At 38.3% G+C, this 72,089-nt stretch overlaps 1 protein-coding gene across 1 annotated transcript; it reads left to right on the top strand.

Moving 5' to 3' along the window:
* Window positions 1-16,735: 16,735 nt before the first annotated feature.
* LOC134840381 (uncharacterized) lies at window positions 16,736-51,678 on the top strand. The gene is made up of 11 exons (XM_063856149.1): window positions 16,736-16,807; window positions 16,893-17,049; window positions 37,439-37,566; window positions 38,119-38,210; window positions 38,446-38,594; window positions 40,905-41,011; window positions 41,424-42,056; window positions 42,340-42,528; window positions 45,130-45,284; window positions 50,232-50,560; window positions 51,180-51,678. The coding sequence occupies exons 5-11, from the start codon at window positions 38,540-38,542 to the stop codon at window positions 51,356-51,358; spliced, it is 1,647 nt and encodes a 548-aa protein (XP_063712219.1). The 5' UTR covers window positions 16,736-16,807; window positions 16,893-17,049; window positions 37,439-37,566; window positions 38,119-38,210; window positions 38,446-38,539; the 3' UTR covers window positions 51,359-51,678.
* Window positions 51,679-72,089: the final 20,411 nt, after the last annotated feature.

Genomic DNA, 72,089 nt, shown 5'->3' with positions numbered 1-72,089 from the left:
GCAGGTCCAGCTTCATTAGTTCGTCTTTGTATATATGCCAAGGAGACGGTATGGATCTCGACCACAACAATGAGCCTCTGCTCGGTCTTTCCTCTCGACTGGTACTCGTCGTCTCTGATCTAGTGTCCGATCTAGATGTGCCTGCTACTTCTTCGATTGGTTGGTTGACAGGTCCTATCCTTCTCCTAGGATGGATTGTTCTCCTCATCGGTGCTTCTCCTAACCGATCCTGCACGTCTGTTCTTCGACCTGGTTCGCTGGAGCTTTGTTGCCGGTAATTCGTGACGGCTGGGACCGTACCCAGGCGTGTTTCCAGGCTAGGAGGCACAAAGGTGGTAATTACCGCATCACTCACCGTTCCCTCTTCCTTCAGCACTCCTGTGTCAAAGAGTTCTGCTTCCAGCTCCTCCAACCGTTCTTGGAAGACTCGATTCAACCAAGCTTGTCCTTCGATACTGTCGAAGTGGATGCCATCTGTGGTCAGTCTGGCCTGATCAATGGCTCTCAACTCATGTTCAATGTCCATGAGGATCATCCTTCCGGCATTTCGATTTGCTAGGTTCCTCAAGATGTTGTTCCATCTCATGACTCCCTCGTTGTGCCTCCTTTCTGATGCTGTCAGGCTTCTCGTATTCATTGGCACAGTGCAAACGGTCAGTACCGCGCAACTGAACTTCTGCCAGAGGGTAGTGAACAAACACACCATCATTGACTCCCACAGTGCTTCCTGCTCGTCTGATCCTCTGGAGATGTCATTCGTCCCAACTAAGATCATCACATTGGGAATCTTCCCTGGATTCATCAGTTCCACCATCCGATATAATTGGGCTATCGTCGCACCTCCAAAGGCCATCACCGTGGTGACCCACGAGGTCCTCAAATTCGACAGCACTCTGACTAAACTGTCACCCAATATCAGGTGAGATGTCCCGAGTGGTGGTTGCTGCAGGTTCACAGCCGGGCTCCAGGTAGCTCGATTGAAGCAGGCCCTCGGATCTGTCTCCGGAACTCCCGTGAAATTATACTTCAATTGATTATTCTTCTGCACGTCTATTACACGAGACACTTTCTTCGCTGGCATCTTTCGTACTTTCCTCTCTGGGATTCTCGAGCTCCCCATGAGTGGTGTCACATTACTTATCCCTTGTCTGATCACGGTCTGGGAGAGTTGTACTCTGCCCGTATCGTCAATCGTTCCATAGGGTGCAGTCACCCCGGAACCTGGCGCATTCTTGTTAGCGACCAGTCGTCCAGCTGTCTCTATCAGTTTCCTCACTGTCTGTTCTACGACGGGGTCACCCAAGGTGTCACTAGGATCCGGGATCGTTACTCGATTTGTATCTACTGGAGGTCGTGTCTCCGTTGTTTGACTCAATTCTCGAGGCGTCAAGAGCTCCATCGGGGACTGCCCACGAGGAATATCCCTTGCAGGTATCACTTTCTCCACGGCCGTTGTCAACGCCACCTGCTCCGATCGCTCTTTGTATTCCTGCCTTAAGCGTTCGATCTCTTGACCCTGCTTTTTGTTGCAGTCTTCAAACAACTTTCTCCACATGTCCCGATCTTCCTCCATCTGGAGCATGCTTCTGGTCATCTCGTCCAGCTCCTTCTTCGTACTTCTCAGCTGATCGTTCATCTCGTCCAGATCTTGTATGGTTTGGTTCGTCTGAACCTTCTGTGTTACTTTCGCCCTTTTTTGTGGCACAGCTGCTCTCAGTTGTGAACCAGACGAGGTCGCCTCGCTGTTCATCTCCCGATGCATTCTCGTCAACCCAGGTTTAGGCTTAGAGGGCATTGGCATCTCACCTGGTTAGTAAGTCCTAGAACTTCCCAATCCAGGTTCATTCGCCAAGTCACTCCCTGAGAGAGCCCCGTTTCTCCGCCTCATCACTCTCATGTTCGGGCGGTCTAGTACTCCTCTTTCTCCATATGCTGCCATCAACAGGACTTCCGTGGGGCGGTCCCCACGGTTGTCGTGCCCCAAGATGTTGATCAGGGCGGTCAGCAACATGACCACCTCTGGGTCCTCCAGAGCGAAGTCTCGTTCGATCAGCCGACGATAGATCGCATCTACCATCGGTCCTACATATGCCTCTGCCAGGTCCATCAATTCATCCAGGTTGAAGTTGTCCATTCTATTCTTTTCAAGTTTGATTTGATTCGATTCTTTGACTCAAGTGAGTAACTTAAATGATCAATCAGGATCTAGAAAAGAAATCACGAATGTCACACTTGTCAGTTTCACCTTAACATATATCGTTAAAATTTGCTTAAAGCAGCTCAGATAAAAAGATATTTATCCTATTAAAATCAATTGGTTTCTAAAATTTTGGAATTCGACCTAAGATTGGACAGTCCAAACTTTGGTTCTATTTCCAAGATCGTCATTTAGTTGTTCATGGTCACAACCCCTACTTACCCATGATCTTAATAACCTAACACATAACATAACCTAACACACATATCACATGCAACTTAGTCTTTGACCTAACACTCTTTCGCACATCACTCAGCCTATACTTAAGTAATATTTCTTCTGTAGATATACTTTTATGTTCGTATCAGAGACTATCACGTGTACAAGCGCGTACAATTCCCGAGGATGTAGTCTTCCTCTGTTTGGATCGTACACTGGAAGCGAGAGCTCCTTCACGTCCATTTCTACAAGGAAGTCCCTCAGCCTCGTCAAAGACAAGACTAGGTTTTCTGGGTCCACTTGCTGCTTCTCCGTCGACCTCGTTACCAAGAAGCATAAGTACTTTCCCGGTATCTGCGACACCGCCGGAGGTAAGGCTGCTACGCCCCCTATCCCTGGTCTTTGCTTCCAAAGGAATTCCACGTTTTTGTATTCTCTCTTAAAATCTGCCGCTAACGCTGTCCTAAAACTCATGTCTGCGGTGATTGTTATCGCACATGTTCTGTTTGTGAGTATGAAATCACTGTCTGTTAGTATTATGTTACTTGAATATTCATTTGGTAAGTTAAAATATGACTCAACTACCCTGCCTATGTCAGGTTTCTTAGGTTCTTCGCCTGTTTCTGCTTCTAACTCTCCTGTTTCTCTTGCTATTCTCAATTTTTTTATTATCAGGTTTTCAGTGTGGGTAAGTCCTACCCCCACTCCCCGGACAAAAACATCCATCGGCGTCCCCGTCGATCGCATACCGGATATCAAGTCAAGGTTAGAAGCTGGAATGAGAAGTTGTCCTTCCTGGGCAGCCCAGGAAGGATGATCTCGTTCGGTCTTAATGTATTTCGCGCTTTCACGATCTACGTCTTGAATCGTAACGCTGGTCTTTTTAGGGTCTGATGTCATTTCGTTCAGCCACTCTAAGACACGCAGGTTCGTCAGGTCTTGTTCATTTGACTGCTGTTGCTCATCGTCGAATTCTACCTCGGGTTTCTACCAGTCGTCAACCCACTCATCGTTGTGATCATCGACTATGTCAATGTCTTGTGACACGGTTATTTCCTCTAAACCCACTACTTCCTCCACTATTTTCTTTAGATCTATCCTATCCACTACAAAGTCGTCACCGTAAGGATTGTATTTCTTTCTTGGTCTCCTCCCGTCCTTCTGACGAGTCCGCATCGTGAACGGAAGATCTGGTTCCAAGTTCTTGGGAACCTCTATCTGTTCGGGATCCTGCCAATCCTCTTCTGCGTAGGGTGAGTTTTCATCGCCCGCTTCTATCTGATCTCTTGGATCCAGGTCCAATGGTGTATCCGTACCTTCCTCTACGACTTCGTTTCCATCGTTCTTCTCCCTGGTGCCTTTTTCATTGACCTCACAAGCAGGATCCATCATTAGATAATCCCCTTCTTCCATGTCTGCAGGTATACACCAGTCTTCTGTCGATGGATTGTGAGGCTTGATGTTCTCGTAGTGGGCGGCTCGGCCAGTACTCAGTCTATAAAAACGTCCCTCCTGGTGCACCTCCGTAATCATGAAGGGTCCCCTCCACTTTTTTAGAAGCTTCTTTGTTCCTTTCGGTGGTATAACGTTCTGAAATACCCATACGTAGTCTCCCACCGAGTAGGCCTTTGCACCAGCTGCTTTCTTGTCGAATCTTTTCCTCTGCCTTGCCTGTGCTTGCTGAGTGTTTCGTCTACACAAATCGTTCAACTCATGTTGGCGTCTGATCACATCCCTCACGTAGACCTGTAGGGACGTTTTCTTTCCCTCATATTCTGGGTAGAAGAAGGTTAAGGGTAAAGACTTCTCGTGTCCAGTCAACATCATGTGTGGACTGACTCCAGTGGTGGAGTGTTGCGTGCTGTTATATGCCCCCATCACCTGTGGAAGGTATCTGTCCCAGTCGGTCATATACCTGGAACAATATACCCTCAGCATCGATACTAACGTCCTATTCTGTCTTTCCACTAGGCCATTCGTTTGAGGGTGGTATGTCGTGGAGTGAGCCTGAGCGACCTGTTGCATTATCCGATTGAAACGTCATCGGACAACCATGTCTTGCTATCCACGTATTGATCAGGTGGTCGCATGTCTCTTCCGCCGAGGCAGTTATGCAGGGCACGGCCTCTGCATACTTCGTGAAGTGATCTATCATGACCAAGACTTGGTTATAACCGCTGTCTGTCATGCATATCTTCTGGTGATCTATCTGCACCACCTCGTTGAATTCAGACGACTCAATCGATTGTAAAGGAAATCGTAATTTCCTTGGATCCTTGACCTGTTGGCATGACAGGCACGCTGTTACCCATTTCTCACATGCCTTTTTCATTCCAGGCCACTCAAAGCGCTTCAGGATCCTCTGATACACTTTGTCGATCCGTTGATGGCCCATCTGATCATGCGACCTGAATAATAGTTCTGTCTGATAGAGTTGCGGCAACACTATCGCGTTATATTTGTATAAGACCTTGTCTTCTTCTCTTCTCCTGCAAGCCACGATCCCGTCCTTGTTCAGATATAATCTCCCCTCCTTCTGCATGAAGTATTGTCTCAGGATCCTATAGCTGTCTTCTTCTAGGTCACCTTTGTCAGGTGCACCGTTTTCTATCCACCTTTTTAGGTTGCTTGTCATGCGATCATTTCTCTGCGCCCTTAGAAGGTCCGAGAGTCTGTATCTCGCCTTCAAGTACGTCTTCATGACCCTCATCTGACTATTCAGCTCGTTGGGCTGATGTGTGTCTTCTTCCATCTTAACGCACCAAATCTTCGCCAACGGTTGTGTTTCTTGCTGAAACGGTTGAAGATCAGTCCTGACTGCCTCTTTCTGTGGCAACAGGCTTATCGAGCGTTTCGATACCGCTATCGTTTCTAAGTCATCCGCTGCGTTGTCAAAGACTCTTTCGCTTGGTATTAGGTAGCGATCACTGTCAGGATCCTGGTACACTTCTCTGTCCAGGTCCCTTGCCCGAGTTTCCACTAGTAGCGTGTGTATCGCTAGTTCTGACAGTTCGGATCCCGAACTCGAGTTCCTGTCTGAATAGGTGTCCATTCCTGAGTTTCGGGAATCATCATCCGTCGAAGAGGTTGTGCTGGAGACTGCACGCTCCTCCAGATCATGTCTGTGCTTTCTTCGCATCCATCTGAACTCCCCGGACAAAACCTTCTTCTCTGGGTCCTGTTTCTCATCAGGAATTTCCTCGTTTATCTCAGACTCCCCGGACAAATTTCCTTGTCCCGGGTGTTGATCTTGTGATCGCTGGTTCTTCTCATCATCCTTCTCCCCGGACAAATAGTCTTGCGCCAGATTTTGTTCTACAACTTCACCCTCTTTATCCCGGTCTACAAAGGTGACGGTTTTCTTTCGCTTGCTGCTCCCCTGTTCTTTCTGTCCGTAAGAAGTACTTGTTAAAATCTCTTGGGGTATTGAGGATACTAGTTGCTGAACTATTGTCCTACAATCCCTTTCGTTCTCTTCGTGCTGTCTCCTGGACGGCATGATCTTCACCTTCTCACTGACTGTTAGTGATGCCACTGCTGCTGTCCACTCGGGGTCATCTCTGGTCACTTCTCTTTCTAACAATCCACCCAGCATCCGCATCACTTGTGGTGTGACTTGCACCGTTTTATCCAATAATGAGAGGCTGTTTATATTCATGCGAGAGAGTTCTTGCTGGACCAGGTTCGAACGCAGCAACAAATCCAAGGGGACCGGGTCCTCCTTGGACAGGATCTTTATCTCGGCTGCTTTCTCTACAGGTAGCTCAGGGTGCCCTGGAATTGGATGTCCAGACTTATCCAACCATCTCGTCAAGGGAAGCGCTTCATAAGTTTCTTTGTCCAGAAACGAGAATCCCTCCTTTATTTCCACCTGATTGGCCTGCTTCTGCTCCAATCTTTCATAGAACTCAGTTTTCTTGCTGAGGCTGTGACCATTCTGGTGTTTATCACGCATCCTATGTTCGATTATCATATGGTAGCCATCCAATCTTACTATCCATCTACCAATATAACTCTGATCCATCGAGTAGGTCTTCAACCAGGATAACGCTCTGTTGTCCACGCGTAACTTGAAGGGAGCGCTCCCCAAGTATGCACGGTACTTCTCCACAAAGGTGACTACTGCAAACATTTCTGCTTTTGGTGCGCCATATTTCATCTCTGTGTCACTCAAGACTTTGCTGCCGTATGCAATGGGACGGAGAACTGTTCTTCCGTTCTATTCTTGCTCTTGATGCAAGATTCCTGAGATGGCCACCACCGATGCGTCTGTGTCGAGAACATACATGCCCTTTTCTGTAGGCATGCCCAGCACTGGCGCTTCGCACAGTTCCCGCTTTATGTTCTCGAAAGCAACCTGTGCCTCATCGTTCCATTCGAACTTTTTCCCTTTGTTGCGCATCAGCTTCTGCATCGGGTAAACCTTGTCCGCATATCCTTTTATGAATTCTCGGTAGTAATTGGCAAACTCTAGGAAGCTCAGGAGCTGTGTGTCCGTTCTGGGGGCTTTCCATGTCAACACTGCTTCCACTGCTTCCGGGTCCGGCCTCACACCATGCCTATCCACCATTCGTCCTAGGTACTTAATCGAGTCCCTAAGGATTTCACATTTCGATGGTTTGCACTTTAATCCTGCTCTTTTCATGCATCCAAAGACCTCATCGAGCCGATCAATGTGATCCTCCGGGGTCGGTGTCGCTATGACTACGTCATCCACATAGCACATCAAGAGATTCCCGTACTTTTTGGTCACTCCTGTCAAAGCCTGAGCCATCAGCCTTTGAAAAGTTGCTGTTGCATTGCACAAGCCGAAGGGCATCCTCTTCCACTGGTACAACCCCAATTCGCACGCGAATCCGGTTTTCTCTCTGTCCTTCTTTCGCAGAGGGACCTGCCAGAAGGCAGAACCTAAGTCCAATGTGGTGAAGAACTTGGCATCACCAAGTTTAGATAGGCTCTCGTCTATTCGCGGTATCGGGTACGCATCTTTTATTGTAACCGCGTTCAAGTAACGAAAGTCGCAACAAAATCTAAGCTGCCCCCCTTTCTTTTTCGCCAATACTACCCCGCAAGCCCATGGCGATTTCGAGGGTTCTATCATGTCGTATTCAAGCAACATTTCTATTTCCGCTCGGCACGCTTCCGATTTATGTGGCGTCATTCGCCTTGCGCCTTCCCTATGGGGAACGGCGCCCTCTTCTAGTTCGATCTCGTGTTCGACGAAATTACAGCAACCGATGTCCGCCTTATGTTTTGAAAATACATCGGCGTTCCGATTTAGGAGGTCCCGCAATTTTTCAAAATCTCCCTCACCTATTTTCCCTTTTAAATGTTCTATTTCTGGCCAAACCGGTTTGTCAGAATCTAGTTCATATGACGAGGGGCGTTCCGGAAAATTCGAGCAGCTTGATAACCCGTCGTCCGTTTCGGATTTCATTGAAAACAATTTAAGAATATATTTTAATTCATTAATCCTCTTAAAAATTTTATCTTTATTGGCATGATAAGGACAGTCTTTCACACTATATTTCTTCAAGTTTTGTGTCTCCTCATAGTCGGTCCTCATCGGCAAAGCGTAGCCAAGCTTCTTTCCACGCTGGATTGAAACCGTGGTGTCCAGTGTGTTCAACAACACACTGACACACAGTCCGTTTCGCGTTACCGAGAAGCTCCGGCCTAAAATCACCGAACTCTGACTATTTGGATTCGGTACCAAGCAAACCTGTTTACTATCACTCAACGAATTCAAATTTCTCATTCTAAAAATTGCTACTACAGCTTGTCCTGGTTTTAATTTTACTTTTCTATCCAAAAAAACTGGTACCTTATTTTCGTCTGTTATTATCCTATTAATTGGTCTCTTAACATACTTTCGGTCCGGGTTTCTAATCCGTATCAGACCGTTGTTCAAATCAATCATCACGTCAAAATTCCTGACAAAATCTCTGCCCAAAATGAATTGGTCGGCATCGTCCAGATTCTCTACCACCAGGAAGCTCATCCAAAGATCTCGTCCTCCCATGTGAAGGACCGTTATCGGTGTTCATCCGGCTACGTAGATGGCTCCTCGATTTGCGGCTGCCAGTCGGAGATTCGTAGGAATCAGATCTTCCCGCGTGAAGCCCATTCTTCTCAAGTTTTTATCGGCATCACACTCACTACCGCTCCTGTGTCCAGAAGCCCTGTGACTCCGATTTTTGTTCCGTTGGTGTCGAGCAGATGTGCTGTCACATCTGCTTCATATCCAATGTGTACTGCGTCTTGTTCCATCATGGCGTCATGGCCTATCCTGCGGACCTTGAGTTCCTCTTCTCCAAAATAGATCTGCCCTATTTGGTCATCATCTGTTGTTACATAAGTCCTGGTGTAGATACTGATCCCATCCACGTTCAGCATCACTTGATACGGCCCATAGACTTCTAGGTAGCGTCCATGAAGTTTCTTCATGCGAGGGCCACGCGTCGTTAGTAGTGCCCTCACAGTCCTCGACTCGGTGCGTGGCTCCATCTGCCTCAGATAGTCTGCATATGTGTCCAAATGCATCAAAGTGAACTCAGACGGTTCACTCAGATTTCTGATTACCTGATGCCCTGCCACCGAGATTATCGACTGTATTTTACTTCCTTGCGGTGCCATACCGAACCTCTGACCAGAGATAACATTAAGTTTCATGCTCAAGCTGCTTGGTGCTTTTGCCTCTTCAACTTCCGTTGCTTCGAAGGCGTTCAGTTGCTCCTGTAATTTTTCATTCTCCAGCTCGAGTTTCACCTTTTTTTCAATCTCATTCGTCACTAGTTTCTGTTGTACTCTGTTTATAGCATCCCTCGCAGCTGCCCTATAATCGATTTTGAAGTCATCGGCCGCAGTTGCTGGTTCCGGTTCACGTGCTTCCTCTATTACCGCTTGCATCTTCTTTGCCACCGGCTCTTGAGGTTTATCCTTTCTGCGTGCCTCCGCTTCACTCAAAAGTCGAGCCTTGCTGGCCTTCACTCCTGACAAAGCTTCTTCATGTCTTGGATGCTTGATGTCTGCCACTGCATCCCAGAATTGCGGACAATCTGATTTAAAATGACCTTCCAAGTTGCAAAGAAACACCTCGGGCCGAATTTCGCTATTACTCTTCTCATGAAATCCTCATGATCCAACTCTGACGCATCTTCGTCCTCGAGGCTAAAGCCTATTGCTTTCATGCCTTGTTTGTAAGCTGGGCATGCTGACACATGATGGTCTGTTGAACTGCAATTAGCACAAGAACGTCTCTTGTCCATATCATCCCTCGGTTTGTACCAATTGTTCCCTTGGTTTGCTGGTCCGTTGTTAAAATTTCCATAATTGTTCTTGTAATATCCAGATCTCGAAGGAGGTTTCAACAAAAGATACTCTTTTGATTTGAGCCTCAACTCCTCCGGTGTTGGCGCATTAGTTGATAGTGGTGTGTAATGCGTTGCTAGCATCGTACGAAGTTCATCATTTTTCACACCATCGATGAATTTTGAGGCTACGGCCAGGTTCATCCTTCGGTTTGACTCATCCGGTTGGCTGCGTCTTCTCAGCATTTCCAAATCATCGAGAAACTTGTCTATGGTTTCATCCTCTCGTTGCCTCCGTTTCTCGAAGCGCATCATCGCCTGGTGCCCCTGCACCCCTGATCCGAAACGGTTTAACAAGATTTCGAAGATTTTCTCAGCAGTGTCACGTTGATACTGTTTCTTGGCCATGACACAGTTCAGGGCTGTCCCTTCTAAGTTGCTGGTGAGCGCGCTGCATTCCTGTCTCTCCGACAAGTCCTCTTCCTCGAAATGCAGCTTCATTACCTCTATCCAGGTATCAATGCAGCCATCAGATTCGTCTTTGTAGCATCTTGGTTTCTTAAAGACTCTTCTGGACTTCTCACTGCGTTCATTGGTTCTAGATAACCTTGTCAGGAATGTCTCCAAAGACCTGTTTAGGGGTTCAAATGCTGTGGCCATTGCCGTAGCATCCCTTGAGTGTCCCGCTTGAGTGTCCTCACACCTTGTCGAAGGCTCTGTGTGCGATGCATCCCTGCAATCCGAATCACCATGAGTGTTTCCCGCTTGGCCCATATGACTCCTCCTCGGGCTTGCATGCCCCCTATTGCCGGAATCACTTCTCCCAGTCGCATGTGTGTTTTGCGTTGGTCGTTCGTTAGAGGTTTGTCTGTTCCCCGTTGAACTTGCTCTACTGTTCGGACCCCATGCTGTATTACCCCTTGTGGCATAGCCTGATGAACTGCCCCTGCCTCTAGTGGATCCATACGTCTTCCTCCTTTGATGTTCATTGAAGTTCACCCTCGGTTCCCTGCTGGGACCTCCCGAGTTCGGCTCTCCTTCTTTTGGTCCACTCTTGCTGCTTAGTAGCCCGTCCAACCTATCCATGATAGCCTGAGTTCGCCTCTCCATCATCGCGTCTATCTTTGTGTCAAGAGTCCCAAGAGACTGCTCTTGTTGAATTCTCAACTTCTCCATGTCGTCTCTTAAGCGTAACTCTCGCTGTTCCGCCTCTCTTGTCATTCGTGACAAGTTCCTCGCCATATGTTCGTCCGTTCTTTCTTTCAAGCGTTTTTCGCTTCTGCCAACTTCTTGTCTGTTGCGGTTTATTTCTTCCCGCAGACTTTCTCTTTCAATGTGAACTGCTCTTTCTAGTTCACTCATCCTTATCGACATCTGCTCATTTTGTTCTCCTAAACTGTCCACTATGTTGTTCAAGGCTTCCTCTAGTGCTGCCCCGTTTTCCACGAGTGGCGTCACTAGTGGTGGTGTAACTCTGTCGGCCCCAGGTAACTTCGTGCTTGTCGAGATCCGGGCTTTGACTCTCTGCTTCAACGTCTTTTCATTATTTATTTCAGGATCCATTAACGCGTTGCCGAGCCCTCTGGTTCTACCCTCTCCAGGTTGTGGCTCCGAACTTGTCCTAATCGCGAAGTCCTTTGACTGGCCCGGTGTGTTTGCCTCTTTGCTTATCGTTGTCACTACACCAAATTTGTCCATGGTTCCAGTCTCTCTTCCGACGTGTGCCTCACTCTCCTGGATCGAACTATTGAGGCTGACTTGAGATCCAAAGTCTCCTTGCTCCTCTTCAACCTCTTCCTCCTGGGACTCACCATCGTTTCCTGCTCCTCCTCCCATGCTGAATGGAAAGATGTTTCCGAAGGTGTTCTTCATTCTTTCTGAGAACGATGATGACGTTGTTTGTTTCCCAGTTCCGCTTGCCATCATAGTGTTGTCTGTCGGAGATCTTCTAGTTGCCGTTACTTCAGTTGAGATGTCGGACAGTTCCGACATCTCTTACCGATCCAATGTCCCAGTGGAAGTGGCAAAATCATGGCCTTGTTCTACCGGGGTAGATTCACTCGCCAGCCTTCTGCCTCTTCCTTCCAGTCCATTTACTTCCTGGTTGTCATTCATGGTCTGGTCCGTATTAACCTCCACTTCTAACAGTTCTCTTCGCTCTTCTGAGGTCTTCTGACTTCTCGTTTCAACCATTTTGACTGAAACCGTCCCCTTTTTAACAGACCGGATCGCTTGATCCAATCCACAAAAGGATCGGTCATCGTTTTTCTTTGCTTTTCAGGTATGAATTTCCTAGAGCTATTACCTCGTTTTGGTATCCTTGACTTGTCTAGACTCATTCTCTATTTGTCACTTTCCAATGCCTACTCTTGACTCAATTGCTAGAGACCTTATATTTTTAACAATAATAATGACACAAATATTATTAAATTTATTCACACTAACCGATTATCGGTCCAAAGATTTTGAAACTAGTACAATATGATGTTATCAGTCAATTTAAAAGATAGTGTACTCACTACCCAATCAAGCCCAGTTTACGTTGATTTAAAATCAAAAACAAATAATTTATTTTGACACAATATGAATGTATATATAAAAAACGTATGTGTCTTGTACTCTTAGTCGGTCGCAGTACAATAGTCGAACCTGTCTTTTAAAGAAAAAGCTTTCCCTGCTCGGTGCCGCACCAAACAGACAAAACTTTGAAGGCAGTAATTTTCTCAAGTGGGCGTCTATTGCACCCACCGAGTACTGTGTTACCTATCTGCCTTCGGACTGCCCGAGCTAGACCTACTAAAATCCTCAGGGCAGTCACTTTTCCCAAAAACGTATTATGTTTCAATCCACACCAATGAATCACGCTCTTTTTAATTTAGACTTAGTGTCGCGAATATCCGAGTTCGGACCTGTTCTGTATTAGTCTGGTTCTTATTGAAAGGCAAGTTACCAGTGCAGTCACTGATACCTAGCCTGTGTGCTAATAACCTAATACCTCTCACTTTTTAGTCTTTCTTTCGTCTACCTAAGTCCTTAATAAAATAATACCCCTCCGGATTGGCACAAATAGGACCCTTCCGGATTGATAGAATCTAGACCCCTCCGGATTTGGGCCCCTCTGAGTTGGTTAATAGAAGACCCCTCCGGATTTGGACCCCTCCGAATTAGCAACTATAAGACCCCTCCGGATTCGGACCCCTCCGGATTTGTAAAAAGTAGCTTTTCGGAGATTTCCTGTTTTCAACCTATACCCCTCCTGATACGTTCTCCGATGCAATTATGCTCTTTCATTTAACTGGGAGGGGTATGTGCTACCTTCCTAGACCCTTCCGGATTGAAGTTAAGCTTCTTATTTGACAATTCACACCAACGGTAAAGGGTCTTATCGCTGGCCTAACTTCGGCTCGATTAAGCTTTTGCTGTGCCTTTAGCCCTCCCTTTTGGTCTAGAACGGCCTAAAGTTACTTTATTCAACCACTATTACCTTTTGGTAGGGGTCTAAGGGTTTTTCAGAAAAATTTATGAAACGTGAAGGGTGTACCCCTCCGGATTTGTGTAATTTGCTAAAAACAATCTCCAAAAATTTTCTCGCTCGCTTTTTTGAGTAATTCCTTTCCTACTAGTAAGTTCAGCTAATTTCTGATCTAATGGTACCAAGATTAACCGGATCTGTCCAGTTGTCGAAAAGTTATTAGCCAAAACGTCTTTCTTGCAAACTCAAAAAATTTCTCACTTATAGGTTCCACCTAACTTTTTCCGCAATTCTGGTCCTTCCGACCTAAAAATTATTGACCCGAGCTCAGAAGGCCTATACTCTTCTAATTCAATGCAAAAGACCCGATCTAAAACGCTTTTATAGAAAAAATTTGCGAAAAACTATGCTACCTGGACCCCTCCGGATTGATGAATCCACCAAATCAAACACGTTATGTCCGATTTCTCTGCAACCCGGAAGGCTTTCGGGTAGCGGGTTTTAAAACTCGTAGATTCACTAGTGGACGTTAACCGAACAACTAATTTTACTGTCGTAACTCAAAAATTTCAAAAAAATTTCTAAATTTATAGTGTTCCGTTTTCTCAAAAATCACGAAATTTCAGTTTTCGGTACCAAAATAGTTCCAACCACCTTCGGACTTAACTTAACCGGTTCTATCTATTATGGTAGTGCAGTTACGATGTAACACACTAACTTAGCGCTTTTTCCGTTTCAAAAAATATCGATATCTCAAAAATCGCGACTTGTGGGGGGATCAAAATATCGCTATTTTGACCCTAAAAACCAGTCTGTTTTCGCTGTTTTTCACTGAAAAACGATATAAGACTATTAATATAGGCTGTATAAATAATAATATTAGTAATACTATACCCCTCCGGGTTTCCTTAATATCCGAATTAAGGTGCTTAACTCGGATATTCGCAGTTCGGTGAAGGTCACTACAGTGCAGCACTGTCGAGCCCCCCACAGATTACTATCTTACTTTTTGTACCAAAAGGGATACAAAACTTGTTAACGATATCCAACAGTCAGTTGTTGTTGTCGTTGAGCCCCTTCTTGTTGCTCCTTGTACTGCTTGCCGGATCGGTCTTCACCCAAGACCCTTCCGAATTGAGCGCAAATCAGCTGACCCTTCCGGATTGAGCGCAATTTATCATTAACGTGCTTAAATGCTCAAATAACCCTACAGTACAAGCCTCACAAACGGGCTACAAAGTTGATCGTAACGATCCCGAATGATATAAATGCCTGTAACAACAATATATCTATCAACAACAAACGGGGGGGTCGGATCACATCTTGTCTGGGGTGATGATTTCTACTGATTTTTTACTTTTTTACTGTTTTTGATTTTTTCGGCAATTTTTTATGTTTTTTGTTTTTCTTGGGTACTATACTACTTTTTGTTTGGTTTTACTTATATCTTTAAGTGTTTTTGGTCACAAACCACTCAGGGGATGAGGGAATGGCCGATCCCCCCACCCTTCCTGGTTCGTGAATTTTCGGTCTTAACTAAGTTAAAAAGCTATTCACGGTAATCCGGAGGGCTTCCGCGCTCCGAACCACCCCTCCACCCCGGCGGTTTAGGCCTAATAAGGGCGTTAATGTGAGCATCCGCTCGGCGCGGAGTGCTCGTTAACGGTTCTGCCGGTCATGATGTTAAAAAGAATAACACCCAGGAGCGCCATAAAAACATGTATGTAACATTCACCCGGAAGATACATATCGACGGACAACAAAACTAAGTCTTAAGACGACTGGCCAACGTCTAAACAGAGCTTTGCATGCTTTTCACCGTCTCTACCAAGCCAGTACTTTTCGGTGGTCTTTCCAACATCGGGTCGACAAAAACGTTACTGTTCTCCGGCTTCGACCAGAACGCTCAAATTAACTTAATTACATGCAAATAGTGAGCTCATGGCTGGGTCTCAGTATCCCCAGACCACGAGGTCACTCCTAAAAACAGGGCTACTGCTTATTATATTACTATTGTTTTTGTTCAGTAGATAAAAATCATCATCTCCATCGAAGATGGATCAACCCTTTCCCCCAACTCTTAGCTTCTCATCCTTATCAAAATGAATCTAGATATTAATTAAATTCAAGTCAGGACATGACAGGAAGCTAAAAGTTTATGCAACAGGATAAAAGTTCTAGTTCCTTTACCCTTCCGGATTGACGAATCCACTGAATCAAGCTCCTTAAGTTCGATTTCACGATAACACGGAAGGCTGGTTTTCACCCTTCACCGTTGTTCGCAACGGCCTTGCAACTATTGTAGCAGCACAATAGTTGCAACTCGGAACGTTCTCTGTAATTCGTTGTCGTTTTCTTTAATTTCGATTTTCGTTCTGTTCGCAATCACAGATAAAGTTGTTCTGTTTTTCTTAGTTCTTTTTGCTAAAATGGCCGTTTCTGACGTTTCTCAGAAATGTTACGTCATCACTTCGAAAATTTAAAATTTTAAAATACGGGAATATCCTGACCTTCACCGTTCTGCTAATCATCCGAATAACGTCGTTAATCCTTCAAAATCATTAACTCGGAAGGTTCATTAACTCGGAAGGATTAAATTTGTTACAATATTTACAAAACGATCAAAGATCTGAAAAATGAGAAACGTGTCTAAAATTGCTTCAAAACCTTATAATTATAAACCTTAAAATAAACCTTAAAATCCGAAATTTACAGGAAAATGTTATTATTGATTACGTAATTTATTATGTAATTACAGTTGTTTAAATTTGATTGGTCATAAAGTTTTAAAGCAATTTTAGAAATGTTTCTCATTTTTCAGATCTTTGATCGTTTTTTAAATATTGTGAAAAATTTCAATCCTGATGATGCATAAAATGTGCGAAAACGTTTGAATTAACATTTTAAATTTCCTCTAACTATTTTTGTTGAATTCTAACCCTTTTTAGTAATCTACTGAGCTCACAACAAAAATCTGGGTAACTTCATTGCATTGCAAAAGTTTTCCTTTTGCTATAACGATACTGATATTAGTACGTAACATTTCTCAGTTCAGTTCTGTTTTTAATTTTAGTAAATGAGTGGTCTTTACGCAGTGCGGCGGATGACTTTAAAACCGATCTGAAAAACGTGCTTTTGATAGCCCAATCCAACCGCTTCGAAACATGAAATTTGCATCAATTTGCGTGAAAAAGTAGCTACTGTCTCTACTAGTGGAAAAGCTACTGGCTCTGCTAGTGCTGCTACTAGTGGAAAAGTAGCTATGGTCTCTCAAGTGGTTGGAAGCTTCGTTTCTGTGTTCAAAGTTTGAGTCTTTGAGGAAAGTTGTGGATGGATCTTGCTTCGACGATGATGGTTCTGCCGCTGCGAGGCATCCATTCTCCAGAACCACGTGTCCAAAGATAATTCTCATTTTCGGTGGTTGGAACAACTAGGTTGTAGCCGTTGATTGAATCGCTTGAAAAGAGGCTCGAATTTGCTTAAAAATTTCGATTGCAGTTTGTTTAGTTTGTTTTCAATGCAATAAATATTTTGACATATATAGAATATTTCAGATAAAAAATGGCAGCTACTCAAGTGGCTCAATTGAGCAAGAAAAAGCAAGAAACGGTTTGTACAGGATCATGAACAGATGTATTGCTGAAAAGTTACTCCTGGTAACCATGGATTGTAAATATTGTCTCTCTATTTTCAGGGACAAACTCCTATGTGGAAGACGCAACGAGAGCTTGCTGAAAGCAAACTCAATTCTGTTTTACTGGTGAAAAAACTTCTTGCTATGGGATTTTCTGAAATAGCATACCTGCGAATGTTGTACCCAGAGGAATATTTCATGGATGCGAATCTTGAAGGTTGGTTGAGTTCTCAATAGGTGACCATCTATTCTAATAGTAGGTCAAAAAAGCATTAATATCATAAATATGAGTGCAAATAGACAATTCTGGAGCGCAATTCAACTCATAAGGGTTTGTAAGAGTTCATAAGGGTTTATAAGGGTTTGTAAGAGTTCATTTTATCAAAAAAAGCGCCGGTCATAAATTGTTCTAGAATTTCAAAGAGCTTAAAGGTCATCTATTTTTTTCTTTGAAATTCGAAAGTTGAGATTTTTTCAAGAAAGTCTGTTTTTTTTATGTTTGCGTTCATTACTCTTTTCCAATCTTAAATTGGCTGTTTTGAAGTTTTTGATTCAATTTCGAGCAAATTCAGATACAGTAACTTAATAATGCTTAATTTAAGCCGCGAAAAGTTGAATATTTTCGAGCAGATTTTTCTGGAGTTTTTTTGCTAAATTTCGGGACTCAAAAACTTCAAAGTTTCAAAAAAGTTCTGCGAAAAATTTCAAAAAGTTTTGTTTTTGCACTTGCGATCAGCAATGGTAACTTGTCTTTTTTCCCGTAAAAAGCTTTGTCCACAGGACTCTTTGACTCCCTATGTACCTTTTTTCATCGTGAATTCAAATTTCGTTGTGTCTCTTGCACACAGCCTGGTGGAAACCAATACTCTAATCGAATCCGACCTTGACCATTTTTTTTGTTTGTCTGCTTATGTTTTGTCGGCTTAGTTTCCATATCTAAGAATCGTTTGTTTTAACTAAAAACAATTTTCACTGCAGTTGCTTTTAACATTTTAAAAATTCGGCCGAATCGAAATTTGCTTTTCACATTGGTTGTAATTTTACCTGCGCGATCTGTTAACACTTTTTTTCGTTTTTTTTTGTCTTTTTAATTGGCCTAATATTTTTCGGCGTAATTAATAACGACTTAGTGGCCTCTTATTGCATCGTTACGACCGAAAAACATTTTGCTCGCGTGTGTACTCTGAGGTTAAAAAAGACTTTACATTTTAATGCGAACTTGAAAGTGGCGCGAAAAATTGTGAACGATTTCTAGTTTCGAAAGGGGGATTTATTTTGAAGATTTCCCAGCTGAATAAAAACTTTACCTACTGATCCAATTTTCTCAAGTTGAGTTCATTTTATCAAAAAAAGCGCCGATCATAAATTGTTCTAGAACTTCAAAGAGCTTAAAGGTCATCTATTTTTTTTTTGAAATTCGAAAGTTGAGATTTTTTCAAGAAAGTCTGTTTTTTATGTTTGCGTTCATTACTCTTTTCCAATCTTCAATTGGCTGTTTTGAAGTTTTTGATTAAATTTCGAGCGAATTCAGATACAGTAACTAAATAATGCTTAATTTAAGCCGCGAAAAGTTAAATATATTCAAGCAGATTTTTCTGGAGTTTTTTGCTCAATTTCGGGAATCAAAAACTTCAAAGTTTCAAAAAAGTTCTGCGAAAAATTTCAAAAATTTTTTTATCAAAAGTTTTGTTTTTGCACTTGCGATAAGCAATGGTAACTTGTCTTTTTTCCCGTAAACAACTTTGTCCACAGGACTCTTTGACTCCCTATGTACCTTTTTTCATCGTGAATTCAAATTTCGTTGTGTCTCTTGCACACAGCCTGGTGGAAACCAATACTCTAATCGAATCTGACCTTGACCATTTTTTTTGTTTGTCTGCTTATGTTTTGTCGGCTTAGTTTCCATATCTAAGAATCGTTTGTTTTAACTATAAACAATTTTCACTGCAGTTGCTTTTAACATTTTAGAAATTCGGCCGAATCGAAATTTGCTTTTCACATTGGTTGTAATTTTACCTGCGCGATCTGTTAACACTTTTTTCTTTTTTTTTGTCTTTTTAATCGGCTTTATTTTTTTCGGCGTAGTTAATAACGACTTAGTGGCCTCGTTTTGCATCGTTACGACCGAAAAACATTTTGCTCGCGTGTGTACTCTGACGTTAAAAGGGACTTTACATTTTAATGCGAACTTGAAAATGGCGCGAAAAATTGTGAACGATTTCTAGTTTCGAAAGGGGGATTTATTTTGAAGATTTCCCAGCTGAATAAAAACTTTACCTACTGATCCAATTTTCTCAAGTTGAGTTCATTTTATCAAAAAAAGCGCCGATCATAAATTGTTCTAGAACTTCAAAGAGCTTAAAGGTCATCTATTTTTTTTTGAAATTCGGAAGTTGAGATTTTTTCAAGAAAGTCTGTTTTTTTATGTTTGCGTTCATTACTCTTTTCCAATCTTCAATTGGCTGTTTTGAAGTTTTTGATTAAATTTCGAGCGAAATCAGATACAGTAACTTACTAATGCTTAATTTTAGCCGCGAAAAGTTAAATATATTCAAGCAGATTTTTCTGGAGTTTTTTTGCTCAATTTCGGGAATCAAAAACTTCAAAGTTTCAAAAAAGTTCTGCGAAAAATTTCAAAAAGTTTTTTTTTCAAAAGTTTTGTTTTTGCACTTGCGATGAGCAATGGTAACTTGTCTTTTTTCCCGTAAACAACTTTGTCCACAAGACTCTTTGACTCCCTATGTACCTTTTTTCATCGTGAATTCAAATTTCGTTGTGTCTCTTGCACACAGCCTGGTGGAAACCAATACTCTAATCGAATCTGACCTTGACCATTTTTTTTGTCTGCTTATGTTTTGTCGGCTTAGTTTCCTTATCTAAGAATCGTTGGTTTTAGCTATAAACAATTTTCACTGCAGTTGCTTTTAACATTTTAGCAATTCGGTCGAATCGAAATCTGCTTTTCACATTGGTTGTAATTTTACCTGCGCGATCTGTTAACACTTTTTTTCTTTTTTTTTGTCTTTTTAATCGGCCTTATATTTTTCGGCGTAGTTAATAACGACTTAGTGGCCTCGTTTTGCATCGTTACGACCGAAAAACATTTTGCTCGCGTGTGTACTCTGACGTTAAAAGGGACTTTACATTTTAATACGAACTTGAAAGTGGCGCGAAATATTGTGAACGATTTCTATTTTCGAAAGTGGGCTTTGTTTTTAAGATATCCCAGCGGAATAAAAACTTTACCTTTTGATCCAATTTTCTTAAGTTGGGTTCATGTTATCAAAGAAGTGCCAATCATAAAATGTTCTAAAAATTCAAAGAGCTTGAAGGTCATCTATTTTTTTAATGAAATTCGAAAGTTGAGATTTTTTCAAGAAAGTCAGTGGTTTTTTTGTTTACTTGCGTTCATTACTCTTTTCCAATCTTCGATTGGCTGTTTTGAAATTTTTGGGTTTTGGTCTAGTTTGGGTTTTGGTCTAAAAAACCTAAATTTATTTGAGTGGATTTTTTTGAGTTTTTTTTTTGCTAATTTTGAGGAATCAAAAACTTAAAAGTTTTAAAAAAAATTCTGCGAAAATTTTGTTTTTACAGTTGCGATAAGCAATGGTAACTAGTCTTTTTTCCCGTAAACAACTTTGTCCACAGGACTCTTTGACTCCCTATGTACCTTTTTTCATCGTGAATTCAAATTTCGTTGTGTCTCTTGCACACAGCCTGGTGGAAACCAATACTCTAATCGAATCTGACCTTGACCATTTTTTTTGTCTGCTTATGTTTTGTCGGCTTAGTTTCCTTATCTAAGAATCGTTGGTTTTAGCTATAAACAATTTTCACTGCAGTTGCTTTTAACATTTTAGCAATTCGGTCGAATCGAAATCTGCTTTTCACATTGGTTGTAATTTTACCTGCGCGATCTGTTAACACTTTTTTTCTTTTTTTTTGTCTTTTTAATCGGCCTTATATTTTTCGGCGTAGTTAATAACGACTTAGTGGCCTCGTTTTGCATCGTTACGACCGAAAAACATTTTGCTCGCGTGTGTACTCTGACGTTAAAAGGGACTTTACATTTTAATACGAACTTGAAAGTGGCGCGAAATATTGTGAACGATTTCTATTTTCGAAAGTGGGCTTTGTTTTTAAGATATCCCAGCGGAATAAAAACTTTACCTTTTGATCCAATTTTCTTAAGTTGGGTTCATGTTATCAAAGAAGTGCCAATCATAAAATGTTCTAAAAATTCAAAGAGCTTGAAGGTCATCTATTTTTTTATTGAAATTCGAAAGTTGAGATTTTTTCAAGAAAGTCAGTGGTTTTTTTGTTTACTTGCGTTCATTACTCTTTTCCAATCTTCGATTGGCTGTTTTGAAATTTTTGGGTTTTGGTCTAGTTTGGGTTTTGGTCTAAAAAACCTAAATTTATTTGAGTGGATTTTTTTGAGTTTTTTTTTTGCTAATTTTGAGGAATCAAAAACTTAAAAGTTTTTAAAAAAATTCTGCGAAAATTTTGTTTTTACAGTTGCGATAAGCAATGGTAACTAGTCTTTTTTCCCGTAAACAACTTTGTCCACAGGACTCTTTGACTCCCTATGTACCTTTTTTCATCGTGAATTCAAATTTCGTTGTGTCTCTTGCACACAGCCTGGTGGAAACCAATACTCTAATCGAATCTGACCTTGACCATTTTTTTTGTTTGTCTGCTTATGTTTTGTCGGCTTAGTTTCCACATCTAAGAATAGTTTGTTTTAGCTATAAACAATTTTCACTGCAGTTGCTTTTAACATTTTAGAAATTCGGCCGAATCGAAATTTGCTTTTCACATTGGTTGTAATTTTACCTGCGCGATCTGTTAACAATTTTTTTTTCTTTTTTTTTGTCTTTTTAATTGGCCTAATTTTTTTCGGCGTAATTAATAACGACTTAGTGGCCTCTTATTGCATCGTTACGACCGAAAAAAATTTTGCTCGCGTGTGTACTCTGAGGTTAAAAAGGACTTTACATTTTAATACGAACTTGAAAATGGCGCGAAAAATTGTGAACGATTTCTAGTTTCGAAAGTGGACTTTGTTTTTAAGATATCCCAGCGGAATAAAAACTTTACCTATTGATCCAATTTTATTAAGTTGCGTTCATGTTATCAAATAAGTGCCAATCATAAAATGTTCTAGAAATTCGAAGAGCTTGAAGGTCATCTATTTTTTTTCTTTAAAATTCGAAAGTTGAGATTTTTTCAAGAAAGTCGGTGATTTTTTGTTTACTTGCGTTCATTACTCTTTTCCAATCTTCGATTGGCTGTTTCGAAATTTTTGGGTTTTGGTCTAATTTGGGTTTTGGTCTAAAAAAACCTCAATTTATTTGAGTGGATTTTTTGAAGTTTTTTTTTGCTAAATTTGAGGAATCAAAAACTTAAGAGTTTTTAAAAATTTCTGCGAAAAGTTTTCAAAAAGTTTTTTTTTTGAAAATTCTGTTTTTACAGTTGCGATAAGCAATGGTAACTAGTCTTTTTTCCCGTAAACAACTTTGTCCACAGGACTCATTGACTCCCTATGTACCTTTTTTCATCGTGAATTCAAATTTCGTTGTGTCTCTTGCACACAGCCTGGTGGAAACCAATACTCTAATCGAATCTGACCTTGACCATTTTTTTGTTTGTCTGCTTATGTTTTGTCGGCTTAGTTTCCTTATCTAAGAATAGTTTGTTTTAGCTATAAACAATTTTCACTGCAGTTGCTTTTAACATTTTAGAAATTCGGCCGAATCGAAATTTGCTTTTCACATTGGTTGTAATTTTACCTGCGCGATCTGTTAACACTTTTTTTTCTTTTTTTTTTGTCTTTTTAATTGGCCTAATTTTTTTCGGCGTAATTAATAACGACTTAGTGGCCTCTTATTGATTCGTTACGACCGAAAAAAAATTTTGCTCGCGTGTGTACTCTGAGGTTAAAAATGACTTTACATTTTAATACGAACTTGAAAATGGCGCGAAAAATTGAACGATTTCTAGTTTCGAAAGTGGACTTTGTTTTTAAGATATCCCAGCGGAATAAAAACTTTACCTATTGATCCAATTTTATTCAGTTGCGTTCATGTTATCAAAGAAGTGCCAATCATAAAATGTTCTAGAAATTCAAAGAGCTTGAAGGTCATCTATTTTTTTCTTTAAAATTCGAAAGTTGAGATTTTTTCAAGAAAGTCGGTGATTTTTTGTTTACTTGCGTTCATTACTCTTTTCCAATTTTCGATTGGCTGTTTTGAAATTTTTGGGTTTTGGTCTAATTTGGGTTTTGGTCTAAAAAACCTCAATTTATTTGAGTGGATTTTTTGAACTTTTTTTTTTGCTAAATTTGAGGAATCTGCGAAAAGTTTTCAAAAAGTTTTTTTTTTGAAAATTCTGTTTTTACAGTTGCGATAAGCAATGGTAACTAGTCTTTTTTCCCGTAAACAACTTTGTCCACAGGACTCTTTGACTCCCTATGTACCTTTTTTCATCGTGAATTCAAATTTCGTTGTGTCTCTTGCACACAGCCTGGTGGAAACCAATACTCTAATCGAATCTGACCTTGACCATTTTTTTTGTTTGTCTGCTTATGTTTTGTCGGCTTAGTTTCCATATCTAAGAATAGTTTGTTTTAGCTATAAACAATTTTCACTGCAGTTGCTTTTAACATTTTAGAAATTCGGCCGAATCGAAATTTTTTTTTTCACATTGGTTGTAATTTTACCTGCGCGATCTGTTAACACTTTTTTTTTCTTTTTATTTGGCCTAATATTTTTCGGCGTAATTAATAACGACTTAGTGGCCTCTTATTGCATCGTTACGACCGAAAAAAATTTTGCTCGCGTGTGTACTCTGAGGTTAAAAATGACTTTACATTTTAATACGAACTTAAAAATGGCGCGAAAAATTGAACGGTTTCTAGTTTCGAAAGTGGACTTTGTTTTTAAGATATCCCAGCGAAATCAAAACTTTACCTATTGATCCAATTTTATTAAGTTGCGTTCATGTTATCAAAGAAGTGCCAATCATAAAATGTTCTAGAAATTCAAAGAGCTTGAAGGTCATCTATTTTTTTCTTTAAAATTCGGAACTTGAGATTTTTTTCAAGAAAGTCGGTGATTTTTTGTTTCCTTGCGTTCATTACTCTTTTCCAATCTTCGATTGGCTGTTTTGAAATTTTTGGGTTTTGGTCTAATTTGGGTTTTGGTCTAAAAAACCTCAATTTATTTGAGTGGATTTTTTGAAGTTTTTTTTTGCTAAATTCTGTTTTTACAGTTGCGATAAGCAATGGTAACTAGTCTTTTTTCCCGTAAACAACTTTGTCCACAGGACTCTTTGACTCCCTATGTACCTTTTTTCATCGTGAATTCAAATTTCGTTGTGTCTCTTGCACACAGCCTGGTGGAAACCAATACTCTAATCGAATCTGACCTTGACCATTTTTTTTGTTTGTCTGCTTATGTTTTGTCGGCTTAGTTTCCATATCTAAGAATAGTTTGTTTTAGCTATAAACAATTTTCACTGCATTTGCTTTTAACATTTTAGAAATTCGGCCGAATCGAAATTTGCTTTTCACATTGGTTGTAATTTTACCTGCGCGATCTGTTAACACTTTTTTTTTCTTTTTTTTGTCTTTTTAATTGGCCTAATATTTTTCGGCGTAATTAATAACGACTTAGTGGCCTCTTATTGCATCGTTACGACCGAAAAAAATTTTGCTCGCGTGTGTACTCTGAGGTTAAAAATGACTTTACATTTTAATACGAACTTGAAAATGGCGCGAAAAATTGAACGATTTCTAGTTTCGAAAGTGGACTTTGTTTTTAAGATATCCCAGCGGAATAAAAAATTTACCTATTGATCCAATTTTATTAAGTTGCGTTCATGTTATCAAAGAAGTGCCAATCATAAAATGTTCTAGAAATTCAAAGAGCTTGAAGGTCATCTATTTTTTTCTTTAAAATTCGAAAGTTGAGATTTTTTCAAGAAAGTCGGTGATTTTTTGTTTACTTGCGTTCATTACTCTTTTCCAATCTTCGATTGGCTGTTTTGAAATTTTTGGGTTTTGGTCTAATTTGGGTTTTGGTCTAAAATACCTCAATTTATTTGAGTGGATTTTTTGAAGTTTTTTTTTTGCTAAATTTGAGGAATCTGCGAAAAGTTTTCAAAAAGTTTTTTTTTGAAAATTCTGTTTTTACAGTTGCGATAAGCAATGGTAACTAGTCTTTTTTCCCGTAAACAACTTTGTCCACAGGACTCTTTGACTCCCTATGTACCTTTTTTCATCGTGAATTCAAATTTCGTTGTGTCTCTTGCACACAGCCTGGTGGAAACCAATACTCTAATCGAATCTGACCTTGACCATTTTTTTTGTTTGTCTGCTTATGTTTTGTCGGCTTAGTTTCCACATCTAAGAATAGTTTGTTTTAGCTATAAACAATTTTCACTGCAGTTGCTTTTAACATTTTAGAAATTCGGCCGAATCGAAATTTGCTTTTCACATTGGTTGTAATTTTACCTGCGCGATCTGTTAACACTTTTTTTTCTTTTTTTTTTGTCTTTTTAATTGGCCTAATATTTTTCGGCGTAATTAATAACGACTTAGTGGCCTCTTATTGCATCGTTACGACCGAAAAAAATTTTGCTCGCGTGTGTACTCTGAGGTTAAAAAGGACTTTACATTTTAATACGAACTTGAAAATGGCGCGAAAAATTGTGAACGATTTCTAGTTTCGAAAGTGGACTTTGTTTTTAAGATATCCCAGCGGAATAAAAACTTTTACCTATTGATCCAATTTTAATAAGTTGCGTTCATGTTATCAAAGAAGTGCCAATCATAAAATGTTCTAGAAATTCAAAGAGCTTGAAGGTCATCTATTTTTTTCTTTAAAATTCGAAAGTTGAGATTTTTTCAAGAAAGTCGGTGATTTTTTGTTTACTTGCGTTCATTACTCTTTTCCAATCTTCGATTGGCTGTTTCGAAATTTTTGGGTTTTGGTCTAATTTGGGTTTTGGTCTAAAAAACCTCAATTTATTTGAGTGGATTTTTTGAAGTTTTTTTTTTGCTAAATTTGAGGAATCAAAAACTTGAGTTTTTAAAAATTTCTGCGAAAAGTTTTCAAAATTTTTTTTTTTTTGAAAATTCTGTTTTTACAGTTGCGATAAGCAATGGTAACTAGTCTTTTTTCCCGTAAACAACTTTGTCCACAGGACTCTTTGACTCCCTATGTACCTTTTTTCATCGTGAATTCAATTTTCGTTGTGTCTCTTGCACAGCCTGGTGGAAACCAATACTCTAATCGAATCTGACCTTGACCATTTTTTTTGTTTGTCTGCTTATGTTTTGTCGGCTTAGTTTCCATATCTAAGAATAGTTTGTTTTAGCTATAAACAATTTTCACTGCAGTTGCTTTTAACATTTTAGAAATTCGGCCGAATCGAAATTTGCTTTTCACATTGGTTGTAATTTTACCTGCGCGATCTGTTAACACTTTTTTTTCTTTTTTTTGTCTTTTTAATTGGCCTAATATTTTTCGGCGTAATTAATAACGACTTAGTGGCCTCTTATTGATTCGTTACGACCGAAAAAAAATTTTGCTCGCGTGTGTACTCTGAGGTTAAAAATGACTTTACATTTTAATACGAACTTGAAAATGGCGCGAAAAATTGAACGATTTCTAGTTTCGAAAGTGGACTTTGTTCTTAAGATATCCCAGCGGAATAAAAACTTTACCTATTGATCCAATTTTATTAAGTTGCGTTCATGTTATCAAAGAAGTGCCAATCATAAAATGTTCTAGAAATTCAAAGAGCTTGAAGGTCATCTATTTTTTTCTTTAAAATTCGGAACTTGAGATTTTTTTCAAGAAAGTCGGTGATTTTTTGTTTACTTGCGTTCATTACTCTTTTCCAATCTTCGATTGGCTGTTTTGAAATTTTTGGGTTTTGGTCTAATTTGGGTTTTGGTCTAAAAAACCTCAATTTATTTGAGTGGATTTTTTGAAGTTTTTTTTTGCTAAATTTGAGGAATCAAAAACTTAAGAGTTTTTAAAAATTTCTGCGAAAAGTTTTCAAAAAGTTTTTTTTTGAAAATTCTGTTTTTACAGTTGCGATAAGCAATGGTAACTAGTCTTTTTTCCCGTAAACAACTTTGTCCACAGGACTCTTTGACTCCCTATGTACCTTTTTTCATCCTGAATTCAAATTTCGTTGTGTCTCTTGCACACAGCCTGGTGGAAACCAATACTCTAATCGAATCTGACCTTGACCATTTTTTTTGTTTGTCTGCTTATGTTTTGTCGGCTTAGTTTCCATATCTAAGAATAGTTTTTTTTAGCTATAAACAATTTTCACTGCATTTGCTTTTAACATTTTAGAAATTCGGCCGAATCGAAATTTGCTTTTCACATTGGTTGTAATTTTACCTGCGCGATCTGTTAACACTTTTTTTTTCTTTTTTTTTTGTCTTTTTAATTGGCCTAATATTTTTCGGCGTAATTAATAACGACTTAGTGGTCTCTTATTGCATCGTTACGACCGAAAAAAATTTTGCTCGCGTGTGTACTCTGAGGTTAAAAATGACTTTACATTTTAATACGAACTTGAAAATGGCGCGAAAAATTGAACGATTTCTAGTTTCGAAAGTGGACTTTGTTTTTAAGATATCCCAGCGAAATCAAAACTTTACCTATTGATCCAATTTTATTAAGTTGCGTTCATGTTATCAAAGAAGTGCCAATCATAAAATGTTCTAGAAATTCAAAGAGCTTGAAGGTCATCTATTTTTTTCTTTAAAATTCGGAACTTGAGATTTTTTTCAAGAAAGTCGGTGATTTTTTGTTTCCTTGCGTTCATTACTCTTTTCCAATCTTCGATTGGCTGTTTTGAAATTTTTGGGTTTTGGTCTAATTTGGGTTTTGGTCTAAAAAACCTCAATTTATTTGAGTGGATTTTTTGAAGTTTTTTTTTGCTAAATTCTGTTTTTACAGTTGCGATAAGCAATGGTAACTAGTCTTTTTTCCCGTAAACAACTTTGTCCACAGGACTCTTTGACTCCCTATGTACCTTTTTTCATCGTGAATTCAAATTTCGTTGTGTCTCTTGCACACAGCCTGGTGGAAACCAATACTCTAATCGAATCTGACCTTGACCATTTTTTTTGTTTGTCTGCTTATGTTTTGTCGGCTTAGTTTCCATATCTAAGAATAGTTTGTTTTAGCTATAAACAATTTTCACTGCATTTGCTTTTAACATTTTAGAAATTCGGCCGAATCGAAATTTGCTTTTCACATTGGTTGTAATTTTACCTGCGCGATCTGTTAACACTTTTTTTTTCTTTTTTTTGTCTTTTTAATTGGCCTAATATTTTTCGGCGTAATTAATAACGACTTAGTGGCCTCTTATTGCATCGTTACGACCGAAAAAAATTTTGCTCGCGTGTGTACTCTGAGGTTAAAAATGACTTTACATTTTAATACGAACTTGAAAATGGCGCGAAAAATTGAACGATTTCTAGTTTCGAAAGTGGACTTTGTTTTTAAGATATCCCAGCGGAATAAAAACTTTACCTATTGATCCAATTTTATTAAGTTGCGTTCATGTTATCAAAGAAGTGCCAATCATAAAATGTTCTAGAAATTCAAAGAGCTTGAAGGTCATCTATTTTTTTCTTTAAAATTCGAAAGTTGAGATTTTTTCAAGAAAGTCGGTAATTTTTTGTTTACTTGCGTTCATTACTCTTTTCCAATCTTCGATTGGCTGTTTTGAAATTTTTGGGTTTTGGTCTAATTTGGGTTTTGGTCTAAAAAACCTCAATTTATTTGAGTGGATTTTTTGAAGTTTTTTTTTTGCTAAATTTGAGGAATCAATTTGAACGATTTCTAAGAATAGTTTGTTTTAGCTATAAACAAACTATTCTTAGAAGTTTTTAAAAATTTCTGCGAAAAGTTTTCAAAAATTTTTTTTTTGAAAATTCTGTTTTTACAGTTGCGATAAGCAATAGTAACTAGTCTTTTTTCCCGTAAACAACTTTGTCCACAGGACTCTTTGACTCCCTATGTACCTTTTTTCATCGTGAATTCAAATTTCGTTGTGTCTCTTGCACACAGCCTGGTAGAAACCAATACTCTAATCGAATCTGACCTTGACCATTTTTTTTGTTTGTCTGCTTATGTTTTGTCGGCTTAGTTTCCATATCTAAGAAGTTTGTTTTAGCTATAAACAATTTTCACTGCAGTTGCTTTTAACATTTTAGAAATTCGGCCGAATCGAAATTTGCTTTTCACATTGGTTGTAATTTTACCTGCGCGATCTGTTAACACTTTTTTTTCTTTTTTTTGTCTTTTTAATTGGCCTAATATTTTTCGGCGTAATTAATAACGACTTAGTGGCCTCTTATTGCATCGTTACGACCGAAAAAAATTTTGCTCGCGTGTGTACTCTGAGGTTAAAAATGACTTTACATTTTAATACGAACTTGAAAATGGCGCGAAAAATTGAACGATTTCTAGTTTCGAAAGTGGACTTTGTTTTTAAGATATCCCAGCGGAATAAAAATTTACCTATTGATCCAATTTTATTAAGTTGCGTTCATGTTATCAAAGAAGTGCCAATCATAAAATTTTCTAGAAATTCAAAGAGCTTGAAGGTCATCTATTTTTTTCTTTCAAATTCGAAAGTTGAGATTTTTTCAAGAAAGTCGGTGATTTTTTGTTTACTTGCGTTCATTACTCTTTTCCAATCTTCGATTGGCTGTTTTGAAATTTTTGGGTTTTGGTCTAATTTGGGTTTTGGTCTAAAAAACCTCAATTTATTTGAGTGGATTTTTTGAAGTTTTTATTTGCTAAATTTGAGGAATCAAAAACTTAAGAGTTTTTAAAAATTTCTGCGAAAAGTTTTCAAAAAGTTTTTTTTTTGAAAATTCTGTTTTTACAGTTGCGATAAGCAATGGTAACTAGTCTTTTTTCCCGTAAACAACTTTGTCCACAGGACTCTTTGACTCCCTATGTACCTTTTTTCATCGTGAATTCAAATTTCGTTGTGTCTCTTGCACACAGCCTGGTGGAAACCAATACTCTAATCGAATCTGACCTTGACCATTTTTTTTTGTTTGTCTGCTTATGTTTTGTCGGCTTAGTTTCCATATCTAAGAAAAGTTTGTTTTAGCTATAAACAATTTTCACTGCAGTTGCTTTTAACATATTAGAAATTCGGCCGAATCGAAATTTGCTTTTCACATTGGTTGTAATTTTACCTGCGCGATCTGTTAACACTTTTTTTTCTTTTTTTTTGTCTTTTTAATTGGCCTAATATTTTTCGGCGTAATTAATAACGACTTAGTGGCCTCTTATTGCATCGTTACGACCGAAAAAATTTTGCTCGCGTGTGTACTCTGAGGTTAAAAAGGACTTTACATTTTAATACGAACTTGAAAATGGCGCGAAAAATTGTGAACGATTTCTAGTTTCGAAAGTGGACTTTGTTTTTAAGATATCCCAGCGGAATAAAAACTTTACCTATTGATCCAATTTTATTAAGTTGCGTTCATGTTATCAAAGAAGTGCCAATCATAAAATGTTCTAGAAATTCAAAGAGCTTGAAGGTCATCTATTTTTTTCTTTAAAATTCGAAAGTTGAGATTTTTTCAAGAAAGTCGGTGATTTTTTGTTTACTTGCGTTCATTACTCTTTTCCAATCTTCGATTGGCTGTTTTGAAATTTTTGGGTTTTGGTCTAAAAAACCTCAATTTATTTGAGTGGATTTTGTGAAGTTTTTTTTTGCTAAATTTAAGGAATCAAAAACTTAAGAGTTTTTGAAAATTTCTGCGAAAAGTTTTCAAAAAGTTTTTTTTTGAAAATTCTGTTTTTACAGTTGCGATAAGCAATGGTAACTAGTCTTTTTTCCCGTAAACAATTTTGTCCACAGGACTCTTTGACTCCCTATGTACCTTTTTTCATCGTGAATTCAAATTTCGTTGTGTCTCTTGCACACAGCCTGGTGGAAACCAATACTCTAATCGAATCTGACCTTGACCATTTTTTTTGTTTGTCTGCTTATGTTTTGTCGGCTTAGTTTCCATATCTAAGAATAGTTTGTTTTAGCTATAAACAATTTTCACTGCAGTTGCTTTTAACATTTTAGAAATTTTGCCGAATCGAAATTTGCTTTTCACATTGGTTGTAATTTTACCTGCGCGATCTGTTAACACTTTTTTTTCTTTTTTTTTGTCTTTTTAATTGGCCTAATATTTTTCGGCGTAATTAATAACGACTTAGTGGCCTCTTATTGCATCGTTACGACCGAAAACAATTTTGCTCGCGTGTGTACTCTGAGGTTAAAAATGACTTTACATTTTAATACGAACTTGAAAATGGCGCGAAAAATTGAACGATTTCTAGTTTCGAAAGTGGACTTTGTTTTTAAGATATCCCAGCGGAATAAAAACTTTACCTATTGATCCAATTTTATTAAGTTGCGTTCATGTTATCAAAGAAGTGCCAATCATAAAATGTTCTAGAAATTCAAAGAGCTTGAAGGTCATCTATTTTTTTCTTTAAAATTCGAAAGTTGAGATTTTTTCAAGAAAGTCGGTGATTTTTTGTTTACTTGCGTTCATTACTCTTTTCCAATCTTCGATTGGCTGTTTTGAAATTTTTGGGTTTTGGTCTAATTTGGGTTTTGGTCTAAAAACCCTCAATTTATTTGAGTGGATTTTTTGAAGTTTTTTTTGCTAAATTTGAGGAATCAAAAACTTAAGAGTTTTTAAAAATTTCTGCGAAAAGTTTTCAAAAAGTTTTTTTTTGAAAATTCTGTTTTTACAGTTGCCATAAGCAATGGTAACTAGTCTTTTTTCCCGTAAACAACTTTGTCCACAGGACTCTTTGACTCCCTATGTACCTTTTTTCATCGTGAATTCAAATTTCGTTGTGTCTCTTGCACACAGCCTGGTGGAAACCAATACTCTAATCGAATCTGACCTTGACCATTTTTTTTGTTTGTCTGCTTATGTTTTGTCGGCTTAGTTTCCATATCTAAGAATAGTTTGTTTTAGCTATAAACAATTTTCACTGCAGTTGCTTTTAACATTTTAGAAATTCGGCCGAATCGAAATTTGCTTTTCACATTGGTTGTAATTTTACCTGCGCGATCTGTTAACACTTTTTTTTCTTTTTTGTTGTCTTTTTAATTGGCCTAATATTTTTCGGCGTAATTAATAACGACTTAGTGGCCTCTTATTGCATCGTTACGACCGAAAAAAATTTTGCTCGCGTGTGTACTCTGAGGTTAAAAATGACTTTACATTTTAATACGAACTTGAAAATGGCGCGAAAAATTGAACGATTTCAAGTTTCGAAAGTGGACATTGTTTTTAAGATATCCCAGCGGAATAAAAACTTTATCTATTGATCCAATTTTCTTAAGTTGCGTTCATGTTATCAAAGAAGTGCCAATCATAAAATGTTCTAGAAATTCAAAGAGCTTGAAGGTCATCTATTTTTTTCTTTAAAATTCGAAAGTTGAGATTTTTTCAAGAAAGTCGGTGATTTTTTGTTTACTTGCGTTCATTACTCTTTTCCAATCTTCGATTGGCTGTTTTGAAATTTTTGGGTTTTGGTCTAATTTGGGTTTTGGTCTAAAAAACCTCAATTTATTTGAGTGGATTTTTTGAAGTTTTTTTTTGCTAAATTTGAGGAATCAAAAACTTAAAGAGTTTTTAAAAATTTCTGCGAAAAGTTTTCAAAAAGTTTTTTTTTTTGAAAATTCTGTTTTTACAGTTACGATAAGCAATGGTAACTAGTCTTTTTTTCCGTAAACAACTTTGTCCACAGGACTCTTTGACTCCCTATGTACCTTTTTTCATCGTGAATTCAAATTTCGTTGTGTCTCTTGCACTCAGCCTGGTGGAAACCAATACTCTAATCGAATCTGACCTTGACCATTTTTTTTGTTTGTCTGCTTATGTTTTGTCGGCTTAGTTTCCATATCTAAGAATAGTTTGTTTTAGCTATAAACAATTTTCACTGCAGTTGCTTTTAACATTTTAGAAATTCGGCCGAATCGAAATTTGCTTTTCACATTGGTTGTAATTTTACCTGCGCGATCTGTTAACACTTTTTTTTCTTTTTTTTTTGTCTTTTTAATTGGCCTTATATTTTTCGGCGTAATTAATAACGACTTAGTGGCCTCTTATTGCATCGTTACGACCGAAAAAAATTTTGCTCGCGTGTGTACTCTGAGGTTAAAAATGACTTTACATTTTAATACGAACTTGAAAATGGCGCGAAAAATTGAACGATTTCTAGTTTCGAAAGTGGACTTTGTTTTTAAGATATCCCAGCGGAATAAAAACTTTACCTATTGATCCAATTTTATTAAGTTGCGTTCATGTTATCAAAGAAGTGCCAATCATAAAATGTTCTAGAAATTCAAAGAGCTTGAAGGTCATCTATTTTTTTCGTTAAAATTTGAAAGTTGAGATTTTTTCAAGAAAGTCGGTGATTTTTTGTTTACTTGCGTTCATTACTCTTTTCCAATCTTCGATTGGCTGTTTTGAAATTTTTGGGTTTTGGTCTAATTTGGGTTTTGGTCTAAAAAACCTCAATTTATTTGAGTGGATTTTTTGAAGTTTTTTTTTGCTAAATTTGAGGAATCAAAAACTTAAAGAGTTTTTAAAAATTTCTGCGAAAAGTTTTCAAAAAGTTTTTTTTTTTGAAAATTCTGTTTTTACAGTTGCGATAAGCAATGGTAACTAGTCTTTTTTCCCGTAAACAACTTTGTCCACAGGACTCTTTGACTCCCTATGTACCTTTTTTCATCGTGAATTCAAATTTCGTTGTGTCTCTTGCACACAGCCTGGTGGAAAACAATACTCTAATCGAATCTGACCTTGACCATTTTTTTTGTTTGTCTGCTTATGTTTTGTCGGCTTAGTTTCCATATCTAAGAATAGTTTGTTTGAGCTATAAACAATTTTCACTGCAGTTGCTTTTAACATTTTAGAAATTCGGCCGAATCGAAATTTGCTTTTCACATTGGTTGTAATTTTACCTGCGCGATCTGTTAACACTTTTTTTTCTTTTTTTTTGTCTTTTTATTTGGCCTTATATTTTTCGGCGTAATTAATAACGACTTAGTGGCCTCTTATTGCATCGTTACGACCGAAAAAAATTTTGCTCGCGTGTGTACTCTGAGGTTAAAAATGACTTTACATTTTAATACGAACTTGAAAATGGCGCGAAAAATTGAACGATTTCTAGTTTCGAAAGTGGACTTTGTTTTTAAGATATCCCAGCGGAATAAAAACTTTACCTATTGATCCAATTTTATTAAGTTGCGTTCATGTTATCAAAGAAGTGCCAATCGTAAAATGTTCTAGAAATTCAAATAGCTTGAAGGTCATCTATTTTTTTCGTTAAAATTCGAAAGTTGAGATTTTTTCAAGAAAGTCGGTGGTTTTTTGTCTACTTGCGTTCATTACTCTTTTCCAATCTTCGATTGGCTGTTTTGAAATTTTTGGGTTTTGGTCTAATTTGGGTTTTGGTCTAAAAAACCTCAATTTATTTAAGTGGATTTTTTGAAGTTTTTTTTGCTAAATTTGAGGAATCAAAAACTTAAGAGTTTTTAAAAATTTCTGCGAAAAGTTTTCAAAAAGTTTTTTTTTTGAAAATTCTATTTTTACAGTTGCGATAAGCAATGGTAACTAGTCTTTTTTCCCGTAAACAACTTTGTCCACAGGACTCTTTGACTCCCCATGTACCTTTTTTCATCGTGAATTCAAATTTCGTTGTGTCTCTTGCACACAGCCTGGTGGAAACCAATACTCTAATCGAATCTGACCTTGACCATTTTTTTTGTTTGTCTGCTTATGTTTTGTCGGCTTAGAGTCCATATCTAAGAATAGTTTGTTTTAGCTATAAACAATTTTCACTGCAGTTGCTTTTAACATTTTAGAAATTCGGCCGAATCGAAATTTGCTTTTCACATTGGTTGTAATTTTACCTGCGCGATCTGTTAACACTTTTTTTTCTTTTTTTTTGTCTTTTTCATTGGCCTAATATTTTTCGGCGTAATTAATAACGACTTAGTGGCCTCTTATTGCATCGTTACGACCGAAAAAAATTTTGCTCGCGTGTGTACTCTGAGGTTAAAAATGACTTTACATTTTAATACGAACTTGAAAATGGCGCGAAAAATTGAACGATTTCTAGTTTCGAAAGTGGACTTTGTTTTTAAGATATCCCAGCGGAATAAAAACTTTACCTATTGATCCAATTTTATTAAGTTGCGTTCATGTTATCAAAGAAGTGCCAATCATAAAATGTTCTAGAAATTCAAAGAGCTTGAAGGTCATCTATTTTTTTCTTTAAAATTCGAAAGTTGAGATTTTTTCAAGAAAGTCGGTGATTTTTTGTTTACTTGCGTTCATTACTCTTTTCCAATCTTCGATTGGCTGTTTTGAAATTTTTGGGTTTTGTTCTAATTTGGGTTTTGGTCTAAAAAACCGCAATTTATTTAAGTGGATTTTTTGAAGTTTTTTTTTTGCTAAATTTGAGGAATCAAAAACTTAAGAGTTTTTAAAAATTTCTGCGAAAAGTTTTCAAAAAGTTTTTTTTTTTAAAATTCTGTTTTTACAGTTGCGATAAGCAATGGTAACTAGTCTTTTTTCCCGTAAACAACTTTGTCCACAGGACTCTTTGACTCCCCATGTACCTTTTTTCATCGTGATTTCAAATTTCGTTGTGTCTCTTGCACACAGCCTGGTGGAAACCAATACTCTAATCGAATCTGACCTTGACCATTTTTTTGTTTGTCTGCTTATGTTTTGTCGGCTTAGTTTCCATATCTAAGAATAGTTTGTTTTAGCTATAATCAATTTTCACTGCAATTGCTTTTAACATTTTAGAAATTCGGCCGAATCGAAATCTGCTTTTCACATTGGTTGTAATTTTACCTGCGCGATCTGTTAACACTTTTTTATTTTTTTTTATTTTTAATCGGCCTAATATTTTTCGGCGTAATTAATAACGACTTAGTGGCGTCTTTTTGCATCGTTACGACCGAAAAACATTTTGCTCACGTGTGTTATCTGAGGTTAAAAGGGACTTTACATTTTAATACGAACTTGAAAATGGCGCGAAAAATTGTGAACGATTTCTAGTTTCGAAAGTGGACTTTGTTTTTAAGATATCCCAGCGGAATAAAAACTTTACCTTTTGATCCAATTTTTTTAAGTTGGGTTCATGTTATCAAAGAAGTGCCAATCATAAAATGTTCTAAAAATTCAAAGAGCTTGAAGGTCATCTATTTTTTTCTTGAAATTCGAAAGTTGAGATTTTTTCAAGAAAGTCGGTGGTTTTTTTGTTTACTTGCGTTCATTACTCTTTTCCAATCTTCGATTGGCTGTTTTGAAATTTTTGGGTTTTGGTCTAATTTGGGTTTTGGTCTAAAAAACCTAAATTTATTTAAGTGGATTTTTTTTGAGTTTTTTTTTTGCTAAATTTGAGGAATCAAAAACTTAAAAGTTTTCAAACATTTCTGCGAAAAGTTTTCAAAAAGTTTTTTTTTTTGAAAATTTTGTTTTTACAGTTGCGATAGGCAATGGTAACTAGTCTTTTTTCCAGTTCACAATTTTGTCCACAGGACTCATTGGACTCCTAATCTACCTTTTTTCATCGTGAATTCAGATTTCGTTGTGTCTCTTGCACACTAGCCTGGTGGAAACCAATACTCAGTTCGAATCTGACCAGGATTGTGTGCTTATGTTTAGTTGCCATATCTAAGAATCGTTGATTTTTTTGGAAACAATTCTCACTGCAGTTGCTTTTAGCATTTTGTTTTGCAACTCCGGCCGAACGAAATTTGCTTTTCACATTGGTTGTAATTTTGTCTTTTTAATCGACATTTTTTTGTCTTTTTAATCGACTTAATAATTTGCGGCTTTATTAATAACGACTTGGTGGCCTTTAATTGCGGGAGTTCGATTCCAGTTGACCTGTTTTTTTTACAAATAGAAAATTTTGGCTAATTTAGATGTGTCTGTCTGTCTGCTTTGTTTTGTCTGCTTAGTTCCGCAGAAAGATCTTTTTTTTGAAAACTTTGTTCTTTATAGCGTTCTCAAATCTCTTGTAGAGCTTCTAATAGTGAAGGCAATTTTGTTCCGGATATTTCGGCTTTTGTTGCAATTTTATTGACAAAAACGATTTCATTCATTTTTTCCGTTTGATTTTAATCATAGTCATTCATATTTGTATCGCAAGTGGTGCGAAGCTCAGCTTGGCTTGTGGCGAATTTTTAAACAATTTGGTTTGTTTTTCTCAGTCATTTTTCTACTTAAAACTGTTGTTCAGTTTGCCTATTTTACTATGACCCTAGAATATGCCTAAGTTGTAGTTTTTCGTTCAGATCCTTATATCGCACCACGCAGAAAAATACGATACGAAAACCCTTTGTTTTTTTAAGATTATGAGCGGAAAATTTTGTTCTATTTGCACAGTACCCGCTTGTCCTTGATTTGATTTCGAACTTGTTTCGATTTTCCTAACTGTTTCGTTTCTCCCATAAACTATTTTTCCGTTTTTGCTCCGAAAAGTACTGAACTTTTGTTTTTATAGGTAAATCAGTTCGAGTGATGAGAACAGGTGGACCCAACAGTTGCAAACTGGCCTCTAAACTACAGAACACATTTGATGCACTGGACAAAAAATACGTAATAAATCAGATTTTGCCCAGCTAGACCAAAGTAAGTTACCTCAGGTTAATTAAAATTTCTTATGCTTTTAGTTGAAACTACTGATCCTTTATGTGAGTCATTGAAAGAGCGTATTAGTTGAAGTTCATGTTCAAAGTTGAGGTTCTAATTTTTGTTCCGTTGAAAAGTTAACTGGCACCAGTTGTTCGAACCTCGAAGATAGGTCGTAGGGGTTCAACTGTGGTATCATAATAAAGGTCTTTCAGTCGTAGTTGGGATTCCAAAAAAGTTTTTTCTTTTTTAAGTTTTAGACCAGCTTGATGACGCGGAGTTTGATGATGCCCAATTTAAATCTAATTCAATTTTTTGAGCTACTTTAACTTTTCATCTTTGCAGTTGTTTTGACCCAATTCAATCGCTCTTTACGAAAAATTTAACAGAATTAAGAAAAAAACGTAAGATTATTTTGAAAGGTTCTACAATTATCTTTGTTTTTGAGTTTACCACTAAACTCATTGCGGTCGGAACACGCTGTGCTATGTGCACAAAAAATGCTATTTTTGTTGGAAATAAAGGATCATTTGTGATTGAATTATATATCAGGTGTATCGGAATCAGGATGAAAACGATGTGATTGAGGCATACACGTTCTCCTTCAAGTACGAAGACGAAGACGTCATCTGCGAATTTTATAAGTATGTTATCGGTTTTAAATCTGGTTCTTTTTTTATGGAACTCGTGTGATTTCAACCATTTTATATGAGATTTCTGGCTAAGATTTTTATTGTTTTCTGTTTTTTTGAATAAATTCAGCAGGTAAAAATTGGATGAGTCAAACACATGTAAGGCTATCAGGCAATCAAATTGAAGTTTGATCTAAGCGAGGCCGTTTTCTTTCCATTTTGTCTTCAAGATCTGTGTGATATTTAGCAAGAATAAGTGCTACTGCACTTCCGAGACGTATTCGGCAACCACAGAGGCCGCCACGAAGCTGCTCGATAACATCCGACACATCCTATCCGCCATGCCACAACTACCCGAGGGCATCCTGTTCAAACTCAAACTGGGATATCGCGCTGGTTAGTACAATCGGTCAAAAAAATAGCGTTTTAGTTCCAATGAACTCAGTGAAGACAGCTATAAGTCGTTTTGACTTTTTTCAGATTTTTATCAGGAAATTTGATTTTTCGCGGTTTGACTTTCGATTCTTTTTAAAAACTACAAATCAAATTAAATTCGTAAAAGGAAGGAAAGTTATGCACACCAACTAAGAAGTGGAAACTGCCTAAAACATAGACAACATTTAGTTACGAGAGGATCCAGTTTTTCAAATAGGGCAAGTTTTATGAAAATGTGCCGATGATAAAAGATTTTATTCTAAGAATCAAACGTGATTTTTTTTCGCGAATTGAAAAATGCTCAAGAATAAGTCCTTTACTGTTTTTTATGATTTCCTTGTTCAGTGACAGTCATCCAAATGTCTGCTTGCCATGTTGTTTTTAGATTGATATTTTTTGTCACTTTAAATGTTCAAATGTGTATAAAATTGGTACCCGCAGTCAAAATGAGCAGCTGTAGGTTAATTATATCATTCAGACTCCTTAACCAATTAGGATAGTGTCAAAAATATTGCATTTACAAAATGATTCAGCCATACCCATTTCGCAAAGTGGAAAGTTAATTGTTAGGTTCAAAATTTTTGAATGCACAACCGATATGTTAGTCCATTAGAAGGACGGATATTTACACTAGCGTCAGTTTCGTGTATTATTAAGAACCCTCTTTTTTTCTAACCTCAGTCGCAAATATTGGTTTCAATTTTGGGGCACATTTACAGTATTTTGATAGCATGTGCTTTGACAGTCGAATATTAATAAGTTAGCACAGTTGATGCATTTTCAATTCATCGAATGAACCGAAAAAAGCAATTTGTTTCAACATAACAATAATAAACTCGATTTTAGAAATTTTCTAACACATTATATCTCGCCATTTTTGGAAATGCATAGTTTATACATAATGTGGCGTTATGATTTCCAATTTATTAAATGCAAAATTAGTGTGGATGCCTTCAATTTGTTATATTTCAAATTATTACTTGCAAAATTGTGTCTATTTGTATTTGGTGGCACTTGCTGAATCGCATTGGTAATTTATTCACATATGTAGCTGCCTTCTTCGTGACTAGTATTTGTCGGTGGTGAAGCGTGCGTGGTTAGTGCGTGAGACTCAAATTTTCTTGATTGCAGTAGGTCGCAGATCGAATCCTAGACCTAGCCGAAGTTTTGCTAATTCGAGGCTTATTTCTATTTTTTTCTTATTGCACTTTCTTAGAACTAATTTTTTTGCGAGTTTTTGCGAAGCAAAGCTTCGCCTCTGTGTTACTATTAAGTACAATAGGGTAGGGGTATTGTTCCTGATATCACGTGTTTCTTAGAATCCCATCTAAAAGCTAGCTTGATATTCTAACAGCTAGCTTGGTTTTGCTTGCCTAAATGTTTCTTCAGATAAAAATATTTATTTTAAGTGATCAAGGGCCAATTTTATCAATAGTAACCCTCATTACACAGGCAACAGTTCGTTTTTTCCCATCTACTCATTTTCAATTTCTGCGTTCAGTTTCTGCTTACAGTTTCATCAGAGTATGCATATATAGTCCAGTGCTACACTAAAATCGATAATGATGATATTATTGCAGGCTGTTGTATTTTTTATCTTGTTGAAAATACATTGATTACCTGAGCTTGAAAGTTTTATCGCTACTGGTGGTTAGAAATTTACCAATTTGACCAACATACAGTTAATATTGCTCAATTTTTTCTTGTTTTCTATCAACGTATTCAGCGAGTTATTCCGACGCAACAAAAATAATGATCTAAAATTTCTTTATAGTTTCATGTCACTTACGTTAAAAGGAAGGTAAACTCGACTAACTAACAGCAAAGATGCACTGGTCACGAAAATTGTGATCTTCTTATTTCGAAAATGGAATTTAATTTTCAGATTTCACGGCGAAATAAAATTGGGTTACTTTCATCAAAAAAGTGTCGAACCATAAATTATTCTAGAATTTCTAAGAGATTTAAGGTTATATTTAAGAGTTAATGAACGTGGTTCAGACTCTTATTGAGGTCGTGATGTTTTTTTAAAATTCTGTTTTGTATCGCAAGAGGTGCGAAGATCCTCTTGGCCTCTGTGTTAACAATTTAACTTGACAAAGACATTTTTACTAACCGTAACCCAACGCGATTCAAACGCATTGAAGCATTTGTTGAGCTTATAACTATGGCTTTGGAAGCTATTTGAGTGAAACAGTAGTGTAGCCAAAATCTGGAAATAAACTATTGGACACAGAACAATTGAATGATGATGTAGAGTTTGTTTTTCAGGAACTCCGGAGGATTACAACCCACCTGGGTTTTCAACTCGAGAAATGAGTACTCTGTTGAAGTTCACTGGACCCAACAGACAACTAACGATGGGATGTGTGCCTACGGTGAGACCAGACTGCTTTACTTATTGTTTATCCATATGACGTGGCATCCGTAAATCGAACAGTAACCTATAAGTAACCTACTGTAAAAAAGCACGAGGAATTGTCTTAAACATAAAAAATAATAAAGTTTTTCATTCTTATCCGATCTCATTGGGTATAGCAAATGATCCTGAGTAAATCTGCGTATATTTCAAGGTCAAGATTGATTTTCCGAAAAGTGTGTCCCATTTGTGCGTGAATTTTGAAAAAAGGATATCATTTAATTTTTAGTAGTACATTAAGTTCAGTTCGGATAAAATGGTACCAGTATTCGAAAACATTAAAAACCTTTCAGTCTAACATAACCACTTCAAAGTAGACATAGTTATAAAAATATTCTATGAAGCTGGTAATCAAATTTGTATCTCTGAAGGTGGTCAATTCTACATCTCTGACTGTGCGCGCTCTGGACACGCAGTTCCCTGAGTCGCTTCCTGAAGGAGTCACTTATGACGAAAACGTCACGAGCCCTAAGCAATTGGAACCTGATGTCAGCGCAGAATACGGAGAAGTTAGCAATCAAAAAGGTGCCAGTAACAAAGACGGGGATTCTTCCGACGAGTCAGAAATAATCGTTCCTACAAAACGTCGAAGAACTTCGCCACAAGTTGTTGATAATGCAGAAAGTACTGAGCGTGCTCAGGTTGAAGAGCAAAATCGACCGAAAAGATCAAAAATTGACCTGAACGAATCTGTGACTCGTGATTCGTACCCGAGACGGGCATCGAGTCGAAACGCGACTGCGTCTTTGGACCCTATTGAAGAAGCGTCTACTGCGAGTCCAAGTGTCCATTCAGAAACGAATGAAAAACAGAGTAAAGAGCAAATTCAAGGGGCTACTGACAAAGAACATGGTGAAGATTTAGAAGGTGGAGACGACTGCAATGCAACTGTTAATTTGGAGGCTAGTTTGACCTCGTCGATTGAGGAAGTAGAGAACGATGATGAGAATGAAATGGATGTCGAAAAAGAACTCATAAGATGTCCCTGCGGGAAAAATCAGCTGGTAGGTTAAATGTTGGCCACAGTCAGCAAGAATTTGCTGGAATTAATTTGTAAGGACTCATCCAATAATATCTTCTTGAGGGACATTTTTTAAATTAATTTCACTGATCAACTAAACTGCTTGAGTTCAAGCTATAAAATACAGTAATTTCGGCAAATTCACCAAAATGATCTATTCAAAGGAATTTTAAGGGATATTTTGATACAACTCCCATGATTGTGTGCAATTAGAAATGGAATAACTTTCAAACGCATTTATTTTTTATTGTCAATATTTTTAATAGATCGAGTGGGTGATGATATCCTGCTGTGCATGTGGACTTAAGTCCCACGTCGGTTGCTATGGTTTCCCAACTGAGCGTGAAGTTCCTGACAAAGTGCTCTGCTACTTCTGTGCCAGGGACAATCCAGAGCTGGAAGAGTACCGAGAACTGTGCACTGTTGACCCGCAAATGAACCCACAGCAAGCTATGGTTCGTCTATCTTTTGTCGAAGCTGCATCCCGCAACGATAATTTTGTTGAATACCCGTTCTATTTGCAAAAGCAAGCATTGTAGTTTATTACGAGTTGATTTTTTTTTCAATCGAAATTGCACGAAACAGTGTTCATTTTGGTCAACACTTTTGCTGCTTAGTATTGGCAGTTTAAAAGCATGTGTTCTGCTTTTATATTTGACTGTCTCTTGGTTCTTTAAGCCTCAATAACAAAGTTCTGTTGGGCAGTCGACTTGGATCCTCAAGGCCTGTGTTTTGATTCCCGTAGATGTTATATATGTTTCAAAACTCAGCTTTTAAAGCTATTTCGTTGGGTTTTGTCGTTGGTAAAGTGCATCATTGCTTCTGTGTCAAAATTAGGTTCCTAGGCTCATTATAAAACCATGAACTCCGATATCTTATATTTCAGTTATTTACACTAGCGATCACCGTTGCGTATTAGTACGAATCTTCTTTGTTTCTAACCTAACTCTAGTAAAAGTGTTCATTGAAAATAGAAAGTTTTCACTTATTTGGTGGCACTTTCGCTATAATCACAATCTAGCTATGGAAATTTCGCAGCATCAGTTTTCTGCTTTATTTGTGGCTAGTGTTTGTGGTGTATTAAGTGTGCGTGACCGAGTGGTTAGTGTGTGAGACTCATAATTTCTACGTCGCTGAGCGAATCCCAGACATGGCCGAATTTTAACTTATTCGAGGCTTATTTCTATTTTTTCTTATTGTTTTTTATAGAGTTGCTTTTGTCGTGTTCTCGTTAGTGTTTGCGAAGCGAAGCTCGGCCTCTGTTTATTTTTTTGCTCCATTAGGTTAAAAAAAGTTTTGAGTTATGAATATGTGGACTTATTCGCCTCCTATTGCGTCGTTTGATAGGCGAAAAGGGTGGCGTCTCTCATGAAGGAGGGACCGGATATTGGAAATTCATTTTCCCTTATTTTCAGCCTATCAGAAGTGAGTGCTCAAAAATCTCAAAGAAATAGCGAAAATCTCAAAGACAGCGAATAAATCCAAGCCATTAAAGTTAATATTGACCTATTTGAAAATAAGCAGATACATCAATTTTCTAATACTGCGAAATCAAAACCGATTCTAACAAAAAACTAAAACCGATTTAAAAAAAATAAAAACAAACCAAAAATTTTTGTTTATTTGTGCAAATTGTACAGCATAACGTTTCCATTTCCCGTTAATTAAGACTTAGGTTATGTGTAAACTTCGTGCAGCCAATAGGAACTTCAAACGATTCTGATTGGCTTAAAGTTTTTCATCATTCGGTCCTTCAATCATAAGAGTAACTCCCGGCGAAAATGTTTATTATGAGGGTGTGTTTCTGGATTAGAATTTTCAGTTTGAAAATGTATGATAGCTCGAAGATTTTCTTGACACTTGTGAGAGCAAGTGTTCTGTGATCGGGAGCTAGAATTTTTTCTCTTATCCTTTTTGCTTCCAAATCTGTATGAAAATTAACCTGGTTTATTGTTGAACCCTAACATTTTCCGACCGTACCTTGTTTTTTTTCAGTCAGTTTGAAATCTAATTTTTTTGGGGAAAATTGGATTGTCGAACATTCGTTTATCTGCTTTTGTTTCGTCGGCTTTGTTGTCACATAACTTTTCTGAGCTGTAAGCAATTTTCATTGTATTTACAAGTGTTGTTGATTTACTCCTGTAATTTGTATATTTATATTTCTGTAATTTGTATGTTTTCTAGTTTGTATTCTTTTTTCTCGCTTGAGACCTTTATTCGGTTTAACTGTTTTTGACTCTTTTTTAATCGGCTTAGTCTTATTTTTGTTTCGTTCGAAGTGCAGAAATTGAGTTTTGTATTTAATATAATTCAGATCATGTAAGAGTTCAGAGTTTCAAAACCTAATCGCTCAAAGTTATTTATGACAACAGTTTCATTTAGCATATTTTGTTCTTGGTTTAATGGGCATCTACCCGCTTATTGTCGGCTTAATGGCTGCTTGTTAATTACTAAGCTTATTTAATGCTGGTAGTTGTGTTTCTCGACTGTTTTTCAATTGTTTTAAAGTATTTCCGTCTTTTTTGCCAGCTTGCAATGCTCCTCTTGCGTTGTATCGAAAGTGATGTGATGCGAAGCTCCGCTTCGCTTCTGTATGAAAATTTTTTGTGGCTTGGTTGTTGCTTCAGAAATAAGTCTTCGATGCTAATTTAACGCTGGTAATTCACGTAATTTATTTTGAAAAATCGAGACGAAGGTATGAAAAATTTGGTAGTTTTTCAACATACACGTGGTGTTCTCGCGTTTGATTGGAAGTTTTCCGATGCTCTGCTTCGCCTCGGTGTTTAAAAATAATCTAATTTGTGCAATAATAACTGTGATCGAAACATTTTGTACTACTTGCACATCAATGGGCGGTTTGCAATTAATTGATTTTGGTTGAGCTTTGTTGTAACGGATAATGTGCATAGTGTGCGCTGACCATATGATAAATTTTTCATTGCCTACTCGACTCGATTTAAAGTAGCCCAGTGTTTTTATTGATAAGCTATCTCAAGTTGCATGCTTACAATAGTTTAAATCTTCAAAAGTACACGACTAATTGTTGCTGTTTCCAGGAGCTGTGTATGTTCCGTCGGTCGCTCATAGTGGCCATGATGTCTGACTCAGTGGAGGCCTCTTCTCTGATGGACCAACTGGACATAGACTCCAAATTGGCTCTCAAACTTGTCAGGCGTCTCGTCAAAGAAGGATTTCTACTCAAGAGCAGAAGGCATGTTGTTGTTTTACTGTATTGTTATTGCTCCTGCTGTTGTAACCTTGAGAGTAGATATCGTGGTAATTTTTACAAGACTTAACCGGATATGGGGCATGGGGGCACTCTCAAATCATTTAACTCATACATTTCACCGCACAGTACGAGTCATGCGAACTGCGAAGCTCTAGAAATGTGTTGTTTTTAGATCAGAGACGGTCTTTGTAAATATCCATCTTTTTCGTGCAGAAAGTTGAAGTACTTTCTTACCTTCTGTTATCCATACGGATATTGTAGTAAAACATCCCTTTATAAACAATGTACAATTAGGTGCTAAAACTACCAGTTGGTAATGTTTACATATTATAAACCTAACTGATTACATAATACATATAGAAGTCTGCGTATTAAATAAGTATCTATCTATACCTAACAACATATGTATTAGTTATTATGAAACGCTGTATCTCTAATGCTTCGAGGTCAGCGTCGACCAGACTTAACTTTCTAAACTGAATTTAAGTTGCTCTCTATCTCTTCGTATTCCAATTCTTAGTTAGCGATTAAGCATAGACTTTGACCATCGAGATTATACAGTTTATACCTCACCTAAAGGCTGAGGGTATAACATGGCGCAGCCAGCACTCACAAAGAACCCATTGGGGATTACGCCATTTTGGTAGAAAGCGTCCGCGGAACCACCAGTAGAGTGGGACAAATGGAACCAGCAGCTGTTTCTGGGCATCATCGCCAAAGATGGTATGAATTTGAACAAACTTCTACGCAACCCCCCAGCTGTTCGGAAACCCCAAGAACCAGGCTATGAGCTCAATATAGATGGGGAAACAGACAAACAAATACGCGATCGAAACCTACGTAACCAAGAAAAACGGGTAGCATGGGAGAACCAATGTCAACATCTGGATAACCTCGGTCCCACCGTCGACGGCATACCATGGGAGGAAGCCGATATCAAATGCAGAAGTTACATATATTTGTGTTTGGGGACGGAGGGCCAAAGACGACTCACACAATATTATCCAAATCTTAAAATTCAAGATACCTCCACCAAAGAGTTTTGGACACTCTTAACACGACTGTTTGTTAAAGAACGCAACGTAACATTCGATCGGTACGAAGCTTTTACACGCAAACAGGGGAAAACAGAATCCCTGGAAGAATTCCACTGCGGACTTACGGAACTGGTGGTAAAAGGAAATTTCAAATGCACGGCATGCAACGATGTAGGCCTTGAGTCCGAAATAGTCAGAGATCTATTTACGGCAAACATGTCAAACGACGAAGTCCAAAAAGACCTTCTCGCCGAAACAAAAACGCCCGCACAAGCATTGGACTACGCAATGAAACGAGAAAAAGGCCTCGAGAACCAAGTTTACATAAGAAAACAGGGAACTTCAAGTAGTCATACCGGATTGCCGAATATAAAATCCGAACCGGTAAACTTCGTCCAAAAGCGGGGTGGATATAAATCTCAACAGCGAGGTGGACGCGGTAGAGGAGGACAAACGTCAAGGAACTATTCGGAAAAGGCCGGACAGAGAAAAGATTGTTTCAAATGCGGAAATGCATTTTCAGCAACTCATTTAGCCCAATGCCCGGCGCGTGACAAAATTTGCAACAAGTGCACCAAGAGGGGTCATTTCGCAAGACTGTGCAAATCTAGCGAGGTAAACGCAATTCAAGAGGAGAATCAACAACAACAAGACCTTCAAAACACCGATATGACAGCCTACGTCAATTATCTACAAGCGGGTGACGTTATCCCGGGGTGGGAACTAATCCATCCGGACGATACATCCACAAACTGGATCAATTTTGAACCAAGACGGGCAGAACAACTACTTGACACAGATCTCAAAGGACACCTTATACGGGTGCGCTCGGGGAAAAACAACATCGTTTTTATTGCCGACACAGGATCACCAACATCGTTCGTAAACGAAAAAACCGCCAACCTACTGGCTACGACAGTCACGTCAGCAATAAGAACAACAATGAGGGATGACGATGAAGCTAACAAAATGGTCTGCTACAATGGCTACAAAATCCCATCCCTTGGCAGACTGACTGCCCCAATCGAATCGGGAGGTTGGACTATCCAAACAGCGTCTTTTATTGTGGTGGACGACAGACGCGCGAACATCCTGGGGCGAAACCTTCTCCCGCTAATTGGCATCCAGCTACATCAAGAACAAAACCCAGCTGGTAAGTCAGTACTACAAGTTAACAGTGTCGAAAACTCAGACACACAAATTGCAACGTGGGTCCGAACCACGTACCCGGGACTGTGTACACGAATCGGACGTTCAAAAAACCATATGGTCCATACACAATTTTTATCTGAATTCAAGGCCTTACAACAACGGGGGCGCCGCATTCCCATTCATATACAAGAAATGGTGGAACATGAGATTAGATCATTAATTGACCAAGGCCACATCACTCGACTTGAAAAATGCAATGACAACCAATTCATAAGCCCTATTGTGATCACTGTTAAAAAAGATGGATCCATCAAATTAGCCATGGACTCTAAACAAATCAATAAGTCGATCCATAAAAATAAGTACCAGATGCCAAATATTGACGTTCTGTTAGACAATATAGCACAATCGGCACAGGAAGGTACAAATAAACCAGGTACGAGTTATTTCTCGACAATCGATCTACGCTACGCGTACAGTCAACTGCCATTGGATGAAACAACTCGTACGCAGTGTAACTTCAGTATAATTGGGGGAAAGGCCACGGGAACATATCAGTTCCAAACTGGCTTCTACGGGCTAACGGATATGCCCGCAGCATTTCAGAAGGCCATCGATCTAACCCTCAACAATGAGAAAGACACTTTCGCATTTCTAGATGATATTTTAATAATATCACATGGCACAAAAGAGCAACATATTGAAAAATTGACCAATGTTTTGAACAAATTAAATACGGAAAACATGGCTATTTCAATCGATAAGTGTAAATTCGGTTGTAGGGAAGTAGAATGGTTGGGATTTATCATAAATGAACACGGCACCACACCTATGCATAAGAAGACGGATGCGATAATAAACCTACCTTATCCAACAACATTCAAACAATTGAAAAGTTTCACCTAAACAAGTTCATTCCAAATTTAGCTCAATTATGCAACCCCCTAAGACCACTATTGTCTACAGCCAACAAATTTAATTTCCATTGGAGTGAAGAAAACGGAAAAGCATTCAAAAATATCTTAAATGCCGTAAAGAATATTACGGAAAACAGACACTTTGTAAGTGATAGGGACACTCGTATTGTTTGTGACGCCAGCCGTGAAGGAATAGGCGCGGCCCTTGAACAAAACACACCAGATGGTTGGGCCACCATAGCGTATGCATCAAGGTTTCTGAATTCATGCGAACAGAAATACTCGGTAAATGAACTCGAACTTTTGGCCGCAGTATGGGCCATTGAACACTTCAAGTATTATCTTTACGGTAGACGCTTTACCTTAATAACAGACCATCAAGCACTAGTTGGTGCCTTAAAGAGTAATAGGGGCAATAAAACCTATCAGAGTAGGTTAACTAGATGGATTGATCGACTCATTCCATTCGATTTCGATATACACCACCTAGCCGGTAGTAAAATGGGTCTTATTGACTACATCTCGCGACACCCGGTCGGAAAACCGCAACCCCCGGCGTACTGGGACGAAAACTTCGTAGTAGCACTTATAGATGATTTCGTGAAATGCGTAAAATTCCAAGATAGCAGCAGTATTAACTCCGTTTGGAATAATGTCAAAACGAGTAATTATCTAGGCACCAAAAAGCTCGACCGGAACGAAAACTTCACACGTTCAAATTCGGTTCAAACAAGCAAAAGATCACTGAGGACTCCTTCAGTAAAGACTTTGAGGACGCTATGAATTTCCTGCAATCGATCAGCCCAATTAGAGGAAATTCAATGACCTTTCAAAGAGAAAAAGAAGGAGATACACAAAAGTCCACAAACCAGGCGGAGGATCTTGAAAATCCTTAAATTGAAAACTCAATTTCTCGCAAGGAGGGAAATGTTATCCATACGGATATTGTTGTAAAACATCCCTTTATAAACAATGTACAATTAGGTGCTAAAACTACCAGTTGGTAATGTTTACATATTATAAACCTAACTGATTACATAATACATATAGAAGTCTGCGTATTAAATAAGTATCTATCTATACCTAACAACATATGTATTAGTTATTATGAAACGCTGTATCTCTAATGCTTCGAGGTCAGCGTCGACCAGACTTAACTTTCTAAACTGAATTTAAGTTGCTCTCTATCTCTTCGTATTCCAATTCTTAGTTAGCGATTAAGCATAGACTTTGACCATCGAGATTATACAGTTTATACCTCACCTAAAGGCTGAGGGTATAACAACTTCAGAGCTGGATAAAACTAAGTGTTAGGAACTTAGAGTTTCTTCCCTACAATTGTGAGAGTAATTGTCTTTAGAAAATTGAGGTATTATCGATTGGGGATAATGCAAATATAACAATATGTAACCGCAAAAAGTTCCATACCTTTTTGACTGTAGAAGACAATTCTGATTTTCATTAAAAAAATAGAAAGCAGAATCAGGCCGCAAAAGCTGACCAAAAGTGGCCATCGGGATAACTTGAAGTTATCATGTCAAGTAGCAGATTGCATAAATGAGTTTTGAGGTGAGAACAAATGACGTTTTCGTGCTACACTTGATATACAGGATACGTAAGCTTAAACTGTTAAGGCTTTATTTGTCTGTCGGGTACCCAGAAAGTCTAGTCTGCTTTTTTCTCATAAGTTACCAGCGATAAGGTACAAATTTGTTGTTGAAAAATCGATCTAAATTAAGTTTCATTGGCGTCAACTTACCTGATTGGTAATTTCGGCCAACAATATAAAAATGAATTGCATTTTAGTCAGTCTTCTATTTCAGCAAAAGCCACGCAGTGAACAGAGATGAAATTGAGGCTAATGGGTTGTCCACTTACTTTGTTGAGTCCGACATTGTCCTGTCACAACCAGGAGAAGGTGAGGGCGAACACGAAGCGGAAGATCAAGAAGACAACGAAAATGACATGCAGTCAATGTCACGAGACACGAACATAGTTGACATCGAAGAGGAAGCCGAAAGTCCGATGGATAGAGATAAAGAAATTGAAGAGCGAATTCGAAATCTGTCCCTGAAAAAGGTGCCGACGCCTGCAAGGGGATCGAAAAGATTAGCGAGCAGGACATCGTCGACGCCGACTATCGCAGAGGAAAGTAAGTAGCAGTAAAATCAACATAACTAATTGAAACAAGGTGATAGGTTGCTGTGCAAGTAGCACAGAATGATCAGGCCAAAATAATTGCGAAGTAAAGAAATTCGAAAATGCGAAAAAATATATTGAGAAAAAAATTTCTAGTTTTTAAACTTATGTCGCAATTTTTTGCCTTACTTTCTGTTGCTTTTTTCAGTATAGGGCGATGGAATTAGTTGAAAAGCTTCAAACATGAGAGATAATAATAGCTACTTTTTTTTTGTAAAATATCGATAGAATTGAATTGATATTGCAGTCTTTTATGTCATATGCAGATTTTGTGTAATCTAGTCCGAAGAGCAGAGAAATTCAGACCAGAACCAGATATTTTTTTTGAATTAATTTTGATATTTTCGAATCTGATCATGGCTGAAATTTACACTAGAATTTCTTCTCACTTCGTGAAGTGGTCGGAGCAAAAAATGTCTAATAATGTCAAAAAGTCAACAAAAAGTTTTTGTTTGTTCAATCTATATCTTTAATTTGCAAATTTATAAACTCAGGTCTTGAAATTTGCCAATATGATTTTTTTACTTCTGGTAAAAAATGTGACAAGATATTATTTATCTTTGTTCTTCAAGAAGTGTCAAAGAAGGTTAGTGGAACTATGAAGCAGTCAAAATTGAACTTGGCAGTCTACGAGAGCACCCCATTGGCTAGATTTGGAGATGTGGACACGCCCATGCATGCACCAACTGCCGCGGAGGGAGGAGCCAAGAAGTCACAGAAGAAGAAGGCGGGTCTCAAGAAAAAGAAATGAAACACCGATGGATGCTATGCGTAATCAATGTTGGGAAAGTCTTCAATATCAGACTGATTTAAAACTTTGATCACTCTTCAGTTTTCAAATCTATTTCAACTTAATGTGACAATTTTCAGGGTTTGATCGAGCATTATCCGAGCTATACGGTCGTTTAGTTTGTGTTTTGCAATTATTGTTATTTTACGAAATTACGATTATATTGTTAAACGAAACCTGCTTAAAACTTGATTGGGGTGATGCTAAAAACTGAAAAGATGTAGTTTTGTTCAGTTATACTTAAATAGTTTGCAATGTTTCAGTATGTATTGATGCATGTATTTGATATTCATGTTTTCAAAGATTTTTTCAACAGTTAAATTTATTATTTGCATTGAGTTTTTTCGTTTAAATAAGTTGAATATGTGTCATAATTTTCAGAGGCTTAGCAGAATCGGCAAATTAGAATATTAGTAGAACTAGCTGGATATATGCACAAGTGAAACGTGTGTTGTATTAAGAGGCCATTTTTACCGATGCAGCCGCGATGTTACGTTGCATTGCAGAATTTTTTTTAAACTTAAAATATCAACATTTCAAATACATAAATGAATAGACAACGGGATTGTCTGTTCCAGTAATCGTCTGCCCTTGTAATTATTAGACACGAAAAATATAGCAGTAAATAACAAAAAAACGTATATGCTTTGCCCTTCTCATTTCTTGATTTATATTGATCGAAGCATAATTTCTTAAATAACTTTGAATATCAGTAATGTAAGAACAGTTCGGGTTGCTAATTTAGTAAACGTCTAAAAAGAAGGAAAGACACGTGAGGGAGAACCGTTTGGATGTTTTCTGTGCAGGTTTATTTAAAACACTTCATGAGAAAAGTTAAAATAAAATAGCTTAAAACTCCACTTTTCGAAAAAAAAATTAACAGGTCATTTTTCTAGGAAAAACGCATTTTTGGTCATTCTCTAGCATTAGCCAAACTTTTTGTAAACTAATATATATTTCTTCAGTTTTGTACAAGATTTTCTAATTATAGTGAAACCGAGGTATCTCGAAGTATTTTCGTGACTATCAGGTATGATTATGTATCAGCCATAGTTGGTTGAAAAGTTTTTACACCCGGTATCGAATTGGAAAAAGCTCAGCTTTACGTTTACAGCTCGTTTATATGATACTCTAAAACACAACTTCTAAAAAGTTTTTGAAAATCTCACTAAAATTTTTCCTTGTCTGAATTTGTTTTGTTTTACAGCAGGTTCAAGATACTTGGTTCCAGCTGCGTGTAGCTGCAATATTCATAAGCCAAAGCACGGTTCAGAGAATGCGATCAAAAGTGATACGATAGTTTGACACCTTGCACGTAGTGATAAATGGCCTTGCTTACTTGAATTTTTTTTTAAACAAAATCAGTTTTGCTTAAAATGCCTAAATGATAGCGTACGGGTTTGACTGTATCGAAATTAATTCAAATATATAATTGCAAGTATCTAATTTTTTTTCTGAAACTAAATCAGTTAGATCAATCAACCTCTCTTATACTAAATGAAAAATGAAAAACCTGTCGACGCTAGGTTTGTATCGTGCAGTAACAGCCAAACTTCGGCAATTTTGCGTGCTGTTTTTAAATAGTTACTGTATATTATAAAAAGCAGAGGAGCTAGAATCGGGCCATATAGCACACCACAGTCTATTCAACTTGATAAAATTAATGGCCGCATGTTTACCTTCATTGATACGCCTTAAACCATACAACTCAGAAGTATGAAGCAAGGTCATGCCAAAAATATTGAAAGCGTTAATGAAACTTAAAAATTATCGCCCTTGGAATATTCAAATTTTTGAATTTGTGACCTATTTTTAAAACGCATTGAATATTCTCTAAAACTACCCTGTGATATCTAAAACTTTGAATCCAATTCAAAGAACGGTTGGTGGGAAGCTCATTTGCTCATGCGATTACGAACATGTTTAAAGACTTGTCTCGCGAATCCAGAAACAACCAGACACAAAATTTTGCGCCTATCCAGTGCACAGGTTGGCCTCGTAATGTAGAAACTTTTTGAAATTTCTTGAAATTTACAGAATCAAGTCCGAGATGAAATGTTGCAGCGCAAATGTAACGAGTATAAATGCAGCATATAAAATGAACCAAAATATAAATGCATATAGGGACAGTAGCCGAGCGTATATAGATTGCGTCCCGGCGGATTCGGCGCCGGTTTGAATCCCGCCTAGGGCATTTACTGTCTAGTACAAATACATTTACTGTCAAGGACAAATACAGGCTATTTAGCAGCTTGCTTTGTGTTATGCAGAAGTTTGTTATGTCCGATGTTAACAATGATAAAGTACTTTAAAAAATATCGTTTTGTTACGAAATTTCCGGAGTTATTTTGCCGATAAAATACTCGTTAATTCAAGCGTTTGAAAACCAATTTTTTACGAAGTGTGGAGACTGACGCGCGCATTTTGGCGTCCCACAAGGGACACGACTAGGCAAACTTGCTGACAACTGCACTGGGCCCCAAGGCTTTCTGGTCGGAGGAGCAGCTAGGATATTTGCCGAAGAAACTTAGACGTAGACCAATGCACTTGTTCGGAGGAGGCAACTAGGATATTTGCCGAAGAAACTTAGACGTAGACCAACTTAAACCGATTGATTGACCTAATTGTCTCCTTGATTACACCTTCGCTCAGATTTGACGGTGCTTCGAACGTGGACTTGACTGAGTTTCAGACGACCTGATGCCACTGCCCTGCTGATGGAACAATTGCGTACCACGAGCAATAGATGGTATCTAAGATAACAAACTCTTGCTTCGAACCAGGTATCAAGATCTTCAGACAGGGGGTCAACTACAGACTTTTTGTGTGATTGTGAGAAGTGATTGCTGGACAGTTCCTCTGCGCCTGACCAAAAATCTGATAAACCGAAACCGGTGACCGCCCAATCTCCAAAACTGTAAGGCTAGTCTAATTTGTAAAAACCATTCTTTGCAATAAAAGTACGTACGATGTGTTATTGTGTATCTCAACTAAAAGCAAGCTACAATTGGTAATTTTCCCGGTACCACAAATTTTTAGGTAATTGTGAACGGATTGAAAATTCAGAAAAACGGAACATAGACAAAGGTACTAGATCTTTTTTTCGGATAAATTTCCGGACTCGAACCCTCGAACCGTAAACTCTGTAGGAAATTTTTGATAATCGTTACTTTTAGGTCGTTAAAACCACACAAAAAAAAATTGTTAAAAACTCATTATAAAATCCCCAAGTTCGCTTATTTATCCGGTTCTAACTTATGTTAAGTGGTCTGGGCAGGCAGTATCAGGCAGGTTAAGTTGAGATTTTTCATCCTCAGGTTTCTTCCGCGTGGTTGTTGGAACACCACCAACTTGCCTGAAACCCCTCCTCGTGGGTTAACTAAAACTTAAGTTGCCCTCTCCAACGCACCTGTTTACCCGCTCACGCATTGACTGTTTTGTCACAGTAATGTTAAGTGGTCAGCTACGGTGATATTGAGTAGGTTAAGTTGATTTTGTTCAGCCTCAGGTTTCCTCCGCGTGATTGTTGGAGTTCAACCGACCTACTTAATTCCCATCCCCATTGGTAAATACCGCCGCGAATAAGGGCTCTTAGCGTATGGTGTTCATACTCGGGGCTAGTTCTCTATACCACGCGCTCCGTTAACTATACGCACCGTCTCAAAAGCGCGTGGAAGAGACTTGTTTCACAAAGCCCGGCTTAAGCTTTAACTTTAACGCCAGGGACTCGCAGAAAACTATCCAAAACTATCTGCATCATTTTTTGTCGAATCGGAAAGATCTAGTTATTTGGCACGACGCCATAAATAACTCCATTAGTAAGCACCGCAGTAACAACAACCGTAGTTTGAGTACTGACCAAATTAAGAGCCTTCTTTTGAGATACAAGGAGAATATTACCGCTATTGTATACTGTCGCCACAACGGTACGGACAATATAGAGAAAGAGTTGAAAAAGACAGGTATTCTCGTTCTTAACATAGTTGAGGATTTTATCTCAAAGCGAAAGGCCAAAGACCAAATACTTATCGAAAAGTATAAAGAGCTGCACCAGTCCCCTTCCCTTGAGTTGAAGACTCTGTTGTTACTTAGACGATACAGTGCTGACCTAAGTACACTGAAGTACACAGAGTTTCAGACGACCTGATGCCACTGCCCTGCTGATGGAACGTTTGCGTACCACGAGCAAAAGATGGTATCTAAGATAACAAACTCCTGCCTCGAACAGGTATCAAGATCTTCAGACAGGGGGTCAACTACAGACTTTTTGTGTGATTGTGAGAAGTGATTGCTGGACAGTTCCTCTGCGCCTGACCAAAAATCTGATAAACCGAAACCGGTGACCGCCCAATCTCCAAAACTGTAAGGCTAGTCTAATTTGTACAAATCATTCTTTGCAATAAAAACACGTACGATGTGTTATTGTGTATCTCAAGTAAAAGCAAACTACAAGTGGTATTTTTCCCGGTACCACAAATATTTAGGTAATTGTGAACGGATTGAAAATTCAGAAAAACGGAACATAGACAAAGGTACTAGATCTTTTTTTCGGATAAATTTCCGGACTCGAACCCTCGAACCGTAAACTCTGTAGGAAATTTTTGATAATCGTTACTTTTAGGTCGTTAAAACCACACAAAAAAAAATTGTTAAAAACTCATTATAAAATCCCCAAGTTCGCTTATTTATCCGGTTCTAACTTATGTTAAGTGGTCTGGGCAGGCAGTATCAGGCAAGTTAAGTTGAGTTTTTTCATCCTCAGGTTTCTTCCGCGTGGTTGTTGGAATTCCACCAACTTGCCTGAAACCCCTCCTCGTGGGTTAACTAAAACTTAAGTTGCCCTCTCCAACGCACCTGTTTACCCGCTCACGCATTGACTCTGTTTTGTCACAGTAACGTTAAGTGGTCAGCTACGGTGATATTGAGTAGGTTAAGTTGATTTTGTTCATCCTCAGGTTTCCTCCGCGTGATTGTTGGAGTTCAACCGATCTACTTAAATCCCATCCCCATTGGTAAATTCCGCCGCGAATAAGGGCTCTTAGCGTATGGTGTTCATACTCGGGGCTAGTTCTCTATACCACGCGCTCCGTTAACTATACGCACCGTCTCAAAAGCGCGTGGAAGAGACTTGTTTCACAAAGCCCGGCTTAAGCTTTAACTTTAACGCCAGGGACTCGCAGAAAACTATCCAATACTATCTGCATCATTTTTTGTCGAATCGGAAAGATCTAGTTATTTGGCACGACGCCATAAATAACTCCATTAGTAAGCACCGCAGTAACAACAACCGTAATTTGAGTACTGACCAAATTAAGAGCCTTCTTTTGAGATACAAGGAGAATATTACCGCTATTGTATACTGTCGCCGCAACGGTACGGACAATATAGAGAAAGAGTTGAAAAAGACAGGTATTCTCGTTCTTAACATAGTTGAGGATTTTATCTCAAAGCGAAAGGCCAAAGACCAAAAACTTATCGAAAAGTATAAAGAGCTGCACCAGCCCCCTTCCCTTGAGTTGAAGACTCTGATGTTACTTAGACGATACAGTGCTGTTCTAAGTACACTGAAAGCTAAGAAGAAGCGGAACCGTTTGTCGTCTAATAATCGTTAGGCGATTCACAATAGACTTAAAGCGTTAAAACTTCAAGTTACTCCCCCTTGTAAATTGTTGACGTATTAAAATTTTTGATGGATTTATTTGACTGAAAATAAAGTATTTTCTGAGAGTCGTTTCTCAAATTATAAAGCATTGAAGTTAAATTTCAGAAGAAAATTAAGAAGTTGTTTGAGAAACGTAGCAATCTCGAAAACGAACTTTATAAATACCACGAAATTATTTTGGAATACAAAGAGAGTCAGAGTCGTTGCTCAAAAATTGATATCTATATTGAAAAATTTAGGAACTATCTAGAACAAGCGGTCGAGGTAAATAATGAGTTGATTGATATGGCTGCAAAAAGTGCCAACCCCGATGAATTGATACCGGCACAGGATATGTGGCTTCATATCTGACGCAAAGCAACGATAAAGTTTTGCAAAAAGCTATCACATATAAAACAAGTTTTGACGCAGTAACAGAGCCGGGCAACATAGAAAGCAGCTCAAACGTTTCTCATCATTCCGGAAAAATTGAAAAACCACAGTCGCATAAAACAGATACCTGCTCTAAGTTGTCACATCGAGAAGTCGAGCGTCCACTTACGACACAGGAGTTGGTTAATATACTCATGCACAGCCGAAAAGATCATCTCCCTGAGTGGAAGCTGACCCAGTTCGATGGCAACCCACTTAATTGGCATGAGTGGTTTGGGCAGTTCATATCGACGATCGATTCAGCCATACTCAGTGACAATGAAAAGCTTACCTATCTGAAAAGGCTCGTAGTAGGTAAAACAAAATCCGCAATCGCTGAGTTTAGCTATAGCGGAGTACTACATAAAGACGCATTAGTTTCACAAAGCCCGGCTTAAGCTTTAACTTTAACGCCAGGGACTCGCAGAAAACTATCCAATACTATCTGCATCATTTTTTGTCGAATCGGAAAGATCTAGTTATTTGGCACGACGCCATAAATAACTCCATTAGTAAGCACCGCAGTAACAACAACCGTAGTTTCAGTACTGACCAAATTAAGAGCCTTCTTTTGAGATACAAGGAGAATATTACCGCTATTGTATACTGTCGCCACAACGGTACGGACAATATAGAGAAAGAGTTGAAAAAGACAGGTATTCTCGTTCTTAACATAGTTGAGGATTTTATCTCAAAGCGAAAGGCCAAAGACCAAATACTTATCGAAAAGTATAAAGAGCTGCACCAGCCCCCTTCCCTTGATTTGAAGACTCTGTTGTTACTTAGACGATACAGTGCTGACCTAAATACACTGAAAGTTAAGAAGAAGCGGAACCGTTTGTCGCCTGAAAATCGTAGGGCGATTCACAATAGACTTAAAGCGTTAAAACTTCAAGTTACTCCCCCTTGTAAATCGTTGATGTATTAAAATTTTTGATGGATTTATTTGACTGAAAATAAAGTATTTTCTGAGAGTCGTTTCTCAAATTATAAAGCATTGAAGTTAAATTTCAGAAGAAAATTAAGAAGTTGTTTGAGAAACGTAGCAATCTCGAAAACGAACTTTATAAATACCACGAAATTATTTTGGACCACAAAGAGAGTCAGAGTCGTTGCTCAAAAATTGATATCTATATTGAAAAATTTAGGAACTATCTAGAACAAGCGGTCGAGGTAAATAATGAGTTGATTGATATGGCTGCAAAAAGTGCCAACCCCGATGAATTGATACCGGCACAGGATATGTGGCTTCATATCTGACGCAAAGCAACGATAAAGTTTTGCAAAAAACTATCACATATAAAACAAGTTTTTAGGCAGTAACAGAGCCGGGCAACATAGAAAGCAGCTCAAACGTTTCTCATCATTCCGGAAAAATTGAAAAACCACAGTCGCATAAAACAGATACCTGCTCTAAGTTGTCACATCGAGACGTCGAGCGTCCACTTACGACACGAGAGTTGGTTAATATACTCATGCACAGCCGAAAAGATCATCTCCCTGAGTGGAAGCTGACCCAGTTCGATGGCAACCCACTTAATTGGCATGAGTGGTTTGGGCAGTTCATATCGACGATCGATTCAGCCATACTCAGTGACAATGAAAAGCTTACCTATCTGAAAAAGCTCGTAGTAGGTAAAAGAAAATCCGCAATCGCTGAGTTTAGCTATAGCGGAGTACTACATAAAGACGCATTAGTTTCACAAAGCCCGGCTTAAGCTTTAACTTTAACGCCAGGGACTCGCAGAAAACTATCCAATACTATCTGCATCATTTTTTGTCGAATCGGAAAGATCTAGTTATTTGGCACGACGCCATAAATAACTCCATTAGTAAGCACCGCAGTAACAACAACCGTAGTTTGAGTACTGACCAAATTAAGAGCCTACTTTTGAGATACAAGGAGAATATTACCGCTATTGTATACTGTCGCCACAACGGTACGGACAATATTGAGAAAGAGTTGAAAAAGACAGGTATTCTCGTTCTTAACATAGTTGAGGATTTTATCTCAAAGCGAAAGGCTTAAGACCAAATACTTATCGAAAAGTATAAAGAGCTGCACCAGCCCCCTTCCCTTGAGTTGAAGACTCTGTTGTTACTTAGACGATACAGTGCTGACCTAATTACACTGAAAGTTAAGAAGAAGCGGAACCGTTTGTCGCCTAAAAATCGTAGGGCGATTCACAATAGACTTAAAGCGTTAAAACTTCAAGTTACTCCCCCTTGTAAATCGTTGATGTATTAAAATTTTTGATGGATTTACTTGACTGAAAACAAAGTATTTTCTGAGAGTCGTTTCTCAAATTATTAAGCATTGAAGTTAAATTTCAGAAGAAAATTAAGAAGTTGTTTGAGAAACGTAGCAATCTCGAAAACGAACTTTATAAATACCACGAAATTATTTTGGAAATCAAAGAGAGTCAGAGTCGTTGCTCAAAAATTGATACCTATATTGAAAAAATTAGGAACTATCTAGAACAAGCGGTCGAGGTAAATAATGAGTTGATTGATATGGCTGCAAAAAGTGCCAACCCCGATGAATTGATACCGGCACAGGATATGTGGCTTCATATCTGACGCAAAGCAACGATAAAGTTTTGCAAAAAGCTATCACATATAAAACAAGTTTTGAGGCAGTAACAGAGCCGGGCAACATAGAAAGCAGCTCAAACGTTTCTCATCATTCCGGAAAAATTGAAAAACCACAGTCGCATAAAACAGATACCTGCTCTAAGTTGTCACATCGAGACGTCGAGCGTCCACTTACGACACGAGAGTTGGTTAATATACTCATGCACAGCCGAAAAGATCATCTCCCTGAGTGGAAGCTGACCCAGTTCGATGGCAATCCACTTAATTGGTATGAGTGGTTTGGGCAGTTCATATCGTCGGTCGATTCAGCCATACTCAGTGACAATGAAAAGCTTACCTAGCTGAAAATGCTCGTAGTAGGTAAAACAAAATCCGCAATCGCTGAGTTTAGCTATAGCGGAGTACTATATAAAGACGCATTAGCAACTCTTCAAAGAAAATTCGGGCAGCCGCATGCTGTAGTAGGGGCTCATCTGGATAAATTGAGTCATTTTTGGTCGCTGAAATGCACAACTCGGAAAATGTAGTTGGCTTTTCCTCTACAATTTCTGGACTTGTTGCCGCATTCAAGTCTCTATCTTTTAACGACGACCTAAAAAGTGTTAACTTACTCAATCAAGCTGTGAGTAAGCTTCCCCCAAACCTTAAAGGGGCATGGTCAATGCAAATAGTAAGAAACCAATGGCATCGACCAACTCTGCGAGATTTCAACGAATGGCTTAAAGAAAAAGCGGAGGGTCATGAGAGGCTAGAAAGAATTAAATCTAAGGGTAAGTCTGAAGAACCAGTGAAGCAAAAACTAGGTACGAAAGTGTTTGCTAGTAACGCAAAGGTAAGTGATAAGACTAAGGAAAAACCAAAGTTCCCTCCATGTTCTGTTTGTAAAGGTCAACACGCTTTTTGGAATTGCGCCGTATTCAAAGATAAAAACGCTACGCAACGAGCAAAGTATGTAGCCGAACAAAAACTTTGCTTTGCGCGTTTACAGGGCAATCATAGTTTTCGTAATTGTAGCAAAGCCAGAAAGTGCCCAAGCCAGATTGTGAAAGCACGCACAACGTGCTCTTACATGGAGCTGAAAAAAATTTTCCTCTCAAGGATACTAAAAGTTCCCCGGCGCCAGGTAACGCAAACACTAAATATGTATCGACTAACGTTGCCGTCGGCGATACTCATAACCAGGAGTCAACTAAAGGCCTCCTGCCAGTTGCATCAATTGCCGTCTCTTCGGATGAGAAGTTTACTAATGCCCTAGCTGTTTGCGACAGTGCTTCCACGCACTCATGGGTATCCGCCGATCTCATAAAACGTCTCCATTTGGTTGGCACTCCCGTTATCCTCACCATAATTAAATTCAATTCCACGAGCTTGATGAAAACTCATCAAGTAAATGTTCAAGTTTCGGCCGTAACGAATAATAGTGAGTTTTCGTTTTCTTTTTGAGCTGATGTTAAGGATCATATTCGCATTGGATAGCGTAACATTCCTGAATTACAGGAAAAATACCCGCAGTTGGCTCCGATGAAACCCACACACTATATAACAATGAGGAAGTCGAAATAATTTTTGGACAGGATTTCTACCATGCAAAAAGAAGACCTGTTGAATACCTTCTGGGGGATGAATCTATATCACCGTGCGCCGTACGCCTTCCGATAGGTTGGGTTTTAAGTGATCCGTTACCGCCGTTTTTTAAGTCAAATTCGTCTTGCTTTAAGTGTGTTGTCGAAGACATGTCTCTTGCGGACCAAATTAAAACTTGGTATGAGTTGGAGTCGTATGGAGCCTTCAAGCAAGTAGATACCCGTTCCGCCGCCGACAAACGCGCTTTGTCCGTTTTGAAAAACGACACCTTTCACGATGCTTTGGAACAATAATGAAAACACTTTACCGAACAACTGTTTTTCTCCTTAGCTCAATTAAAGTTTTTGAAAAGGAGCCGTCGCTCGGTGAGAAATACGCCGAAACAATTAAAGATGATATACAAAAAGGATATGTCATAACCGTTAAGGCACACGATCCCAAATCACGAGCCGATCGTGAGTTGTATCTCCCGCATCACCCGGTGTTGAACCCGTATAAACCCGGTAAGGTGCGCCGGGTCCTCAATGGCGCATCGGAATTTCATGGCGCTTCCTTGAACAAATCTCTGTTGGTTGGCCCGGATCTCCTTCAAAACCTCATTTTTGTACTTTTAAGATTCCGTCAGCATAAATACGCCGTTTCAGCTGACATTGAAGGGATATTTTTACAGGTTGGAGTCCGTGAAGAAGACCAACCTTCTTTTCGCTTTTTGTGGCGGGAGGACCACACATCAAGTGTGGTAGATCGCCAAAACACGCGTCACATTTTTGGTACTCGTGACCCGCCGACTTGTGCGAATTTTGCTTTGCAGAAAACTGTATCGGATCATCAAGCTGAGTACCCCGAAGCTGCTTCGGCTGTTGTCCAGAAGAAGTTTTATATGGATGATTATCTGGATTCTTTTCAAAACAGGGATGACGCCTTGAAATTAGGTAGCGTTTTAGTCTCGTTGCTTAAACTAGGTAGGTTTCAATTGACAAATTTTGTCAGGAGCGTGCCCGATGTAACGAACGCTCTTGATCCGGACAACCGTGAGTCCAATTCCTCTCTTGAAGATATTTGTAGGAGTTCAGACCAGTCATGGCATGTTCTCGGTCTTAAGTGGGATCACGTAAAAGATACCTTTGTCGTTAGTAGAGGGGTTGATTGTCCACTAGTCAAAGCAATCACCCAGCGTACCGTGTTGAGTTTTGTTTCCTCTGTTTTTGATCCAATTGCATTAGTGGCCCCGTATACCGTGAAGGCTCGCCTTCTATTAAAAGATATCTGGTGAGTCAACGCTCAAAAATGGGACGATGATCTCCCAGAGGAAACCGAAAAGCAGTTCCTTGAGTGGCACTTAGATCTTCATTTGTTAGGTTCTCTGACACTACCTCGTAGCCATTTCACTGAGCCTTTCGATCGAATAGAACTTCACATGTTCGGTGATAGTTCGCAGGATGTTTTCTGTGCCGTCGTTTTCCTTCGTGCGCGACTTGCTAGTTCGCGTCAGACCGAATTAGCCTTTGTGTTTGGCAAAGCTCGCGTTGCGCCTATGAAAGCGCTATTTATTCCAAAGTTAGAGCTTCAAGCGGCTCTTCTTGCAACCCGTTTAAAAGAAGAAATTTTGAAAGGTCTTACTTTCAAAGTTACGGACATTTTTATGTGGACAGATAGTACCACTGTTCTTCAGTGGCTTAACTCCTTTAATAAACTACCCGTTTTTGTTGGTAATCGCACTGGTGAGATTCTGGAATCTACCACCACTGATCAGTGGCATCACATAATTAGCTGATACCGGTACACGAGGGTTTTCTTCGGTAGCCCTCAAGGAAAACTGGGTTAGTGGCCCTAGTATACCGAGGACGACTGATTGGCCGTTCAAGCCCGATTCAAGGGTTATTGATAAAATAGGACTCAAAGGACCTTCATGTGATATCGACATTTGTCTGGAAAATTCGTCAAATTTCGTCGTCGATGTTTTGATAGAAAAAAATCTTCCATTCGGAAAATGGGAGAGATTCAATTCAATTGTAAAATACAAACGCAGAGTAGCATTTTAGTTAAGATGGCTGCCATCCAATAAACATTTCCGATTGAGTATATTAGAAATTACCGACCCGTGTAAAATGGACATTGTTGAACAGAAGCTCATTTACCTGTCCCAGGGTGAGACATACCCTAGCGAGCTAAAACTACAAAGATCTGGTAAAGTTATCACGAGGAATAGTCGCATCGCCAAGTATTTGCCGTTTATTGGACCAGCTGGCATCCTTCGCTCGACTGGGAGCCTCAGCCGCTTGGTTTACTCCGATTTCGATAGCAAGCATCCGATTATACTTGATGCGCGTCACGCGATTGTTCGGTTATTGGTTAGACAAGTGCAAGTTAGGAACTTCCATGAAGTCTTGGATTACATGCGTGCGGTGGTTAATTTGAAATACGTTGTGTTAAATTTGCGATAGTTGCAGCGAAATATTGAAAATACTTGCGTTGCGTGCCGAAAACGCAAAGCGCAAACCGTAACTCACATAATGTCTGATCTGCCAATTGAAAAGCTGTCTACTGTCTCTGCAACAACTCTTATCTCTGGTCAACTACGAGAACCAACTGTCTGCTCTCTAGGAGTAGTTTTTCCGCCTAAGGGTAGACTGTTTGTTGTTCTTTAGTATGTGTTTCTAATTAAGGTTTAGTTAGAGTTACAGTTATGGTGTCCCTACATTTCCTGACATTTACTTTGGTATCCCTATGCAAGGTTCTAACTGAGTTCTTCCATTGACATAACAATTCCTAAGCTCTCAGTTTATTACAGGTATCTCTGCTTGAGTTGAGCAAATATCAAGTCCAATTTCATTTCTATACCAAAAGGTGTTTTATAAATCAACCTCGTGCGATCTTAAAAAAATACCCCGTTAACATTCCAAGTTTTAGGGGCTAGGGGAACAGTCAACACCCTTTTTCCGTAGCTAATTCAATTGGAGCATCTAGAATTCCTTTCTATACTTCATTCGAAGCCCGACTTTTGAACTATCAGGAACGTAGTGTCTAAATTTTGAACGTTGTGTCTATGAGTTGCCGAAAAAGCCAAAAAGCTACCTTCGGAGGCCCAAGTAGAACAGCCCGACCTTTCATAATTTTTGTAAGTCTTAATTCCGATGCCGCGCTTTTTTACTGTCAATTTTCTCCAGTCCTACTTTTGTTTGGTTTAGTTGGATTGCTATTAGTTACTGAACTAACATAGTTAAGCTCAACCCAATGTTTGCCTAGCTCCACTCTTATTCAGTTCGCTTCTTCAAGGTTGCATTAAAAACCTTTACCTTTTGGATTCAGTTTCAGTTCCAATGGATAAGTTTGCTCTGAATCTTCAATCAGGTGACCGATTCCTCTTTCAAAAGGTTGGGATCTTGGGAAAACGCCCTTTTCCGGTGCTAGTCCTGGAGTTTTTGATGCAGTTTTAGTCCTAAACACCTGAAAATCTTTCAAACAAAACCCAGGTGTCACATGGTGATCAATGTTTTACGATTGAGGTCAAAATTTTACGGGGTTTCTACCTACAAGGTTTCATCCACACCTAATTAGTACTTCCCAAATTATGCCAATTCTACGGTCAATTATCAGTTTTCAAAAGTTAATAACACCGAGAGGAGCCGCTAAGGAGTTTTACTCACAAGGAGCTTTTTTAAGGTTCGTGTTTAGTGTCTTGTGCTACCAATATGCACTCGCTCATCATTTTGTGTTGCCTATTCTGGGTCAAAAGGGGGTTTTCCTGAATGTGTAGAACTTTCGCTTGAACCGCTGCATTTTGCTCAAAATATAATGTATGATGTAGCTTGTCATCAACTATCAAATTTTGGATCCCTAGCGTTCCAAAACTATAAAAGATTTGGATCTCTGCGTTCTTGGGGGCCGAGAAATGATTTCTGAAAATCGACGTGACGATATGGCGCTTAATACCGGAAGTAGGGCGGAAGGGGTTCAGGAGTGCTAAGTTTATGCTTCATTCAGCTAAATCTATATCTTACTAATGCTTTGCTCCTTTCAAGGACTAGTTACCGAGTTCCAATAGGACCATTTGCACTTCCGAGAGCCGTTATCACTTGGGCCAAGGGTTCTAGTGGTCCGGATTTTTGGATGCACGGCTATAAAAAACTCTAGTGTTCGTTCTATGAATTTTATAAAATATCTTCTTTAATTCCCACTGTGGGGAAAGACTATGTCGGCTTTTCTCATAACATTGCCAGGAGTGGAACCAATTTTTTAATGAAAAAATCTTTCGAACTACTTTGGGGTCAACCATTTGCTTAGTTTTCATCTTATCATGATGAATAACCAATACCAAGCTATGTACTATGCCTTAGCTTTTGTATACTGCAAACAGTTCTCAAGGTTAAACTCTCAAAAGAACTCTTAGTTTGTCGAAAAGTTATTGGGATAACCGATCCTCCAGGAATCAGCAATCAGACAATGTGAAAAGAAAAATAACATAAAAGTTTTCAGGTGGGACGCAATTTGATGATTAAAATTTCCACAAAGGGCCTAAAAGCGTCGTTTTTGGAGTTTTTGTTTTTCAAATTTGGCTGCGGCGCAGAATAATTGGTCGCAACAGGGTCTTGATAGTGATTTGGGAGTACATTTTAAAAAAGTTCCGCCCACCCCTGAAAAAAACTCTAGATTAGCCCCTGATTAGGTCTGTCAATCTATGAGTTTCTTGAAGTGATTGAAAAGAGTTTGCGCGCTCAACCTCAATTTTTTTTAATGAAAACTTTAGAATGTAGTCGAAACATAGACAGGTTGAGTCAAGCCGGTCAAAACATATCGAGCCTGGGTCGAGACGGTCGAAGCATACCATTTTTTGGTCAACTAGTTCGAAACATATAGTGCAAACGTCGACCCGAACTTTCAACCTAAAGTTCGCGCAAGTTCGAAGTATACTGTTTTTGAATTGCGCAAAATTACAAAAAATTTTTAGTCGGCCGAAGTCACGCAAATATTTCGTTCACGCAAATTCGCATTAAACCCATTTTGAGTCTCAATGGTCGTACTACACCTTTTTGGGTCGCGTAAAGTCGCAACATATCTGTTTTGGGTCGCGCAAATGTTTTGGTCGCACTAAGTCGCATCATAACTATTTTGAGCCGCAATGGTTACAAAAATGTCTTTTTTGGGTCGCACAAAATCGCAGCATATTTTTTTTGGGCCGGGCAAAGTCACATAAAGTTTCTTCTGTCGAGCAAAGTCGCAACATACCCATTTTGAGTCACAATGGTCGCAACATACCCGATTTGGGTTGCAATGGTCGCAACATACCCATTTTGAGTAGCAAAGGTAGGAAAATACCCGATTTGGGTCGCAATGGTTGCAACATACCCATTTTGAATCGCAATGGTCGCAACATAAGTCCCCGACCTCGACTCGGGTTGGATGATGAGAGGGTCGATTCCTTGAGAGGTAAAAAAGCGTCCAATGCCCAGCCCCCTAGTTCCACCCTTTCTGACATTTTTTGTTTTGTCGAAATATGCTTAAGTGAAGTGATAGCAGTAGAAATGGAAGCTCCAATGAGAATTAGTTTTTTTACAGTAGTTTCTGTGGCTCTCGGTTCATGCAAAATTATTTTGTTCTATATCAAAAATAAAATAATTTTCACTATCGAAAAGAGGATGGAAGTGAAAGAAAGTGTCAAGCTGTTCGTTTCATCACGCTGGCATGTTTCATTTGCAGGTTAGAAAAGCAAAAGTCAATTTAAAAAGCCTTTCATTTTACAAAACAAGTCCAATAAGTTAGTTTTGAAAAATTGATTTTACCATGTGAACATTTTCAAAGTGTGTTTTTTTTTCAGTACAAGAAAGGAAAATAAAAATTAGCCCAGGTTAGCTCTTTTGAGTTTATAATTGTATAGTGTTCCAATTGATTTTACGTCGAAGTGTTTGTGAGTCAGTTCAGATTCATTTAGTGTATATTCCTCCATCTATCAGAACCAGTTTCTTCTTCGGTGGCTTCTTCGACTTGCTTGACTTTGAACTTCTTTGACTTCTTGGCCGCTTAGTTGTTCCCCCCTCGCTCTTTTTTGTTTTACTATCTACTATACTTTTACTTCGTCCTGTTTTTCCTCTTGATGATCGGGACGCAACGTCATAAGTCCTCTCCCCACTATTCACAGCCGACCGCGATGGTTCGCTTTTTCCTCGAGGCAACGTCGACTTCGTAGTTCCGTAAAGACTCTCGGCTCGGCCTCTCGCGTCGTAAACTGCCGACGCTTTCGAACTCGGACGCCGAGAAGAACTCCGAGCCGAAGCGACACTTTTACGACCACTTTTTGTAGACTTTCGACTCTCCAGGGTTCCGACAACATTTTTTGAACTCTTTGTTGTGCCACCCCACTCCTGGTATGTGGATCCCTTGATCACAGTCGGAGTCGATCTTATGGACACCGTCGAACTTCTTCGTTTAATCGATGGTTCTGATTTTTTCGATGAAGCTACCGAGGCCTTGCGACTGGCGACTGCCTGATTGCTAACACCTTTGGTGGAGCCTGAAGTCCTAGGAGTTGATGTCAAGTTTTCATCTTTCAAACTTCCTCGACCGCTTGAAGGAGTCCAGCTTGTAGCTCGTTTACTCGAAGCTTTACCGGCCATTATCTGAAGATCTGGTCAAAGTTGGTGTTTTTCTTACCAATTAAAGACTGTGTTTTGTTTTATTTTCTGTGTTTTTAAGAGACTTGGTTTCCTTGGTTGTATATGAGCATATCAAATAGCTGATTATGTCTGACTTACCGAAGCAAAATCGATTTACTGATGGAAAATCACACGTGCTTGTTTATGATTAGGTACAACTATTGTCCCCACGTCTGATCTGTTGCGCTGTCACTCTCTATAATAGCGTTCCTTTCCTAGTTTACTTTAAGCTTACCGAGTTCGGACCGACAAATTTAATAAAAAAGAGCTTTTTTTCCGCTTTTTTGACAGACTTTTTCGGCTCTTTTTCCTTTTCCCCTCAACTCAAACGACCAACAACTTTATAGTGTAACGAGTGATTTTACAAATTTAATTATGGACACCAAATATGTTTGGCAGATCAGTGGAATACTGTAGGAAAAAAAGACTTTGTGGAAGCAGTTTTTGTTCAACTCATTGAAAACAGGGAGGAATTTTGTATTCGGGTATTTTTTAGTTTTTTTTTGTTTTGCAAGCAAAATTAGAAAACACAAATAATCATCGGAATGTGTCTAGTGATATATCATTATAAATTTTTTTAGTCGTGATTCAAACGAAAGAAAGGCATTTTTGTCAAAAAATTGGCCCAGTATTAAGAAAAACTGGTTTCAAAGTGAGTTTTGGACAAATTTCGAGCGAACAAAGCAAAGAATTAAAGTGATGATAACTTGATTAATTTCATTTAAGCTTTAAAATCAATTTTTCTCAAGGTAAACTGGTTTTGTTCGGCTCATTCGGCACTTCCCTAACAAAAAAATTCTAAAAAAAATTTTGAAAAAATATTGTGCAAACAAAATAGAAAAATTGTAAACTTGAATTTTTTGTTCGTTTAGTTTTATGAAGTTATTTCTCGGACACTGATGAGTATGTTGGTTTGATCGTCAATTTGATTAATTGGGTTAGCAAGCCACTTTGTTCTCGGCTGCTTTGATTTGCTCAGATCGGTTGAAAACAAAAGTTTTTGAATGGGTAATTTTCCGGCGTAAATATCAGTGGATGAAGAAGTGAGTTTGTTGAGAGCTTGTTTGGTATCTGTAAAAACAAACTTGGAAAACATCTCATATTGCCTTTTCACGTTTTCAAAAATTTTATGGCCGAAGTTCAAAAAAAACTTTGAAAATAATGAACAATTTCACTCCTGTTTAATTCTAGCGATCTCATGATTCCTAGTAAGCCCTTATCGTGGATCCCTCCACGTAGAGAAACAATTTTAATAGACCCTCCAATGCAATAAAAATGGTTTTCGTCTCTGGGAGAATATTTTCATTTTGATTGATTTTCATTTAAATTAACAATTTTAACCATTTTAACCATTTGAGTTAGAACCGATGTGGTTAACTCATAGAGTAATTTCGGATAGGGTACACCGTCTGCTCGTCACGCTATCTTATTTTCGGCCGGATAGATTCGTGCAACTTTTTAGTCTAATACCGATCCTAGTCTTACTCTTATACTTTCTAGTCTCAGGATGTTTAACTAGTCTCTGCTAGGCTCAATAGATCTAGGGTATACTAATTTGTTGCGGCTGCTGAAGTTCTCTTGGAGAGACAACTAATTTCTAAGTTAAATTCAAATCTCTCTGGTGCTGAAATTACAAGTAATTTCAGCACTTACAATTAAGTGGGTTGTTAGTTAGATGGATTATGATTGGTTAATATTAAATACTTTACAGTGGTAAAATATCCAATTAATCCAATAATAAAATATAGTTTAGATCAGGTTCCACCCATCCGGGTTTTACAGAGTTTTTAGAATTATCTTTCTGCAATTCAAAGGATGGATGATGAACGTTGGTATTTGGCGAACATCATATTCTTGTCCGGTTTCTCTTGTAAAAGAAGTTCCAGGACGCAGGAGTTAGGGACATCAATCGTTGTGTCGTCTTGTGACAACGACTGTGTCCCCAATGAAATCAATCTGACTTCAAAATGGTTTGCTATGACGGGTTTTTCTGTATTATGTAGAGAACTTGTTTTGTGTTCAACCTCGTCTGGGAATGGCGTTGAGATCGTGCGTGGAAGGGATGCCTCGTAACTCGGATCTGTACGTATACTTGAACATCGAGATCGAGGTGGTCATTGGTCTAGTTCAATGAAGTCCTTTTCTGCGAAGTCAAGTCGTACTCTAAATCTTTTGAGTTGTGATTGTGGACGGCATATCGGTTGTGGTTAGCCATTCTTTGTTCGAGTGTGATGGGATCATTTGTCTTTGGATGTTCGTCTTTGTTGTTTTGTGTTGATCTATATACTGCAAAGTATGATTTACATTTTATAAAATTTTATTAGTTCGGTTTTTAATCATGAATTTAGTTAGTTGTTTTCACAAAAGCATTTTGTTGTAGTTCGGTTATTTTGAAGAGTTACTCACCCTTGAGTACCTCTTATTAAAAATAGAAGTGTGGTCACAAAGCGTGGATGTAGCGCGGTGGGTTAGGCCGGCAATAGAGCATGCTCAGGACGTCCTCTCTGGTAGGTTAGGCCAGGAGTGGGAGTATGATTTCGTGCGGTTTCTTTGAGAGGTCCTGTTATGTGATAACGTTTTATGTTGGGTTTTTGTTGGTCTTTCTTATATTTCTTTTGGTTGTGTCCTTTTTTCAAAAATCAAGTTGTTTTGGTTATGGGTTTGTCTTGCGACTTTTTTGTGTTTTATTAAAAAATTTCTATTAAACTTGGGTCTTTTGGAAGGTTTGGATAGTGAATCGACGTTTGAGGTCGTTAGACACTTGCTAAGTGAGTGGGGGAGAACAAAATTGTTGTTTTTGATCCAAGGATAGGCCTTGTTGATCAGGTTTTAAATTTAGTGAAATAGAAAACTAATTGAGATCCAAGGATAAACCTTGATGATCTGATTTTAAAATTAAGTGAATTTAAGTTTAAAATGGTTTAAATTTATTTAAGAAAAAGATTTAGTATTTTAATGATATTAGTGAGCTTATGATTGCTGTTATGTTTAGGTGATGAAGCTGGGACAACAGATGATTTATGATTACTAACAATTTATTGTCATGCTACTAATTTTTATTTTCATTTTCAATAAATATTTTTCAAATATGTTTTATATAATACTGCAGAAATTAAGAAAACGATCTGAGATCTTTTTATCAATCGTTATTGTACATTAATATTTTTGTTTAGCGCCTGAAATGATCAAGAAGATTGACTTCAAAATTTTTTGTTTGCTGATGAAAATCTAAATTCATTGCTAATAAAATTCTAAATATAAAAGTTTGTGTTGGCTTTTGCCGTACAATCATAAAACTAAATGGTAAGTTTCTACTTTGTCGTATGTCGTCTCTTGTTCGAGGTCTTCTTCCAATTCCGGGTAGTTCTATTATTGTTCGGAATATCGGCTCTGATCTATTGAGTCGTAGAGACATTTCGATTAAATTATTATCGTATAACATTTTGAAAATGTTTTGTCTAAATTCTAATCTATTTTGGTTAGTTCTAAGCTATTAAGGTCTTATTCGAGACTTATGGTCGCACCAGATGAGTTAGAACCGATGTGGTTAACTCATAGAGTAATTTCGGATTGGGTACACCGTCTGCTCGTCACGCTATCTTATTTTCGGCCGGATAGATTCGTGCAACTTCTTAGTCTAATACCGATCCTAATCTTACTCTTATACTTTCTAGACTCAGGGTGTTTAACTAGTCTCTGCTAGGCTCAATAGATCTAGGGTATACTGGTTTGTTGCGGCTGCTGATGTTCTCTTGGAGAAACAACTAATTTCTAAGTTAAATTCAAATCT

The sequence above is a fragment of the Symsagittifera roscoffensis genome, chromosome 2, assembly GCF_963678635.1.
Source record: "Symsagittifera roscoffensis chromosome 2, txSymRosc1.1, whole genome shotgun sequence".
In the NCBI taxonomy this organism is placed as follows: domain Eukaryota; kingdom Metazoa; phylum Xenacoelomorpha; order Acoela; family Convolutidae; genus Symsagittifera; species Symsagittifera roscoffensis.
The sequence above is the reverse complement of the archived record's forward strand: the minus strand, read 5'-3'. Positions and strand labels throughout refer to the sequence as shown.

What these genes read in the sequence shown, in the direction of transcription:
- LOC134840381 (XM_063856149.1), top strand. Translation starts at nt 38,540, where the DNA reads ATGCCACAACTACCCGAGGGCATCCTGTTCAAACTCAAACTGGGATAT. An exon ending in CGATGGGATGTGTGCCTACG is followed by an intron (nt 41,012 to 41,423) that starts GTGAGACCAGAC and finishes GTATCTCTGAAG; the next exon opens with GTGGTCAATTCTACATCTCT. An exon ending in CCTGCGGGAAAAATCAGCTG is followed by an intron (nt 42,057 to 42,339) that starts GTAGGTTAAATG and finishes TATTTTTAATAG; the next exon opens with ATCGAGTGGGTGATGATATC.